Source organism: Pleurodeles waltl, chromosome 2_1, assembly GCF_031143425.1.
Source record: "Pleurodeles waltl isolate 20211129_DDA chromosome 2_1, aPleWal1.hap1.20221129, whole genome shotgun sequence".
NCBI classification, from domain to species: Eukaryota; Metazoa; Chordata; class Amphibia; order Caudata; family Salamandridae; genus Pleurodeles; species Pleurodeles waltl.
In genome coordinates this window covers 675,026,902-675,098,990 of record NC_090438.1, presented here as the reverse complement: position 1 = coordinate 675,098,990, position 72,089 = coordinate 675,026,902, and positions in this window count along the sequence as shown.

Genomic DNA, 72,089 nt, shown 5'->3' with positions numbered 1-72,089 from the left:
CACCTCTTGCACCATTTTGTTTCTCTAGAAAAACTCAGAATCATCAATAGCTAGTTCTGCCTCTCCATTACCAATTGTTTTTTTTTTACTTGACTACCTTGTTTTCAAAAAATTGCGAACTGACAAAATGCCCACCTAATATTTTGATAGAAGAGAAGTCTGTAACCGAAATATAGTGATGCATTGCAGTTGTATTTTGCTTAAAAAAAAAACAATGGGGGGAGGCGTATCTGGAGTCTAGATCAAGTAATGTTTTTTCTAGCTGCACCAACCACCAGTGCTAAGGCCAGCAGCACCAGCACAGGTGTGACTGCTGGAGCGGATGAAGGGTAAGTCTTGGTGGGGGCAATGGCGGTGGTAAGTCTGATTGCTTGCTTATTAACAATTGGTAATATAGTCACTACAAAGGTGTAGTAGTGTTGTTGACTCACTCATTGACACCCTGCTTTAGGAGATACATCAGGATTTTAAGTATTAATGGGCTCTTCTATCTGCAACTCAGGAGACAAAGATTCATAAAATGAACTTAACCTATGATGTGTTTTGGAAAATTGAAAGAAGGATGGAAGGAGAAAGGATGGGTGAAATATAATATGAGTGAAAGGATGTGAGAATAAAAGGGTGCATAATTATCATATAGGTGGGTGATGATGATGATGATGATAGGATGCATGGGTGGGTGAAGGATGGATGAAAGGGTATGCGGATTAAAGGATGCCTGCCCAGGTGGGTGAAAGGGTATGGGTGAAAAGATTCCATGCCTGGATACGTGAATGGACTTGTCGTGGGTTGGATCTCTTGGATGGCTGAATTGGGTGAAAGGATGCATGGGTGAGTATTGGGTAGATGGATGTTGGTGAAAGGTTAGTTGAGAGCCATGTTTGGAATCTGAATGGTTTTCAATGACAAAGGACTGAATGAGAGAATGTAAAGGTTAAATAGTGTGTGTCAAAGCAAAAGGTGAAGAATAAGAGTAATAGAAGAACAAATGTACAATGATGAATAGATAGAAGCTTGGAATTAAGTAACAAGGGAGCTCGCCTGGATAAGGGCATTCTCACCTACTTTACTTGCTTGGAATGGTTTAAATCAAAGGGTTGGATGGTATTTCGGAATATTTCCTTGACTCACAGTATTTTTTAAGCGAAGCAGGTAATATGTATCCAAGCATCCATTAACCATCACCTCCCTCCCTCTCTATAGCCTTTCACCAGTGCTACCCATGATGACCTAATAGCTGCATGGTTTAATTCGGCACTGCAATGTTGGCCGTGCATTGTGGGTCTGTCTGCTTAAGTTAAGTTAATGTGTCAAACACTTTTCAATGCATGGCAATGCAAAGACAAGGTGTGTTTCCTTTCCCTCCCAGTGCCCTCTGGGTCAGTCGCTTCCTAGTTCTGTCCCAGCCTTGCAAATGATTTGAAAAATCCATTATTTGCTTGCACCACATTTTTCTGGCCAAGTGATATAAATATAATTCATTATGGATTCCATAACAGATTTACCTCTGTTTAAATTTTTCCCTTTTAACATTTGCCAACCACAATGAGTCACAGTACTAACCAAACCTCAGGTGCATGATAATGATGAGGAATTGATCAGTGAAATGTGTACTCTACCTTCCCATCCTAATCCCCTCTACCATACCCTGCAGTTGAGCATTTTAAGAAGATTCGTCGCCTTACTGCAAAAGAAATGTATTTTGGGGGAAAAAATCATTATTACAAAGTGTATTGGAGGAGGGTGATGAAGCAGTGAGTAAAGTGGTACTAAGTAAGTGCCTTGATTTTCCTGAATGGGATAGTCTGTGACAAACGTGTCAAATGTAATCTTTATATATATTCCATTACTTAATCCTTTCCCTGTACTACAGTACATCACTTTTCCCACTGTCTACTTTTGGCAGACAGGATGTCTGCATGATTGATTTTATTGCACTACGTGGCGTGTTTCATTCTTAGTATTCATCAGCCTTGTAGTCCGGGTACAATTGAAAGGCATTTATTTAGGAGAAGAACAGGGCCATTGGAATAAGATAATTTTCTAGTACAGCTGCCCTAGCTGCAGACAGTAACAAGTACGACAAGGGCGTAAGCTGAGCTAGCAATGCCACCATTAATTTAGCACAACAGGAGAGAGAAGAATTCTTGTACTCTATAGTGCATAATGGCTATGACTCTAATCACCCTAAAATTGAATAGCCTGAGGTGACCAGCAAATCTACAGCTACTACATGACGTAAACAGGTGTTTTGCTCAGAGAATTGTTCAGAATTTCTCTTTTATCTTTCTTGATATAGCTATTCCTGCTGGTCCATCATCATGGCAGGAAATAGCAGCCTGGCAGTGGCGGCAGAAGCTGAAGGCCATCACGGCAGAGTATCAGCAGCTGGTGGTCCTCAAGGAGGAGGAAGCAGCAGCAGCGGTAACTCCCAATACTCAGGGCCCCAGCCAGCTCCTAGTGCCTCCAGTTCAACAACACCAACGCTGCAGTTCCAGGGCAGCCGCCTGCTGTCATACCATCACTGCTGGCCCCCAACACTGTTTTCCAAATCTGTGCCCTTCGAAGGCTGGCACCATTAGAGGCCTGGCAGGCACGCATGGAGGGCCCCCCGAAATGAATCCTGGCCCGCCTGTAGTGCCCTCTTCTGCCTCTAGTTTAACCTTGTATTTTTAGTGGGTGGGACTTGTTGAGGTGGAGAGGGTGGGAAAAGGATTTTCGGCTCTGAATGTTTCCACTTTGTTTTGTTTTATAATGGACAATTGAATAGTTTTGTTTGGATATTGTTTGGGGAAAGGAATTTGTTTGGGGATAGGGGTGGGCCAGTTGTGGTGGAAGGAGTGGGTTTTTATTCTTTTTGTGAGGGACGGGGGAGAATAAATATTTATCTACAGTTGTTTATGCCTAAAATATTTTTTGGGTTGTTTTACTGTACACTTCTGCCTTTACGCAGCATGTTTTTCAAATCTGCTGTTACTGTATTCCTTTTAGCTCAACATGTTTTAAATCTGCTGATAGTGGATAACAATTAATTATGCACTTAGGAGCCCTTGTCCTAATACTCTCCTAGTCTCTGCAGTGCATTCTGCAAAATTTGACCCACAAGGAGTGGGGCAGAGAGATTTTCCATTGCTAATTATATTGTCTAAACTAAAAGTACAACAAAGCTTCATAGTTCTCTTACCTGGATAGATGAAGCAAGGGCTGCATTGTTTCTCCAGGTACCATGGTGGTGTAGAAGTAGCATGCTAGCACAGTGAAGGCATTGGAAGAAAGGTCCCACCCCACCTATGTGAACTCAAATGAAGATCCTTCACACTGAGTTGCTTTTGCTTCCAAGACATCCTCCCCACCAGTATGTGATTAATCAATGATGTAAATTGTTAGGCAACACCTCAATAAATCACATAGCCTGGGGAAGAGGGTTAGGGATTTGATGGATGGTTGGGAAAGGGATTTAGGGAAAGGTGTGACCAACAGACAAACACTACACAAACACAATATTAATCTGAGAAATGATCAGCAGTCTGTTTTGGGAAGGATAGAAAAAATGAGTATGTATGACCCAGATAATTTTACATTCCATCAGCCCCTGTGAGACCCAAGTTGTTATATATCTACATATTTGTGTGGTCACCTAGGTTATCATAATAGTACATAAGATTAATGTTCGGGTAAAGCTAATAGACAGAGGTCTAAAAAAAAAAAGAACATTGAAAAAAATGATGCTATTCTCTATTGCCCAATTGGGTGGTGCTTCTGCATACTTCTTGGGTTGCCCCGTCAATCTACTTGGGTGCCTGCCTGAAGCGGTCCTATAAAGTAGGCATAAGTGTTATGGTGCAAGAGAAGAGAAGGCCAGTGGATTGTAAAACAGAAATGATTATCATGATATTTTAGAATCAGGAAGGAGTGAATGGAAGGTAAGAATCACAAGGAGTAAGGTACCAAGAAGACTCAGAGGTGGCAAGCAAGAACAAAGTCCTTTGCAATCATTAATTTTATGACTGATGTGCAATAAATTAAGTGAGAGCAATTACAACAACCAACAATCACAGACAAGTGGCTGCATGTATCGGGATGATCAAACTCACAACTGTCATGATCATCATAACATTTAGCCTAGAGCACGTGCATACTGTTACATCATCCATCACATGTCTGTCTCCTCCAGTTTCCTACAACTGGCCCCCACCTGACCATATAGTTTCAAGTTTGAGACAGCCAGCACACTTATGCAGCAGCATTGTATTTCCCAAATCAAGTAATCAATGTGCCTTTCCCAAACCAAGTAATCGATGCGCCTCTCACCACCAGTCCACAGATTGGAGACTCATCATCATCCATGTTGATTTCCACGAAGTTCATAACTTCCTTCTTCCTGTAGTTGTTTAAGGTCTATTCACACTCTGAGTCCTTCCCTCATCCTCCAAACTCTGATTAAAGATTATGTCCAACTCCATACCAGCTGCTTCTGAGATTCAGTCTCCCGACCCTATTGCGATAGAGCAACCTGTAGCACATAGATGTGTTTAACAACAAGATAAACACTGAGATCCTCATTATGGCTTTAGCGGTCTTTTTTCAAGACCGCTGAAGCCGCTGCAGCCAACATACCACCAGTGCTGGCGTTATGCTTGCCACCGTATTAGGAGTTTTCTGCTGGGCCAGTGGGTGAAAACAGGGTTTCCACCCGCTGGTCCAGTGGAAAACTCACCACAACAGTGACGCCAGCTCGTAATCGAGCTGGTGGCAATGTTGTGGTGCGTCGTGTGCATGACGGGGCTGTCCAAGAGGGCCCCGACAGCCCCTTTCTGCCATGCTTGGCCTGAGACCACCACGCAAAGGCTGGCGGAAAGGGGACTCGTAAATCCTAGAGCAGCACTGAGACCTCCACACTCATAATTAGGGCCTGAGTATTTTGTTTTGTCTAGACCAGATTTTTGTTTGTTAGCTAAATGGACTGGTCGGGTCAAAGCACCAGAAAAGAAAGCAGTGTGAAAAGAAAACGCTGGCAAACAAATCTCAATAAGTATCAATGGGGAAGGAAAAAAAATCACCTTCAGAAAAGGAATTATAACCCATTATTAGGCCACCAACATTTTAAATCAGTCACGACACAAACACAAGCAAGTGTAATAATATAGTTAAACAATAAACACCCACTCTCACTATCTGCCACCACTAGACATGAGTCACATGAACCATCTCAACATTGAAAACAAAATTCCTCATATCACTTATTGGGGCATATAGCATTACTTATCTGTTCCAGTCAAGCATAGCGGCACATTGCTGATCTTCCTTGATTCACGAAATGAAATACACATTGGCTAGTAAGTTATAAATCAAATATCTGGGGCAAGTCATAGTAGGGAACAAAAAAGACAGTTAGGCACAGAATGGAGGCATGCATTGTCTCTCAAATCTCCTTGAATTGATTTTGGGGATGGGGCTTATTCAATGTACACTGGTCCAACTTCACTCCAGCCATACATATACCGAAAATGGTTGTGGTTCATTAGTCATTTAGACAGAAACAAACAAAATGAGATAATAATGTTCCCCCAGCTAGCTATATTCTTTTTTTTTCTGACCAATCACCCTCGTTCCACCTCCTGTTATATTTCAGGTATGCTGTAATTCTGGGGTAAACAGTGCTGATTCATTTTGATCATGGTCAATCTCGCAACATTTTGGGGTGAGATACTGGTCCTTCTTTCTGTGACAACCTCATCAGCTGTACTGAACACTCGCTGGGCAGACACACTGGCTACACGGCTAGCCAGATACTTATTGCCAGCCTGCTGAGCACTGTCGATTGGTGCCTTTTCCCATGCCAATACACCAATGGGTGTTGATCCAGATAGACATCCGTTGGGTCATACAGGTAGGCCTGGACCATCCTCTCAATAGTCATTGATGTTCCACCTTGCTCAACCTTTTTTGCCTTCGCCTGTGGACTTAAGCCCTGCCTTTACAAAACAATCAAATGTAGATTTTGGGGTGGCTGCTCCTGTTCCTGCTGTTGTAGCTGGTGTTGATTATGGCTACTGTGAGCAAACAGCACTGTCCGCAGGCTCTATGGTAGTAGTAGGCAGCACCCCAGAACTTATGTCAATGAGTAGGCCTCTAATTTCCAGACGTTCTTTTTCTAGGTCACTCGCTTGATCAGCAATCAATGTCTTGTAGGTTGAAACATCCCCATCTGAAAAAGGAATGAAAGTGGCCAGTAATTGTTTGTACCATGGGCCAGGAGCTGAGGTACAGATGTAATGTTTGGATGAAACAATGTCTCTTTGCAGCCTTGTATTAACAGATAAGCAAAGGATTACGCTCTCTGCTAACTCCTGAGCATCTGTTTTTTCATCCACACCTGTGTATGTTTCAGGCACATTCTTTAGCTGTTTCTGCGGTATATGCACCAATGGGATAGCTTGGCCCATGGTACAGTCGTCCTTGCTGACTTCCAGTGTGAACATTTCAAAATGAAACAGCATCTCTGTCATACATTTGACCAGGCCCTATCGGTCCATCTCAATGATCATGTGTAGGAAGTTGGCTCTGTATGTGCTATTTCAAAGTAAGGAATAGCATGCACAGAGTCCAAGGGTTCCCCTTAGAGGTAAGATAGTGGCAAAAAGAGATAATACTAATGCTCTATTTTGTGGCAGTGTGGTCGAGCAGTAGGCTTATTAAAGGAGTAGTGTTAAGCATTTGTTGTACATACACACAGGCAATAAATGAGGAACACACACTCAAAGACAATTCCAGCCCAATAGGTTTTTGTATAGAAAAATATATTTTCTTAGTTTATTTTAAGAACCACAGATTAGTATATAATAAAATATAAAACACTGCTCATACAGTACATTTAGTCATAAGCCTTGACATATTAGGCCTCAATCATTACACACAAAATGGCCGCCAGCCACAAGGTTAAACAACAACCAGCAAGGAGGCATGGTTACTGCAACAAAGAACACATGCAGACCTAAAAGCAGACTACCTGCCTTCATAAAATGGCCGCCAGCCACATGGTCAAACAACAACAACCAGCAAGGCGGCATGGCCAGGACCAAGAATACATGCAAGGCCTAAAAAAAGCACACTGGCCGCCGACTTAAAATGGCTGCCAGCCACATACAAAAAGGGCTTCTATAACTAGGCCCCAAATGCAGGACAACCAACACAATAATTATTATTTGTTTCATAAAAGTACAGATAAATCCTGGTGCTTGCCCTTTATCAAACGAACAAGTTGTACAACACCCTTTATAAAAGTGTTTTGATCTTACTTTTGAAACCTCAAATACAACAAAGTCCTTAAATCGAATAATACATCCAAGAGACAAAAACGTGATCCTTCCAGCTTGAAATACAAGTGAAAAGTTACCAGGAGATGGAAAAAGCACTGGTAGGAGTCTGCTGGACAGGAACATTAAGTTGGAGTTTCTTGGGCACTTCTTTATGTTGAAAAAAAACTTTAAAAAATGCTCCTCGCACAAAAAAATAACCTGAACAGTTCAGTAGAGAAGATTTTGAACTCAAAGTTGCAGATTTTAGCTGCTTGAGCTTCGCTAGGTTGCATCCACAGTCTATGGCGCTCACTCACACTCACCTACATCACAAAAGATGAGCTGGAATTTGCTGGCACAGTGCTAAGTCTCATGGGAGGGTAAAAAAAAATCTATTTTGTGCTCTCGCCTATCTTCCGGCACGCACAAAATTACATCAAGCACACTCCAACGGGGAAAAACTCAGCTCCATTGGGGAGTGCAGAGTCTATCAGTATCTCTGCATTGTCTGCAGAACATGGAGTTGCTGAATTCTGTAGAGTTTTTCACCCAGGCCTAGCTTAGTGGGGCATTGGGGAGGTATTCTAATTCACATATTGGACATTATACATATTGAGTCCAAAGGTAATGATAGATACTAAGACATCCTTAGGTGGAGACATAATCTGAGCAATGAAACTGTGAGAACAGTTAAGTGAAAACAAAAAGGATGGAAAGAGCATGGGTGTGTGCATTGTGGGTGCTGTGTGAAGGTCAAGAAAGGTCACTTAGGCAATCGAGAAATGAGCGACCATACTAGGGTCCTGTATATAATTAGAGTGCTAGAGGTGAATTGATGGTGCAGGTTGGTTGTGGGTTAGATGTTTGAGAGTTATTGCCACAATACAAATCATTTCCATACTTCTGACAATAATCGCTAGGAGAGCTAGTAGGGGTAAAAATTGTTAATTCCACTACCAACATGGATGTAGCATTTAGTGTTTGGGATTATCAACAACAACCATGCAGAGAGTATGTCAGCATTGGCATATCCCAAAGACAAGATAACGTCTTGCCCAAGGAGCATCCATGGGTTATGAGTTAAGGGGGTGAATTTGTTAGTAGGTAAGGGAGTCTGCAGCCTACTACATACATGAGAGGGTTACTTGCATACCTTATCATAGTTAAATCACTGGATCTCGGCGAATAAAGAGTCCAAATTACTTGGGTCATTGAAAATGGTCATTTTTCTGTTGTAGGTGGTCTTCAGTCTAGCTGTGCCTCTGAAGGACAATTGTACTGCTAAGTATTTAAGATTTTTCTGCTGGGACAAGAATGTTTTCCTTCTCTTAACAGTGTCCTTGGGGTAGTCCTGGGAGATTCCAGTGGAGGAGCCTTGCCAGTTGACCCTTGGCATCTTTTTTTAATCTCTGAGAGGATTACTTCAGTATGTGAGCATTGAAGAGGTCTGAAGATCAGAGTGCTGAGAGAGGTGCTGGTTTTTGGTTTGTAGGTTAGGACTCTATGGACTTGCATTATTTCAAAGGGCCAGATGTATGAAAGCTTTTTACATTCGCAAACGGTGCCCTTTTCATAATGTATTAAAGGCATTCTGTGAGCAATTTTAAGGAGTCGCTAAAATAGCGATTCCTTAAAATTGCGACCATGTTTAGAGAGTCGCAAATAAGAAATCGCAAATAAGGATTCCTTATTTGCGATTTCTAAGCTCATGTAAGAAGCAATTCCTTAATGCGAATTGGGCATTAAGGAATCGCTATTTACCACCAAGTTGAACTTGGTGGTAACCATGTGCAAATTATAAAAATGCATTTAAAATGCATTTTTAAAATGTACATGTAAAACACACATGCCCTTTTGGCATGTGTGCACCTTACACGTCCTAAAAAACTTTTTGGGGTGCAGCAGAGGGGGCCTTAGGCCCCCAGGACCCTGGGGTTTTGTATTTCCAAAATTGTGGTTTCCAGTTAAGAAATAGAAATTTGGGAAATGCAAAAAATTTGCAAATATGGGCCTACAGGGCCATAGGTGCGAATGGGGCCAGTATCGCAATTTGCGATTCGGCAATAGCATTTGCGATTTTTAAGAAATCGCTATTTCCGAATCGCAAATGTGATACATTGCATTTTGCAAATCAGAAATAGCGATTTCTTAAAAATCGCTATTTCCTACTCGCAAAAGGCCTTCTTGGTACATCTGGCCCAAAGTCCTTTGTGAAGTTTAACCCCTTCTGTGCCGAGGACGTAGTAGTTACGTCCTTCGGCATAGTGCTGCTTTGCCGAGGACGTAACCACTACGTCCTCGGCACACAGCCCAGAGGGAGCGCTCTTGCTCCCTCTGTGTGCTTCCCCCCAGCCCCCCAAAGTCAGGGATGGAAGGGGAAGCCCTTCCCCTTCCCCTTCCACCCCCCCTGTGACGTCAGCGCGCGAGCGCACGCTGATTAGTCACAGGGTCTCGATTGAAAGAGAAATGCTCAGCATTTCTCTTTCAATCACTGGGGGAGGCCCGGAGAGGCTTCAAAGGGAAGGAAATGTATTTCCTTCCCTTTGAAACCCCACTAGATACCAGGGATTTTTTTGGGGGGGGGGAAATTGACATGAGGGAGCGACCCCTTGGGCAAGGGTCACTCCCAGGGGGGGGCATTTTTTTGGGAAGGCCTTTTCTGCCCCCAGGGGGGGTAGAAACCTCTAGGCACCAGGGATCTTTTTTTTTTTTTTTTTGTTTTGTTTTGGTTCTGTTTTAGGTGGGGAGTGACCCCTTAGGCAAGGGTCGCTCCCCTAGGGGGCAAATTATATTTAGGCCATTTCTGCCCCCGTTGGGGGCAGATGGGCCTATTTTGATGAGGCCAATCTGCCCCCAAGGGGGGCATAAACCACTAGACACCAGGGATTTTTTGTTTTTTTTTGTTTTACAGATGGGGAGCGACCCCTTGGACAAGGGTCGCTCCCCTGGAGGGGCAAATTGTATTTAGGCCATTTCTGCCCCCCCTGGGGGCAGATCGGCCTATTGTTATTAGGCCGACCTGCCCCCAGGGGGGGCAAAAACCTCTAGGCAACAGGGCAATTTATTTTTTTGTCTGTAGGTTTTTTTAGAGATGGGGAGCGACCCCTTAGGCAAGGGTCGCTCCCCTGGAGGGGCAAATTGTATTTAGGCCATTTCTGCCTGCTTTGGGGGCAGATCGGCCGATTTTAGGTCAATCTGCCCCCAAGGGGGGCAGAAACCACTAGGCACCAGGGATTTTTTGCGTCGTCACGCAAGGGGAGCGACCTTGTAGGCAAGGGTCGCTCCCGGAGGGGGGGGAACAAATTTATTTTAGGCGCCAGGGCAAACTTTTTTTTTGTGGTTTTTTTTGGTTTGTTTGTTTTTTTAGAGATGGGGAGCGACCCAGTAGGCAAGAGTCACTCCCCTGGGGGGCAAATTGTACTTAGACCATTTCTGCCCCCCTTGGGGGCAGATTGGACGACTGTAGGTCAATCTGCCCCAAAGGGGGCAGAAACCACTAGGCACCAGGATTTTTTTTTTTTGCGCCAATGTCACGCATAGGGAGCAACCCCGTAGGCAAGGGTCGCTCCCGGGGGGTTTGGGGGAAAGGGGGGAAATTTATTTTAGCCCATTTCTGCCCCCCGGGGGCAGATCGGCCTATTGTTATTAGGCCGATCTGCCCCCGGGGGGGGGGCAGAAAACTCTAGGCGCCAGGGCAAATTGTTTTTTTGTGTTTTTTTTTTTATTTGTTTTTTTAGAGATGGGGAGCGACCCATTAGGCAAGGGTCGCTCCCCTGGGGGCAAATTGTATTTAGACCATTTCTGCCCCCCTTGGGGGCAGATTGGCCGATTGTGGGTCAATCTGCCCCCAAGGGGGCAGAAACCACTAGGAACTGGGGATTTTGTTTTTGGCGCCAATGTCATGCAGGGGGAGCAACCCCATAGGCAAGGGTCACTCCCAGGGGTGGTTAGAGGGGTGGGGGCAAATTTATTTTAGGCCAGTTCTGCCCCCCCCGGGGGCAGATTGGCCTATTGTTATTAGGTCGATCTGCCCCCAGGGGGGTCAGAAACCTCTAGGCGCCAGGGCAAATTGTATTATTTTTTTTATTTTTTTTTTAGATGGGGAGCGACCCATTAGGCAAGGGTCGCTCCCCTGGGGGGCAAATTGTATTTAGACCATTTCTGCCCCCCTTGGGGGCAGATTGGCTGATTTTAGGTCAATCTGCCCCAAGGGGGCAGAAACCACTAGGCACCGGGGATTTTTTTTTGGCGCCAATGTCACGCAGGGGGAGCGACCCCGTAGGCAAGGGTCGCTCCCCGAGGGGGGTTGGAGGGGTGGGGGACACATTTATTTTAGGCCATTTCTGCCCTCCCGGCCCGGCTGAGCTAGAGGCCAACATCAACAGGTAGGTACTGTTTTCTATGAAAAAATGTGATGTGTCCACGTTGTGTTTTGGGCCATTTCCTGTTGCGGGCGCTAGGCCTACCCACACAAGTGAGGTATAATTTTCATCGGGAGACTTGGGGGAACGCTGGGTGGAAGGAAATTTGTGGCTCCTCTCAGATTCCAGAACTTTCTGTCACTGAAATGTGAGGAAAATGTGTTTTTTAGCCAAATTTTGAGGTTTGCAAAGGATTCTGGATAACAGAACCTGGTCAGAGCCCCACAAGTCACCCCGTCTTGGATTCCCCTAGGTCTCTAGTTTTCAAAAATGCACAGGTTTGGTAGGTTTCTCTAGGTGCCGGCTGAGCTAGAGGCCAAAATCTACAGGTAGGCACTTTGCAAAAAACACCTCTGTTTTCTTTAAAAAAAATGTGATGTGTTCACATTGTGTTTTGGGGCGTTTCCTGTCACGGGCGCTAGGCCTACCCACACAAGTGAGGTATCATTTTTATCGGGAGACTTGGGGGAACGCTGTGTGCAAGGAAATTTGTTGCTCCTCTCAGATTCCAGAACTTTCTGTCACTGAAATGTGAGGAAAATTTGTTTTTTAGCCAAATTTTGAGGTTTGCAAAGGATTCTGGATAACAGAACCTGGTCAGAGCCCCACAAGTCACCCCGTCTTGGATTCCCCTAGGTCTCTAGTTTTCAAAAATGCACAGGTTTGGTAGGTTTCTCTAGGTGCCGGCTGAGCTAGAGGCCAAAATCTACAGGTAGGCACTTTGCAAAAAACACCTCAGTTTTCTTTAAAAAAATGTGATGTGTTCACATTGTGTTTTGGGGCGTTTCCTGTCACGGGCGCTAGGCCTACCCACACAAGTGAGGTATCATTTTTATCGGGAGACTTGGGGGAAAGCTGTGTGGAAGGAAATTTGTTGCTCCTCTCAGATTCCAGAACTTTCTGTCACTGAAATGTGAGGAAAATGTGTTTTTTAGCCAAATTTTGAGGTTTGCAAAGGATTCTGGATAACAGAACCTGGTCAGAGCCCCACAAGTCACCCCGTCTTGGATTCCCCTAGGTCTCTAGTTTTCAAAAATGCACATGTTTGGTAGGTTTCTCTAGGTGCCGGCTGAGCTAGAGGCCAAAATCTACAGGTAGGCACTTTGCAAAAAACACCTCTGTTTTCTTTAAAAAAATGTGATGTGTTCACATTGTGTTTTGGGGCGTTTCCTGTCACGGGCGCTAGGCCTACCCACACAAGTGAGGTATCATTTTTATCGGGAGACTTGGGGGAACGCTGTGTGGAAGGAAATTTGTTGCTCCTCTCAGATTCCAGAACTTTCTGTCACTGAAATGTGAGGAAAATTTGTTTTTTTAGCCAAATTTTGAGGTTTGCAAAGGATTCTGGGTAACAGAACCTGGTCAGAGCCCCACAAGTCACCCCATCTTGGATTGCCCTAGGTCTCTAGTTTTAAAAAATGCACAGGTTTGGTAGGTTTTCCTAGGTGCCAGCTGAGCTAGAGGCCAAAATCTACAGGTAGGCACTTTGCAAAAAACACCCCTGTTTTCTTTAAAAAAAAATGTGATGTGTTCACATTGTGTTTTAGGGCGTTTCCTGTCACGGGCGCTAGGCCTACCCACACAAGTGAGGTATCATTTTTATTGGGAGACTTGGGGGAACGCTGGGTGGAAGGAAATTTGTCACTCCTCTCAGATTCCAGATCTTTCTGTCACTGAATTGTGAGGAAAATGTGTTTTTTTAGCCAAATATTGAGGTTTGCAAAGGATTCTGGGTAACAGAACCTGGTCAAAGCCCCACAAGTCACCCCATCTTGGATTTCCCTAGGTCTCTAGTTTAAAAAAATGCACAGGTTTGGTAGGTTTCCCTAGGTGCCGGCTGAGCTAGAGGCCAAAATCTACAGGTAGGCACTTTGCAAAAAACACCTCTGTTTTCTTTCAAAAAATGTGATGTGTCCACGTTGCATTTTGGGGCATTTCCAGTCGCGGGTGCTAGGCCTACCCACACAAGTGAAGTATCATTTTTATCGGGAGACTAGGGGGAACGCTGGGTAGAAGGAAATTTGTGGCTCCTCTCTGATTCCAGAACTTTCTGTCACAAAAATTTGAGGAAAATGAGTTTTTTTAGCCAAATTTTGAGGTTTGCAAAGGATTCTGGGTAACAGAACCTGGTCAGAGCCCCACAAGTCACCCCATCTTGGATTCCCCTAGGTCTCTAGTTTTAAAAAATGCACAGGTTTGGTAGGTTTCCCTAGGTGCCAGCTGAGCTAAAGGCCAAAATCTACAGGCAGGCACTTTGCAAAAAACACCTCTGTTTTCTTTAAAAAAATGTGATGTGTCCACATTGCGTTTTGGGGCGTTTCCTGTCGCGGGCGCTAGGCCTACCCACACAAGTGAGGTATCATTTTTATCGGGAGACTTGGGGGAACATAGATTAGCAAAACAAGTGTTATTGCCCCTTGTCTTTCTCTACATTTTTTCCTTCCAAATATAAGAGAGTGTGTAAAAAATACATCTATTTGAGAAATGCCCTGTAATTCACATGCTAGTATGGTCACCCCGGAATTCAGAGATGTGCAAATAACCACTGCTCCTCAACACCTTATCTTGTGCCCTTTTTTGGAATACAAAGGTTTTCTTGATAGCTATTTTTCACTCTTTATATTTCAGCAAATGAATTGCTGCATACCCGGTATAGAATGAAAACGCACTGCAGGGAGCATCTCATTTATTGGCTCTGGGTACCTAGGGTTGTTGATGAATGTACAAGCCCTATATATGCCTGCAACCAGAGGAGTCCAGCAGACGTAACGGTATATTGCTTTCGAAAATCTGACATTGCAGGAAAAAGTTACAGAGTAAAATGTAGAGAAAAATTGATGTTTTTTTCACCTCAATTTCAATATTTTTCTTTTTCAGTTGTTATTTTCTGTAGGAAACCCTTGTAGGATCTACACAAATTACCCCTTGCTGAATTCAGAATTTTGTCTACCTTTCAGAAATGTTGCGGTCTCCGAGATCCAGCATTGGCCTCATGCCCATTTCTGTCATTGACTGGAAGGAGGCTGAAAGCAAACAAAATCGTAAAAATGGGGTATGTCCCAGTAAAATGTAAAAATTGTTTTGAAAAATTGGGTTTTCTGATTCAAGTCTGCCAGTTCCTGAAAGCTGGGAAGCTGGTGATTTTAGCACCGCAAACCCTTTGTTCATGCCATTTTCAGGGAACAAAACACAAGCCTTCTTCTGCAGCCCCTTTTTCCCATTTTTTTGAAAAAAACTAAATGTTCACGGTATTTTGGCTAATTTCTTGGCCTCCTTCTGGGGAAACCACAAAGTCTGGGTACCTCTAGAATCCCTAGGATTTTGGAAAAAAAGGATGCAAATTTGGCTTGGCTAGCTTATGTGGACAAAAAGTTATGAGGGCCTTAGCTCGAACTGCCCCAAATAGCCAAAAAAAGGCTCGACACAGAAGGAGGAAAAGGCCTGGCAGCGAAGGGGTTAAGCCCGGGGTATGGATAATCCATTCTTCTATGAAGGCAACACAGGAGAGTGAGTGGTCCTCTGTGCCCTCCAGAAGACCACAGTTACACAGGTTGACTCCTCTGTGCTGTCTTCTAAATCTGTGAGACTTCTTTCCAGTCAGGCCAGTCTTGCAGTGGTGATTGTCTTTGATGAGCTCTGCCTGTGGTCTTCCAGTAGGTTTATGCATGATTCTGCTTCTGTTCCTCTTCCCCCAAGTGAGGGAATCTCATGTTTAATAGATGCAAGGTCATTCTGCACAGCTTCTGTGCTGGCCTTTGTTAATTGTGAAATAACATGTAATGTGTTAAGCTTCTGAATGAACAGGTCCAAAATTGGGTTAGCGTCTAAATTTAAATTGATTGGGGAGTCAGGGATAGGAGGGTCCTGTTTGGATGTCTTTTGTGCTGGTTTAGTGTTGTTTGGGCTTCCCTTGGTGTCACTAGTATCATGTGCTCTGAGTGATGATGGTAGAGTGTGTGGACATTTGGAGGCTTTCACTGTAAGAGCCCCAGTCTCAGGTGATGAAGTGTGGATGATTGGTGGGTAAAAGTTCCCCAGACCATCTAGGTGAACTTGCCATGAGCTTGCCAAAACTGTAACGTTTAGAACAGTTTGATTCTAGGTTATGGAAGAGAGGGTCCACCTGTGTCAGGCGACCAATATTTAAACAGGCAGGTAGATCTTCTGCAACAGTAGACACCAAAATTATGGGCTACAGGACTTTGGTTATTTTAGCTTCGAAGTCAGGAGGGAGCAAATGGGGGTTGGAGGCCCCTTTGGATGTACTGAGGCCCCGGAAAGCTCAAATAAGTGCAGTATGATTTTATAGGGAGAGCTGAGTCCTGATGGTGGCCATTTTGAGATCCGGCACTGTCTTTTTGCTTCAGTGTGTGATGGCACAAGAGATTGGAGGCTGGTATAAGCACCTACCCCACACTGGAGCTGAGTGTTGATCACCTGAAGCGTAGATGCCTCAGGAGTTTCCAGGATGAATTAAAAAGACCCATCAGAGGACTTGTGTCCAAGCAGCGGCCATTTTGGGAGCAGGCAAGGCCCTTATGCATAGTCAAGGCAGCATGCATTGGGAGGGTGATGATAAGAGGATTTGGCTTTGGAGCTTAGTGGCACAGTTTGATAGGCACATTAGATGCACAGCTACATCCGGGATCTGATTGTGTTTTCTCTGGGGTGGATTTGCCCTCTAAACAGTAGGGAAAACTATTAGAGCAAGAGGGTGCAGCGGAGCGCAGAGGTTAGGCAGCCATCTTTTTGTGTAAAATCAGAAGTTTTCCATGGAGTCAAATAGTTCTTCCTTTAAGACATACTCAATAGGAAAAGTCTTCAAATCTGATAGTAAGTGATCGTGGAGAGCAGCTCCTTTTCATGAAACACACTACAATACCACCAACACCCTGCATCTGCTCACCTAAAGTGTCTGTTTTTCCAGCACAGTTTTTAAACAGAGGATTGACACAGCTCCATCCACATCCAGCTAGAAAATGATACACCTTTTCCCATTCATTTAGCAAAGTCTTTAGGCAGGCAATTAGTACAGTGCCATCCATGCCAAACTGGAAAATGACAAAAGCCTATCATCAATCAAGTTATATTGTTACAGCTTTAGATTGGTCAAATATTATCCAAGACAACCTGGAATGAACAAAAGCCACCTCTGACACATGTTTTGCTCTAATTAGATGGCATCAGAGAGGCATAGCTTTGCCCAGACACAAGTGAGCACCCAGCTTAAGCCAAGACAGTACCCTTTCAGGCTTAGAGTGTCATATAAACTATGCAAAAAACAGAATCAGGGAACTCCGTGTAGCGCCCAAGTTCAAGTGGAGAGAAATTTCTTTATATGGAGCACCCTTCAATAACACTCACACACTAAAGGGCATACTTAAGAGCCCCTTGCGCCACCTTAGTGTCATTTGTTGATGCTAAGGTGGCCTTTTCTCCGCGCCATTGGTACAATACATGCATTGCCCTACTTTGTAACCCCTTGTGCCACATTATGCCTGTGCCAGGCATAATATATGCAAGGGGGTGCTCCGGCGCTAGGAGGTCTGCACAAATGGCACAGTGAAATTTAACAGATTTCACTGCACCATTTTTGGTGTCATTTTAAATGCCTGCTCAGGACAGGCGTTAATATGATGCACCCATTGAAACCTCTGGGCCTCCTTACATTTTGCTACACTAGTGTCAAAATGCTTGACACTAGTGAAGCAAAGCGCCATAATAACGTCAAAAATGTTGATGCTATTGTACTAATGATCGCCGTGGTGTGTCGTATTATAAATAAGGCTCAACCATGGTGTTGTTAGGTGCCGGTAGGAGGGGCATAGAAAAAATGGAGCATCAGCTCTGATATACCACTTTTTCATAAAGATGGGCCTATATCTGCCCACGTCAAATGTATTTTTTTCTTGCAGCTTTTAGGCATAGAATTAACATAGCGCCATCCACGCAGAGCTAGAAAGTGACAAAGCCTTTTACCATTTTTACAGCAAAGTCTTTAAGCATAGGATTTGTCACTTTCCAGCTCTGTTTTTATTCATTCCAGGCTGGCTTTAATGATTGTTTAGCAATCCAAAGCTGTAATACTGTGGCTACAGTGGTAAAAGGCCTTTGTCATTTTTCAGGTCAGGGTAGATTGCACTGTGCTTATCCTAGTTTAGAAACAGTTGTATGAAAGATGTTAATCCCATATGTGTGCTACTCTTCAGAATTTGGCATGTTAGGTGAATGGAAAGAAGGTTGTAAAAAATTATGTATTTGTTTCTGTTGCTTTTAGACGAGTGACTGGAGCTTGCCCACTTAAATTATTTCAGTAGTTTGCTGAAATAAGTAGTCCAGACCTCAGGCAGATCTCAGTATCAGTTAACAAAACGATGAACCAGAAGAGACAATCTGGTTTTCAGCCACATACACATATATCTGGTGTTTTTTTTACACATCCTACACAGCCAGCCAATTACCCAGATTTCTGTGATCTGAGAGATACAAGGTTAGGGAGAAAATCCTCATATTTCCCCTAAACCTGGTCAGTGAAGCAGCTTGAATCCAAGACAGACATGAAAGGCATGGCTGTTGCCACATTGGAAGATCCACTGCAAAAGTAGCTGTAAGTATTATGTGTAGGAGGCTGGCCTGGTTTGTAGTGGGTACCTTGGGTACTTACACCTTATACCAGCTCCAGTTATCCCTTATTAGTGAAATGTAGTAGTGTTCTAGCAGCTTAGGCTTATAGAGGTAGCTATAGTAGAGCAGCTTAGGCTGAACTAGGAGACACCACTTATAGTTACACAGCACCTATACACAAGTAAAGACAATACTCAGTGTTACCAAAAAAAAGGTAGTTTATGTGGGTGACACAAGGCCAAGAATATATTAGAGTCAATACTCCTTCTGGAGGTAAGTTTTATACACAATATATACACTAGACACCAACATAAGGTAAGTAATTAGACATTAGATAGTGCAAACATTAGGAAATGCTATAGAATGCAATGGGAGAAAATAGGTCTGGGGAAACACAAACCATATACTAAGAAAGTGAAATGCGAATCATGAAATCCCCTGTAGACAAGTGTAGTATGTAGAGTTTTGCAGGGAGAGTAAGAAAACCACAAAGGTGAGTAAAATACCCCACCCCAGAGCCCAGGAAATAGGAGTAAAGTACTGCAAGTTTCCTTAGGACACACTACAAGTTGTGATTAGAGTTATATCAAGAACCAAGCAAGACTGCAAACAACAACTGGTGGATTCCTGGACCTGAAGACCTGCAAAGAGAGGAGACCAAGTCCAGAAGTCATAAGAAGTTCCAGGAAGGACAGGAGCCCCTACCAACCTATAAGAGGGTGCAAAAGAAGAGACCCCGATTGGACGAAAACTGCAGAAATGCACCAAAGGAAGATGGCTGTGGGTTCCTGCATGATGCAATGGATGTCCCTCGAAGACATGTTGGATGCAGGCGAGTTTCGGCGCTGGACTCGTCCAACAAGCCTTGGTTCAAGCAAAGTCTTGTTTTACATCAAAGTGGCACTGCATGGACCCAGGAGGAACCTGGGGACCTGAACTTGGACTGAAAAGGCAGAGGGGGCTCCCAACACTATAGGGAACCCACAGATGACCAGGCAGCGCCCACAGAGGTTCCAGGACACAGGGACAAAGAAGGTTCAAATTGCGAATGGTACTGCACTACAAAAGAAGATCCCTCGCCGCCGGAGGTCAGCTCAGCAAGTTGAGCGCCGCAGGATACAGTACTGGGGACCTCGGCCAGGCTGTGCATGAAGGATTCTTGCAAATAGTGCACAGAGGCCCCAGCAGGTGAAGATGACATGGTGCACAGGTGTACTATCGCTAACGGGGAAGGCAAGCTCTTACCTCCTCCAAATTTGGTCAGCAGGACCTTAGGACAGTCTTTGTCGAATGGGTCCACCTCCTGTGTTCCAAGGAGCATGCTCGTCGCCAGAAGAGGAGTCCAAGAGAATCGGTCGTCGACTTAGAAGGTGCCTGCAAGAGCAGGGAAATGACTCTGTCATTCCATGGGAGATTTCTTCAGTGCTTCTGGTGCAGGGTGAAGACAGGGAGTCCACAGAGCGTGCACATCATGGAAACTGTTGCAGTTGCTGGCTGGAGCTGAAGCTGCAGAGGAAAGGTAGCCCTTCTGGATTCTTTGTTGCTGTTACAGCGGTTCCTGGAGCAGTCTGCGGTCGATCCAAGGTCAGAGGATGAAGTAGTAGTTGCAGAGGATTCCTGCTGGAAACTTGCGAGTAGAATCTGAATAGAAACACACAGAAGAGTCCCTAAATATCCCTAAGAGGGGGATTGGCTACCTTATCAGGTATGGACCTATCAGGAGGTGTCTCTGATGCCATCCGCTGGCACTGGCCACTCAGAAGCCTCCAGAGTGTCCCTACACCTTGGAAAACAAGATGGCTGAAGCCTGGGACACACTGGAGGAGCTCTGGGTACCACCCCTGGGGTGTTGATGGACAGGGGAGTGGTCACTCCCCTTTCCTTTGTCCAGTTCCATGCCACAGCAGGGACTGGGGGTCCCTGAACCAGTGAATATTGGCTTATGCAAGGAGGGCACCATCTGTGCCCTTCAAAGTATTTCCAGAGGCTGGAGAAGGCTACGCCTTGCCAGCCTGTAACACCTATTTCCAAAGGGAGAGGGTGTAACACCCTGCTCCCAAAGGAAATGCTTTGTTCTGCCTTCCTGGAACTGAGCTGCTCAGACCCAAGGAGGGCAGAACCCTGTCTGTGAGGTGGCAGCAGCTGTAGTTGCAGTGCAAGCCTCATAGAGCTGGTTTGGCAGTAATGGGGGTCCATGGTGGACCCCCCGGGATGCATGGAATTGGCTCCCCAATACAAGATTTGGAAGGGGGGACAATTCCATGGTCTTAGACACCTTACATGGCCATATTCAGGGTTACCATTGTGAAGCTACATATAGGTATTGACCTATTTGTAGTGCACGCATGTAATGGCGACCCCACACTCACAAAGTCCAGGGAATTGGCCCTGGGCTGCGTGGAGGCACCTTTGCTCACACTTAATAAGTTTGCACCTAACCTTCAGTAAATGAAGGTTAGACATATAGGTGACATATATTATTTAAGTGCAGTGAAAATGGCTGTGAAGTAATGTGTGCACTATTTCACGCAGGCTGCAGGTCAGTCTAGTGAAATGGTTTATCTGAGCTCCTTATGGGTGGCAAAAGAAATGCTGTAGCCCATAAGGGTCTCCTGGAACCCCAATGCCCTGGGTACCTAGGTACTAGGGACTTATAAGGGGTGTCCAGTGTGCCATTTGAAATTGGTAAACGAAGTCACTAGCCCATAGTGACAAATTAAAAATCCGAGAGAGCATAAGATGAGGTTCTGATTAAGCACTATTCACAACACACACATTAGGCCACAAACTATGAGCACTGGGGTCCTGACCAGTAGGAACCCAGTGAGACAGGCAAAAACATACAACATGCAGGTAAAAATGGGGGTAACATGCCAAGAAAGATGGTACTTTCCTACATTATGCAATTACCTTTGACATCACCACTGCACACAAATCCTCCTAGCCTTCATCACTTAGCAGGTTAATGGTAAAACTGTTCAGGTTAAGGTGAGAGACAATGTCACCATGGAATGGACAATGAGGACATATGCTTGCATTTTATGGAAGTTGATGTGTGATATATACATGCAGACTTTGAGCATTTGTGTGGGTGTGGGCACATAACATTATCTCTGCAAACAAAACATGTATGTGTCATGCCTGCACTGCCAACCCCTGCTGCTTGAGTGTTTACCTTAACACCAATACAGACAAGTATTGTGAAGCCCCATTAGACCTCTCTGAGCTGAAAGAATTACTCCAAATAGGAGAGTACAAAAAACTCATGTTGATAGAATGAGGGAGCCCCACTCTTCCTGTGCATCACACCAAGGACAGAGACTAAAGGAGAAGCAGCTAGGTGCTGAAGCCAAAAGGTTTGGATGTGACCATGCAGTATGGGCCATTTCCAACATGAACCCCTCCAGCCAAAAGCCAGGGTAGTCTAACCAATACCTTGGTGGACTTCACTGCTTAGATGAATGTGGACAATTGACCATACTGCAGAGGCACTTGTCAGTTCTATGCCTCACTGAACTCAGTTGGATACCTCTGTCTTTACTCACCTGACCAATGTGGAAACTTTCTCCTCACCTGTGGACATAATCTATGCCCAACTTGTGAAGAACCAAACCTTAATTTACTCACAGATGCATCCCAGTAAGCACACATTACCACCATGGTCAACAAAGAGATATGACCCATTCCACCCTTGGGACCAGACTTATGTCCCCAACCCAAGGAAAACTCTGTCCATAGGGACAACAGACAGTGACAGCTGTCAGTGTCAAGAGCCAGGTCCCAGGCCATGCAGGGGTCTCTAACTTCTGTGGTTTCTCAGAGTGGAGGGCAGTAGCCCCAGGTATCTTGCACCCTTTTCCACTTCGTCTCTCACAGGTTCAGGGTGGTAGCTTTAGACTGATCCTTCAACCCAGGGTCTGTACCCTTAGGCTGAACATGGAAAAGGGGTGGATCTTCCATCACACTGCCCCTACTTCTGGGCTCTAGTACCTTCAGCTTGGGAGTGGTACCCCCAGAAAACTGAACTGTCTGTGTATCCTGAGGGGCTGCCCTTCTCAGTTCTCCTGCCACTGGGGACAACTCATTCCCCAGAATTCAGACTATGGGCATCTGGGGACTAACTATAACCTTCCTCTTGGTCACCTCCCCACCTCACTCCAGGGCTACCAAAGCCATAATGTGGAAAAAGTCCTGCCCAGGGGCTGGGGTCACCCTTCACACCTGGCCTGTGTACTACTCTGGAGAAACTATCTGTTCCACTTTCATGGTTTGGCTAGCCCCAGTGTCCCTCAGATCAGTGACTGGGACCTCATTCACTTCCACCTGGTGGAATTGACGACTCCCACCCTCACGGATCACCAACTCCCCTTCTGAATCTATCTCCAGGTTAAGGGAGAATAGGGTGTGCTTTCTCTCCTGTCTCTAGGGACTACCTCCCCCTAAGTCCACATGGGCCACTCCTGTAGTGCTCCCACCAGTGGGTGGGTCCTTTGGACAGACAGAGTCCCTCTGTTTATGGGCTAGTTGAGAATAAACAAAGCAGTGGGTTGGAAATGGGGCACTCAGGGTCACCGCCCACCAGAACCTCCATCATTCTTCTCTGAAGGGACATTGTTCTCTTAACTTAGGACTTGTCTGGGTCTCCCTTGTCCTCCTCCTCACTCTGCTGGGGGGAACCTGAACCATCCTTATTGGGGTCACCCCCATGTACAACAGTCTGGTGCCGACCCAGATGTATGCCTCATCAGCAAGCTTCCTTGGGTCAGTCAGTTTGCTGTCAACCAGGTGCTGGTGCAGCTCTGTAAAACAAATTTCTAGCATGTGCTCCCTCATAATCAGGTAGAAAAGTTACCTATCTTGCTGCCTCTCACCCAACACTTCAGTGCCTTGCTATAATAATCAAGAAAATCCACCAAGGTTTGTGTGGCTCTACCCAAGTATCTGGCAGCACATCTCTAGAGTTAACCCAAACTTGCTGATGAGCATAGCCTTCACAGGAGGGTATTGTACCTGGTCCTCTACTTCTAGGGTTAGAAGTGTGCCCCTCCCCCTGTGGGCATAAACCTCCACACTCTACCTCCCAAATACTCTTGAGGAACCTTGTGCACTCTGAGAACCACCTCATAGGCTGTAAACCACTTATCAAAGTAATCTCCCACCTCATCGGTGGGCACTAAGGGGCAGATTTAAAAGCCTTTAGTGCCTCCTTGCACCACATTAGAGTCATTTTCTTTTTAATGCTAATGTGGCCCAACAAGGCCAAAATCGCAGCAACAAATTTACAAAGTGGCGCAAAGCATGCATTGTGCCACTTTGTAAGCCTTTGCACTACATTATTCCTGTGCCAGGCATAATGAATGCATAGGAGGCGTTCACCCATTTTGGGGGTTGGTGGGGTGAAAAAATGGCACAAAGAAATCTAAGAGATTTCTTTACATCATTTATTGGCACTTTAAACGGCTGCTCAGAGCAGGCGTTAAAAGGAGGCACAACATTGTTTACAATGGGCCTCAATGGACTTTGAGGGATTAGCGTCAACATTTTTTATGCTAATCCTGCAAAGCTCCAAACTAGCATCAAAAACGTTGATGCTAGTTCCCTAACTACCACCATGGTGTGCCATATTTTAGATATGGTGCACACATGGTGGCATTAGGGGGGGTGCTAAGTAGCAATAGAAAAGTGGCACTGCACTGGGTGCACCACACCTTTCTTAAATCAGGCCCTAAATACTTTGGGATGCGGACCCTCTCCTCCCCAGCAGACACTGTAGGCATGCTGCCACCATCACTGCTGAATGCAGCCTGCCTGGCCTCCATGTCCAGCTTCTTTAGGCTAAGCTCATGAGCCAACATGAGTTTCCTTTCCTCAATGGCCAATCTCTTTTTCTTCTCCTCCTTCTCCGTGGCCTATCTTTTCTCCTCTAGAGGCCTCTCTTTCTCCAGTTGGAGCTTAGCCGATTCCAATTTTAATCTCTGCTCCTCCCTCCTGTCGTCCAGCTCCTCTGGGGACAGGCCTTTATGTAAGATGCTGTTCCTTGCCCTGGGCGGAAGCTCTACTCCAATCATTCCCTTGCCAGCAGGCAGTACCAGATCCTCCAGTGAATCCAGTTCCATATCCTCATGTGTTATCATATCCTCCTTCTCTGGGGTCACAGCTGCATCCCAGGCTTAAAACAAGGCCCTCAGAGCTTTTTACAGCTCCACCTTTTTGGTGAAGCCCCTCATGGAAATCACAAACCCCTTGCAAAATGTTGGATTATTTGATCATGCATGTATATTTTATCTTATTTGATATATTTCAGTGAATTGAATAATGTGTATTTTACACGTATTGATAGGTGATATTGTGCAGTAAGAAGATCATCGAATTAAATGGACTATTATATTTCATGATATTATAGCATGTTAAAGTTTAATATATAAGATTATTAATGACATGCTTCTTGTGACAATATTTTTCTAAATGAGTTTGAAATAGCAACTAAATGAGTTACAACTCTCAAACCCAATGGTTAGATTATCTCGTAATCATGTATATCTTACTCTGCAGGCAACAGGTTTGATTTTATTTTAAGCATATTGTCATCGTTATGTGGATGGTTTCAAGGAAAGGCATTCAAGTAAATTTATTGTGGGTGAGATATGAGTTTTATAGTGCAATATTCATCATGTTTTATTGCGAATGTGGTAATTATTGTTTTGGAAATGAGTTTAAGTTCATTGCCCTTTGGAAATACTTACCGGGATCACATGATATAAAAGCATAGCCAAGATGGCAATTCTTAGGTTGATAAAGGCTGTGACGCCGAAACGCGTTGCTGTTTGTGAATAAATCACTATCTTTTCAATGCCCGTGGAGTGCTGTCCTTCCGTACTGTAGGAGGAAAGTGTTTTTATATATATATATATATATATATATATACACATATATATATAAATGATTTATTAATTGGTCCCCTTGCAGCGTGCTTAAATGCCGGTGCCTGCATGAGGGAAGGACCAACTCCCTGTATTTAATTCTCCAGCAAAACGACTCCAAGGTCATACGCGACACTCACAGGATACTTGAAAATTCTTCTTTAATGGTAATGTGAAATGATTGCACCCAATACCAACGCGTTTCAACCCACAAGGTCTTGATCACCGTAAACGAGTGATCCATTGCCTGCAATTTATACTTATTCCCATCTCATGCCATTATGTGCATTCTGAGATATGTAGTACTATAGATTAAACGATTTCAAATAATAAAGCACCAAGGTTGTAAATAAATGTAGTGCTACCAAGCAATCCTATTATAACATAAAAAGGGACCTCAAAATTAATATTTTATCAATTTAATCAACCAATTACTACATTTTTAAGCCTAACAATACCAAGCCATATTTTGTCTATTCATCACGACTGCTGCTTTCGTTTTTTTCTTCTAGGTTACTATATATATATATATATATTTTTTACACTGATTGCATTCAGGGTCTAGTACCCATGTCTAATCGTCAGTGCCAGCATTATTGCACAGTTATTACCAATATATATATATATATATATACATATATATATATATATATATATATATATATATATATGTGGATGCCCTTTGGTGCCGTACTTCAATGTGCTTATATTCTCAGGTGGTGCTGGTTTACTGGTGGGCAAGCCGTTACTATGTCTCCATTTTCCCCACTTTTGTCAGGAAATAACGCACTCCAAAGTTGTTGCACAGTCTCCTCCTTTATTACAAAGCTCCCTTATTCAGTGCATTGGAAACGCCCAACACGTTTCTGTCACCCAGACCTTGTTCACAAGCATTTCCTGATAGCCCCTCTTCAGTGTTTATATACAAAAATATATATACAGTGCTTATATAAATACCCATACCGTATTTGAATAAAAAGAAGAAAAACAATTATCTCTATTGCAATCTCTTATGTATATTACACAATGCGGGAAGGACTCTTGTTTGGGCACTTTTTGAACAATTTATTTATATATTTTTCATACCATTCCCAATTGCATTGTGGGTTATGTAGTCATCTCTATATGTTTCTCTCTTTATTTACTATTTTGAAGCTTTTACTCACTATCACCTTTTCATCTCTTTCTTTTAGGTACCAGCATCCTTGATTAAGTAACGATTACTTGTGAATATACCTGTTTTAATTTTATATACAAAATTACAATTTTAGGTATTGGTACTCCTTTTCCCTTTGTATGGAGACTGCTATAACTATTTAACTTTTACTCTTTTAATAAATCAAACCATACCATTTGTTTCTACCGGGTGTGGGTACCCATTTTGTCACATGTGTTTTGCACATGCATGAGTTAGGTAATGCACTTGTTGATGCATGAAAGTAAGCTGTATCCAAGGCAGTGAATTACAAGTATATTGATCAAAAAGAAACAAAATGATATAGCAAAGACCCATGTTGTTTATTTGTTTTTATAATCTCCTGATTGTTCTTCTTATTTTTATATATATATATATATATATATATATATACATATATATATATATATGGATGCTATAGTATTGTCCTGAAGAAGGTGGTACAAGAAGGGGGAATCCACCGAAATGTACGTTGACAAACACCAAGTTGGATGACGCAACAATTACAGGAACAAAAAAAACAGTGGCTAAATAGGCTTTGTGGCTAAGGGGTTGAATGTTTGTGAGATATGAGTATGAATGGACTGAAAGTAGCAGAGTGAGAGTGAGAAGGGGCAAAAGGGGGTCGTATCTATCTTGTTGATTAATAGCAAAGAACTAAAGTTTGACTTATTTTGTACATGTAAAAAAGTATTGTACAGTGAGATTTTAATTAATAATTGAATTATCAATTTATGAAGTTTTAAGTATTCTGTACATGTAAACAGACATTATATTGTGAGAATTAATTTTTAAAAAACTGATGAATAAGTAAATGTTGTTGACATTATGGCCCTCATTATTACATTGGCAGTAAATGCTGCTCACTGCCACGGTGACAACTGCCAGCATACCGCCGTGGTGGCGAATATCCGTTCGCCATATTATGAGACACACACACCAATCAGACAGAATACTGCCACATACACAAATCCGCCAGCCCAAAGGTCAGTGTTAAAGTGTCAGTACCAACACCCATACTGTTACACCAACAAAACAAGGTCCCCTACATCATGACCCACGAATGACCATGGCAGACATTCAACTGCGGTAAACCATTGGCGGTACACACTGGTGCGCTCAGAATGGACACCCAAATACTAAACTGCACAACATTGGCCAATACCAAAAATACAAACCTGACACTGATACACACACCTCATCCAGACACCCACCCACAGCACTATAAAACACACACCCACATCACCCACACCCCTTTACAAGTTCAAATTATTGCCACCAGATTGACACCAAGACCACTGCGGCAACTAGATACACACACCAAATGCGCCCATACATCCCTCATGCACAGCACTATGCACACCCAACCACAGTACCCAACACCCACACAATTAGACACACCACACAACACCCATGTCCACAAAAAGGCACCCCATTTCACAGATGAGGAGTTGCGGGTCATGGTGGAGGAAATAGTCAGGGTAGAGCCACAGCTGTTTGGAGCACAGGTAAAGCAAAAATCCATTGTTAGGAAGATGGAGCTATGGGGGAGAATCGTGGACAGGGTGAAAGCCTTGGGACAGCATCCAAGAACAGGGGACGACATCAGGAAGAGGTGGAACAACCTATGGTGGAAGGTACATTCCATAGCAACAAGGCAGCAGCTCACCATATAGATGACTGGCAGTGGACCCCCACCTCCTCCCCCACAGTTCACAGCATGGGAGGAGCAAGTCTTGGCATTACTGCACCCTGAGGGACTCACTTGAGTTGCTGGAGGACTGGACACTGGTGAGTCGAGATTTAATACTTATCAGCCCCCATACCTGTATGCCATCTCACTCCCTCACACTCATTCCCATCATTCCACTCCATCCCACACACTGCACCTACACATATGACTAACCCCAATGCCCAGCCCTGCATGCAATACCAATGCCTGGACAGCCCTCCCAGCCCTGCATGGACACCCATCACTAAAGCTTGCACAGCATAGGGGTACTAACAATCCCACAATAAATCAACATACACAAACCAAGGTGGCAGAGCAACAGCAACAATAAAGGGGAAGCTAGGGATGTACAATATGTCACAGGCATGAAGCATAATACATCACTTACATCCCCACAGGTGCCCCAGCCAATGTCAGCAGAGAGGAGGTGCCACGACAAACCAGTCCCCCAACAGAAGATGCCCCCAATGATGACAGTAACTCTGGACTTCAGGATCTGGATCAACAACCAGGCCCATCAGGGACCACAGGACAGTCGGTCACCCCAGCCCACTCACAGTCCACCACGGACCCTCCCACCTCAGTATCCAACATCACAGAACCCACCCAGTGTCCCCACACCTCTGTCCCCAGGACACATCAATCAGCAGTATGTCCACCTGTACTAGGACCCTAGTCCACACCTCACAACCAAGAAAATCAGGAACCTGGGGTCAGTGGCAGTGGGCACACCGTTCAGGGGACAGAGGTGCAGGGGAACAGGAACACTGGGAGGACTGCTGTGCATCAGGCGGAGGACAGGCCCAGGGAACCGACTCTCCAGGAGGCACTCACCAAGATCCTGGGTGCCTACCAGCAATCCCATGACACGATGGCCCAGATCCTTGACAACATGCAGGGGAACAAGCAGCTGCAGGAGGAACACCATCAGGAGATCAGGGAGGACTTGAAGGCCCTCAACACCACCATGATCTCCATAACACCTACTCGTGGTGGAAAAGAATCCAGGCCACATTTAATGAAGGGGAAGGAGCCTGCACCTGCCACCCAAAAGGGCAAGGAGCCTGCCCCAGCAGGCAAGAAGGGCAAGAAGCCTGCACATGCCACCTGAAATGGCAAGGAGCCTTGCCCAGCAGGTAAGAAAGGCAAGGAGCCTGCACCTTCCACCTGAAAGGACAAGGAGCCTGCACCAGCAGGTAAGAAGTGCCAGGAGCCTGCACCAGCAGCTGTCATGGAGCCCCCACCACCAACCATGGTTGTGCATCCATCCGAGGGTGCAGGGGATGTGCAGGAGCCTCTCCCCACCACCAGCACCACCACAGTGCATCCATCCAAGGGTGCAAGAGATGTGCAGGAGCCTCCCACCACTATCACTAGCAGTACAGTGCATCCATCCGAGGGTGCAGGGGATGTGCAGGAGCCTCCCACCACCACCACCACCACCAGCACCACCACCACCTCAGTTCATCCATCCGAGGGTTCAGGGGATGTGCAGGAGCCTCCCCCACCAGCACCACCACAGTTCATCCATTCGAGGGTACAGGGGATTTGCAGGAGCCTTCCCCACCACCAGCACCACCACAGCACATCCATCCGAGGGTGCAGGGGATGTGCCGGAGCCTCCCACCACCAACACCAGCACCACCACCACCACAGTGCAGCCGTCACCATCGGCGGACGCAATGTAATCCTGCCTCCATGGGCTGCTATGTGGCCTGTCCACTCCAGATCCAATGTGGGAGACACCCACTCGAGAGAGTGTGGCCTTGCACTCCACAGGACATGGTGCCCCCTCCAGAACCAGTGGGCAAGTCACCCACTACAGAGACTGTGGCCTTGCACTCCCCAGGACCAAGCACAGGGCATGTTACCCCCTACAAACCAGTGTGTGAGACACCCACTCGAGAGACTGTGGCCTTGCACTCCCCAGGACCAAGCACAGGGCATGTTTCCCCCTCCAGAACCCATGGGCAAGTCACCCACTCAAGAGACTGTGGCCTTGCACTCCCCAGGACCAAGCACAGGGCATGTTGCCCACCCAGAACCAGTGGGCAAATCACCCACTTGAGGGACTGTGGCCTTGCACTCCCTAGGACCAAGCACAGGGTATGTTGCTACCTCCAGAACCAGTGGGCAAGTCATCCACTCCAGAGACTGTAGCCTTTCACTCACCAGGACCAAGCACAGGAAATGTTGCCCCCTCCAGAACCAGTGGGCAAGTCACCCACTCCAGAGACTGTGCCCTTGCACTCCCCAGGACCAAGCACAGGGCATGTTGCCCCCTCCAGAACCATTGGGCAAGTCACCCACTCCAGAGACTGTGGCCTTGCACTTCCCAGGACCAAGCACAGGGCATGTTGCCCCCTCCAGAACCAGTGGTCTTGTTTCCGCTCCCGGCTGAGGTGTCCCCCCTCCTCCCTGAGGTGCCTATTTGACAACTGATGCCCCTGCAGTGTTCTCTCCATGTTGATGCAGGGGACAAGTGGAACTTAGGACTTTGGCCTGTGGCCATGTGGCCCACACGAACTGAGGACTGGGCAGTGTCCCTTGTTCTGCACATTTGTAAATAACTGTTACATTGCCTCACTTATTTTTCTTTTTACTGTGTTGATATTATTACACTGACTTTGGTAAATTATTTTTGTCCTTGCATTATTCAGCCGATTTTGGGGGATTACCTTGCTTTATTATGCATCTGGTTGTGTGTATGGGGTGTATGTTGTGCGTGTGTGTGTCACTCTCGTTTTCCTCCCCCCTCCCTTGTGTGCTAGGCATCTGTACTCAACGTCGTCGTCTTCGCCGGAGTTGGTGTTCGTGGTGGAGCAGAACGTGGAGTATCATCGGAAATTCATGCAGTTCGGGTTCAATGGTGGCGTGGTTCTTCCCTGTGTCTCCAATGAGGAGTTCTTTCACTTCTGAGCTCAGTTTACGCCAGGCTTTTAGGTGGTCATTACAACCTCGGCGGTCTTTTTACAAGACCGCTGAGGGACTGCCGTGCGGAAGACCGCCAGTAGTGGCGGTTTGCCGCTCGCCGTATTATGACTGTTGGCTGCTCCCCGTCCTTTTTCCGACGGAGAGCCGCCAACAGCCATACTGGTGGGCGGCGGGGAAGTGGAGGTTGCTCCACCTTCACCGCCACGCCAACAGAACACCGCCCACCGAAACACGTCCTGTGATTCGGCGTGGCGGTGTTCTGTTGGCGGTGTGGTGTCGGCAGAGCAGCCCCCATGGCTCCCGTCCCCTCCCGGAGGATCGACAGAACAGGTAAGTCGATCGTCCGTTAGGGGAGGGGGGTGGGGGAGTGTTGTGTGGGTGCATGTGGGTGTGCGCCTGTGTATGTATAGGGGGTGTGTGAGTGCGTGTATGCTTGCGGGGGTGTTGCGTGTTTTGGGAATTAGTGTGTGTATGTCTGTGGGTATGTCTGTATGGATGTGTGCGTGTAAGTTTGTATGTGGGTGTGCGTGTCTGACTATGTGTGTGGATGTCGGCATGTATGTTGTGTGTGTGTGTGTGTTGGTGGTGCCTGCGTGCGTGTCGTGTGTGTGTGAGTTCTGTGATGTTGGGGGTCGGGGTGGGGAGGGGGGCCCTGCCACCTTTGGGGGGTGGCAGGGGTCGTGGGGGGTATATAGGAGGGAGTCGGGTGGGGGTGGGCGGTGGGAGAGACCCCTATCAGAGCCAGGGAAGGAATTCCCTGGCCCTGATAGGGCTTACAGCCATGGATTTCATGGCGGTTGAAACCGCAGGAAATCCACGGCGGTAAGCCGGGTCAAAATACCGCTGGCGGTATAGTGCCGGCCGCCACCTGGAGACCCAGGTCTCCAGCCCGGCGGGCAGAACAGAGAACCGGCGGATGACCATGGCGGTAACTGCCATGGTCATAATACAAAAAAAAGACCGCCAGCCTGTTGACTGTCTTACCGCCGCTTCTCCGCATTCTGCCAGGGTCATAATGACCCCCTTAGTGTTGTTGGTACCGCCCCGGAAAAGGTGGAGGATTGTGCTCTTGTAATATGGTGGGTGGAACACTGACTTCCGCCTGGATCTAGGTGGCTACCACCGCGGTGACTGTTGTTTCCGCACTGGCAGTCGGTGTGGTACATTGGCTGTCTTTTGGAGATCTTTCCGCTATGGTCATAAGATGGCAGTAATAACCGCTGGCCTGTTGGCGGTATTACCGGCACTTTATCACCAACCACCAGGGTCATAATAAGGGCCAAAGTGTTCTATGAACCAGCACCAAGAACACTGGTGAATGTACCACAGTAAATTATACAAGTCACACAAGTTCATGGTGCACAAGAGCAAGAAGAAGAAAGGGATGAAGAACTGTAGACATGTGAAGAAATTCAATTGTTGAGTATCTCACAGACTGGGATTGAAGCTCTTGGTGTTGAAAGTGAAGAAGCAAGTATTCAAGCTGAAGTGCCAGTTGAGATATTCTCAGAACAACAAGAAGATCCCGGAGAAGAAACAGCACCGAATTAAGAAGAAAAATAAACTTCCACAATGCTAAATAGCCAAAGTTTACTGTAGAATGAAATTTAAGTATAGTGTGCCAATTGATTCAATGCCACTGACGTTGCAGAGGAGACATTATCAGGCGATATAAGTGACACAGAAGGACATCAACAAACAGAAGATTCAAAGAGCCACCGTAACTTGTTGAAGATATTCAGCACCTGACTGGACTTATTACATGAGGCAAGTGCTTAACATCCCAATATCAGATTTCCTTGACTAGAATAAAGAACTACCCAAACCTCCTTCAAAATTGGTAAAAGCTAAGCCCAATTGTGAAAACTCAGTGAATGAACTGTGCTAATAGACTGAGATAAAACCTGATAATTTGTCAAAATAATAATAAGATGACCTAGGCTTGAGCCAGCAGAAAAAGTAGTAGGGGTAACATTTTAGAAGAACACAGAGAAGGGTTAAGGAAGACTGTATGAAGATTGATGTAAATAAAGCTGTGAGAGACTAATTGAATTACAAAGAAATAAGAAAAACAAAGACTGTTTGCTAACTAAGATGGTCAGTCTGAGTATGGCAGTAACCTGACTGCCACACCCTGCGTTGTATCTCTCCCTACACCTTCAGGGCCAGCCGCAACGACGAAGATGACAACCGTAAGAACGCCTAGCACAGAGTGGAGGAAATGGCAGTGATACACACCCACACAAAACACACATTCCCGGCACGGACAGCAAAGGCCACACACACACGCATACTAACGTACCATAACAGCACACACATCCACACACACATGCACACAGAAAATATGCAAAAGCCAAGTACCCAATACACACACACAAAGCCAAGCAGATACGTCACAAACATACAGCACAACGCACACAAACACCACCAACACAGTCACACATATCCAAACACTACACCCCATAACAACACAATGACAACCAGGCCGCAAACACCTCAATGCAGGCATAGACAGGCACATTGTGAAACACCACATATACAGACACAAACTGTATGTAGCAATGACACGCAATCAATAGCAGTGAACACACATCTAAACAATGACACAGGTGACACATCATGTACAACCAACATACTAGGAAATCCACAGATGCAGCACCATACATACGGATGCACACAACATCCCATACAATCCCACAAGCAAGCAGTCATACATGTAATAACAAGCACATGGCACAAACCATCTACCCAGCACATGCAACAACTCAGACACAACCCATTCACAGACCACACACACCCTTGCACACATATGTCATACCACCATGTAGAAGGAAACAAGGACAAGCATCTCAACTTGCCAAGCACAGCAATGTGGGCAGATGTATTTGTAACCAAGACAACAAAATAAACTATATACAAAATATGCCAAATAGCAAGTCCAATTATCATATTAGCAGGACACATTGTCAAGACAACATGGCACCAACTTGACTCCTGACAGCAAATAGGCCTCCATGTCATAGGAGGGCAACAATTGGTAATGCAGGCAACTCAGGGGCTTGGGGTGGTGAGGGTGGCTTGGATTTGGAAGGGAATAGGTCAAGGGTGGCAAGGAAGACTTTTTTAGGTACACGGGTGGTCACATGAATGAGGGATGGGAGTGGACGTAGAGGGAGTGCTTGTGCAACTTGTTGGTATGCTGTATGTGGATGCTGGTGTGTGCAATGTGTGCATGTCTGAGGTGGGTGTATGTTGGGTGGGTGAGTGGGTTTGTGTGCATGTCTTGGGATTAGGTGGGTAGAGATGCAGGGAGAGGGAATGGAAGATGTGTTAGTGAATGTTGGGGTGGTGTGTGCAAGTGAGGTGGATGTGCTGCAGGTGGCAGAGAAGGTGGTCGTGGTGAGTGTGGTGTGTGGGGTGGGTATCTGTGAGTCTGCTGTTGTGGTAATTGAAGGTATGGCAGGAATGCTACCAGGACCAGTGTGTGATGATGCAGTGCTTGCAGGAGGAGTGGTGATGTGACTATAAGGGAGGCAGTGTGGGAAGTGTCTGTTGTGTATGCAGATGTGTGTTGTGTGTGTGCATGCATGTGGGTTTGTTTGTGGTGCTTATGTTTGTCTTTGCACCCCTTGTGTGTTGTAGTGCGTTTATGCTGGCCAGTAGATGTGCCCTAGACAGGTGTAGGGAGAGGGGTTGTAGATTGAAAACAGGTAGCTGGAGGGGGGACAGAATATGAAGGGACACTGGCTGCCATCAACGAGGAGGCCAGAGCCTGAAACAATCCCTGTAGGCCAGACAAGGCACTGTGAATACCTTCCAGGTAGGCATTCGACTACTGCATCTGGGATGCCAGTCCCTGGATGGCATTCATAATGGTTGTCTGCCTCACAGAGATGAACCTCAGGACGTCAATAGCCTCCTTATTGAGTGTGGCAGGGCTGACTGGGCCAGGGGCAGAGGTGCCTGAGGCGAAAGAGATGCCCAACCTCCTGGGTGAGCGGGAACGGGCAACTGGGTGGGGAGCTACAGGGAGGGCAGTGCTGATAAAGGGGTGACAGACAAGGATGGTGTAGTGGTGGTCCCAGATGGGTCCGCCACTGCCAGGAAGCTGCCATCAGAGGAGGAATCAGAATCAGATAAGGAGGTAGCTCCAGTCTCCTCCGTGGTGCTCCCCTCACCCGCTGTCCCACTGGTCCCCTCGGCTTCACTGGTGCCAGCCTCCTGGGGCCCTTGGGCTGCTGCATCCCCACTCACCAGTGCCCTTCCTCCTTCGCCAGATGATGCTAATGCACACATAAACAGAGGTGGAGAGATAAGGAGGGTGGGAGAAAAAAAGGGAGGAAATGGTAATAACCAACACATCCACTTCACATACAAACAACACATACATTTGCCCCTGTCGGTAAAACAAGAGACCATTTTGCAGTCATGAACAATAGATTTCTGCAAGCCATACCAAAACGTATCACTGATCACCTCAACCCTGCAGCCTAGACTCCTGATTGAAAAGCCCTACATGTCTGTCAACTGGCTGGATGACTGATGCAACAATTCAACCCATTAGCATACCCAACCACATGTCAGTTATGACAGGATGAAACAAATCTGACCTCAGAGGAACTCTGCACACAAACTAAATGACAGGAATGTGTGGAGTACATTTGGTACAGAGCTCCATTGATGTTGCAATTGAAGCAATTGCAATGTTAACAAAACATACATGTCATTCGCAAAAAGCAGTGCCAATAAGATCACTTTGGACAACTACAGTATTTGCAGAGATGGAGTATGCAGCCTGTGAAATGCCAGAACATTTGAGCAACCCATATGTACAGTAGAATGTGTGTTACAGTACCACCACTTCTGTTCCTGCGTGGCTCTACATACCTGAAGTGTCGCACTCCAACAAGATTGGTGTGACAACCAGGACTGTACACTCCCCAAATTTCATCTGACCACATTTATCTCAAGTCCAGTGAGGGTCACAGTACACAACTATGCAGAAGTCACTTAACAGTCTACACTTACCTCCTTGTGGCTGCTGTGCTGCCCTCAAGCGCCCATCTAACTCTGGGCAGGCCACTGCCAGTATGCGGGTCATTAGGGGGGTCAGGGTCCGATGGGCACCCCTTCCACATTGGGAGGCCATCCCCAGCTGGGCCTCTGCAGTCTTCTGGGCCCAGCGTCTCAGGTCCTCCCACCACTTCCTGCGGTGGGTGCTAGCCAGCTATGGACCCCCAGGGTCTACACTTACTTGGTAATGGCTCTCTACAAACCCTTTTTTTCTGGTGGGCGCTGACCTGCCTGGGAAACATTCTGAAAATGGAGGACATGATGTAAATGATACCAATACAGCTGCAACCTTTCGTGACACACAACATACATGGACTATGCACACTGCCAACATACCACACACATCATATGGATGCAAAACCCCAAATCAGTCATCACACATCAATGTGGACTCAGATTCATTGTCAACACCACCCGAAATGTGGGACAAAGGACGTTGTACTAACCTGTTGACCTGTAGCCCCACACAACTGCCCAAACAGGGGTAGGACCCCTTCCACCAGTTTATCCAGCTCCTGAGCTGGGAAGGCTGGGTCCCTATCCCCTGCAGTGCATGCCATTGTAGCTCCAAGATTCAGGACACAGCAGCACACGAAGTGGAGATCTTCCTTTCCCGAATGCCAGGAGTCAAGTGAACTTGCCCATACAAAATTATGGTCAGGACCTCAGCGGTCATGACCGTCAGCGCAGGTGGTGATGGTCATTGGTCCCAGTTTCCTATATATGTCAATGCTATCCAATGAGGAGTTGCACGGCGGTTTGACCACCTTCCCACATGATGACTGCCACCGGCGGACTGAGACCACTTCCATCTGTCCAATGCTTGCCTAACAGGCAGATGCCATTTTAGTATGTTACATGACTGTCCTGGGTTCACACAGTGTCATTACCTGCATATCATCACAAATTGATTAATTTAGGTCACATTTTGTGGATAATCACATATGTAGTGAGTGTCGGTGACATCACCACACTTGTCACTACATATATCTGTATTGACAAACCGTATGGTGGGACACATGGACGGTGTATGTTTACATGTCCTGTATACGTCCTTTGTCTCAGGGATTATGTGGCATTGTGTGGCTAAGAATGGAGTGTGGAGTAATGTGTCTTTCCACAACATGACAGCCAGCTTACATGACCAATACTTTGTGATTGTCGTTTGTCATACTTGGTGCACAACATTGTGAGAGGTTCCCAGATTGTTGTTTGTCTCCCTGCCTTGATACCACCAAAATGGAGCCATGGGGAATGCACTAGTTTACCGGCCACTAGTAGATCTTGAAACCATGGAAGAGTGCCACATCAGCCTGACATTTGACTGAACTGTGTGTCCATTAGGGCACTGGTTGCCAAGTTGGAGCCAGACCTCCTGCTGGCTTTGAGAAATCCCCATGCCATCCCTCCAACAGTCCAGGTGTTGGCAGTCCTGAATTTTCTGGCAAGTGGCTCTTTTCAGGTGACTGTGGGACTGGCTACAGGGATGTCACAGGCCAAGTTCAGTAAGGTGTCAGAGGATGTGCTGGATGTCCTCCTCAAGTATGTGAACAGGTACATTAGGTTCCCACAACGTGCTGAATTGTCCTCTGTTAAAGCAGCCTTCTACAATATATCACATGTCCCACGTGTCATAGGGGCCATTGATGGGACTCACATTGCCTTCAGAAACCAGAAGAGTACATTTCCGCTCAATGTACAAGTAGTGTGTCTTGCAGATGAGTACATCACACATGTAAATGCAAACTTCCCTAGATCGGTGCATGATTTCTATGTCCTGAGGAACAGCAGTGTCCCTGCATTTCTTCTCTCCATGTCAGATGTTTGATACCCCTCCCTACACAATCTGCACTCTGTCTAGCATTGTTACCTATCGTCATAACTCCATTTCCACTCTGACTCCAGATAGCTCAACCTGCCCTGGCTCCTGACACCTGTTAGACACCTGTTAGACATCCAACTACAGAAGGGGAGAACAGGTACAATGAGGCACATGGCCGGACGAGGTAAGTGATTGAGAGGACTTTCGGCCTCTTGAAAGCTAGATTACGTTGCCTCCACGTGCTCGGTGGTGCCCTACAATACCGACCAGGGAACGTCTGCAAGAACTATGTTGCATGCTGCATACTCCATAATGTGGCCCTCAGAAGACACATCCCACTGTTGGAGGAGAGGGACATTGATGCTGGAGGAGTGGTTGGGGCCGGTGACTCTGATGCTGAGGAGGAGGCAGATGAGGATGAGGCACATGACAACAGGACAGACCTGATTTGTTACTACTTTCAATAATGAACAGGTATGTGTGATGTGTATGTCATCTGCACTTGGACAATATATTAGTAAAGCCAGTCTGTACCCAGATTTTGCATGCATCAAGGTGTGTGTGGGGACTACTGCCCTCCATCTTGGTTTCCGACCCTGACAGTTAGCTGACTTACCATGAGGGATAGTGGACATGCATTACTGCTAATGACGTGTGAAATGCTGGTGCCATAAGGGAACATCCTTATGGTTGTACCAAAGGTTTTGAATTTTCAGTCTGCCTGTTTGTGTAAATGTACCGGGGACTTATCAATCTTGTCGTCGGGTGTAGGCATATCATGTTGCATTGTCAGCTGCTGTGTGGCAACTACCTGTTCCTGACTACTCAGGGAGGTGAACAGTAGAGGATGTTACCTACGTGATATCTTTACTTTCCTACACATGTGTGTGAGTGACAATGCAGGCACATATGTGGTATCATAGCTGCTGGGGCATTCATCCTGTGTTTGTATTCAACTGCAGTTGATGTATGACTATGGAGTACATGCCTTACAACATTGTGCCTAATTCCATGTAATTTTCCCTCTTCAGGTCACATGTCTGTTTGCAAGCTGCTTACTGATTTGCCAGTTGGCTTCATTGACACGGGATGTTACTACAATATGGATGTACTTACACACCTGCTGGAGATTCCTACTACCTCTGTCCTTTTGACATTATTGTGGTGCTGACGTGTGTGTATGATTGTTGCTTGTAAACAGAATGGCCACTTAAAACAATGAAGACACATGCACCATGACTTGTGCGGATTGGTGTTTATTGAGTGCTTTACATCACAGTCCAGAAGAGAGGGGACATGGTTTAGGTGAAGATCAGTGTTGGTGGTACAGCTGTTTGTTTCATAGGTCCTGTATCCATTAGCCTTGGGATGATGGGAACATGGCATTGGACAGCCGACAGGGTGTAACAGTGGCACACAGGGTGACAGTTCAGGAGAGGGATCACTTCCTGGTGGGGAAACTGGTCTTTGTCTCAGGTCGTGCAGGATGTCTGGATGGATGACTTATTTTATGGGGGGACTCTCAGCTGCAGGTGTAGGGGTGCTGGTAGACTGTGGGTCCTCCTGCTGGGTCTCCATTCCAGTAGCAGGTGCTGATGTTGAGGGCAGTGGTGTTGTCTGGCTACTGGATAGCACCTGCTGTTGGGTGGAACATGTCCGCAGGATGTTGTTGAGTTCCTTGAACTCCCCTAACATTGAGACCATGGTGGCAATACCTGCCACTGCTGCATGGTCTCCTGGTGGTATTCCCCCTGCAGCCCTTGGGTCTCCTGCAAGGTGGTGAGTATCTGGCCCATCTTGTCCTGGGATTGCTGCTAGGCTCCCAGGACTCTGGAGACAGACTCCTGGCCAGTCGTGTCCTGTTGCTGCTTCGTCCCTTGGCCCACAATTGCCCTCCTTCTGGCCCTTGCCCCCTGTGCCCCTGGTGCAGAGTGCCCCCCTCCCAATAACACCAGGACTGTCATTGTCTTAGGATTGCACTGTTGACTCATGCCCCTGTCCTGTGGGGCACAATGATGTTTGATGTGACTGTGGGGCACAGGTTTGGGAAGGTGGGCTCTGCTCTGCAATGGATGCCACAGGGGAGGCTTTTTCAGTTGTGGGCAGGGTGAGGCTGGTGGTGGTGGACTGACCATTCAGGCCTGATGGGCCAGGTTTGTCATCCATATTCAGACATCCAGGGGATTCCTCCACTATTGGACCTGCTTCCAGGCCTGGGCTTCCTGTCACAGGCATCCTCCTCTGTGTGGCAGTATTTGGGAGACCTGTGGAATGAGAGGTATTGTGCCACATGATGGTATTGTACAGGTGATACACATGGTTGTATGCCATCATTGACTGGATTTGCAGGGCAGTAACGTTATTGACATTTACTAGACTACTGCTTGTGTTTTCATCAGTGAAATGTTGCAATGGTCCTATTTTGGGGAATCGTTTGTATTTGTCTTGCTACTGTCATTGCCATGTACTGATGTGCATACCAATTATTTGTTGGTGAAGGGGAGTGACATGCTTTAACGTGCAAGTGCAGAGATGTGAAGGGAAAGTAGCAGTCATGCAAAGGTAGGGAGTGTTGCATTGTGGTAGTTGTAGTACTTGCTGCAGTGTGGGGTATCCATGCACTAGGTGGGCCTGTAAGGGAATGGTGTTAGTAGGGAGCTGTGGCATGCAAGAGTGGGTATTAGGTCCATGGTGGGGGTACATGCTGTGCACTGGATCATGTTGGCTGGAGAGTGCAGTTGACTTACCAGTTTCCAGTCCACTAGGTATTCCCCTCAACCCCTCTGGGTGTAGAATGGCCAGGACCTTCTCCTCCCACGATGATAGTTCTGGGGGACATGGTGGGGGCCCAACACCAGTCCTCACGACTGCAATTTGGTCCCTAGAAGCCATGGCCCCTACCTTCCGCTGTAGTCCATTCCACCAATTCCTAATGTCCTCCCTTGGTTCCCCACAGTTTTCACCCTGACGATAATCCTCTGCCATAAGTCTTTGTCCGGGCTATGGATGTCTGCTGGGCTTGTGCTCCAAACAGTTGCTGCTCCGCTCTGATGATTTGGTAGCCCACTATCCTCAAATCCTCGTCTGTGAACTGTGTTTTTGTTTGTGGTGCCATGGTGGTTGTGTGGTGGGTGGTGGTGGTGTGTGTTGTACAGGGATGCTGGGTGTCCTGTTTGCTGGTGTGAATTTGGGTGATAGGATGTGCATGTGGTTTGTGGTGTTTGTGTGCAGTGGTGATGTGTATGTTGTGTTTCTTGTGATTTTGTGTATTGTGTGATATATGTTCAGTGTGATGTTGTCTGTGATGTAAAGGTGCAGTGCCTTCTTTCAGTGTGCTCTTGCCTCGCTCAGTCAAAGTTTCTGGGTGCAAAGGGTTCTGGGTATGTGTGGGGGTTGTTTTATAGTGCTATGGTCTGGTGTGTTTATGTGTAATAGGTGTGGCGTATTTGTATTGTCCAAAGTGGTGCAGTGCTCTGGTGGAGGTGCTTTTTTCCCTGCAGCGTTTCGGACCGCTAATGGAATGGTGCCTTGCTAGAGATCGTGATGCTGATTTGTTATTCGTGATTTGGCGGGTGGGATGTTCTCAGCGTGGCAAGGCTGGTGGTGCAGACGCCTCCTTCATGCTGTCGTTTAGGATGATGGTGTCGATTTTTTGGTGACTTTTTGGTGGTGGTGTGTTGGTGACTCATAATACGGCGGCCTTCAGACCGCCATCACTGGCGATCTTTCAGCTCACGCTTACATAGCAGTCTTCGGAAAAGGCCACCAGCGTCAGAATGATCACCTAAGTATTTGAAAGCGAAGAATGAATGCTTGCTGCTACACCTCTTATATCAAAGAATCTGACTTAAGACAAACGTGTGTTCATAACTGAGCTAGAAGCAAGACTATCATGGCATTACATTTTTGTTAGTATTTTTGTTAGCCATATCAATATTATTACTAATACACTTTACACCGGAGGCAGAGAAATCTGTATTTACATTCACTAACACAACATCTAAACTTGAAATAGATGAAATGAAAGCCTCATTTGTTGATTATATGAAAGAAGATTATTCAACAAATGTATTTTTCTAGATTAGTTGAAGCGTGTGTATGAGCTATTGAAGTACAGGATTGTTATGTGTGTGTGTGTGTACTTAACTTGATCAGCTGATGACTTTGACATGATTTTTTCAAAAGTACCTTTAATTAAAAGCATTAATTTACACCTACAGGCAAAAGTAATGGTAGCAGCTTGGCATTATGTCAGACCGTTTCTACCTATTGGCGTTGTTAAAATGAAAACAATCCATTAGAGAAAGCCTATATCATGATGTTAGTGGAGAGAAGAATACATTTTTCACGTACTGCTAACAAAAATGAAGATGTTTTGAAGAATGTATGGAGAAATGATGAGCATAGAAAGAAATGCGTATTCCAAGAAGAAAGCTAGAGAAGGGACACAAGGGGAAGATGTGGTATTTAAAAGAAGAGTTCAAGGTAGAAAAAGACTTTGAGGGAATTATAAGTGTGAACATGTTTTTGAGTTATCAGGGGAAACATGGCAAATTTTGCAGGAAAATGATCAAACTGTTCCTGGAGTCTATTTTATCTGTGCAGAGAATACTTACTTCAGATTTCCTGCCAACTGGGAGGAAATTTTCTACTTGGGTTTGTGTTTTTCAAAAATGTACCATGTACCGAAATGCTTTAACAGTGACAACAGCACGCAGATACACACTCAGTGTGAATGAGGGAACACAATAAGTAGGCGACATATTTGGACCTATTATACCAACAGTAGGGGTAATACTAAATGATGAAAAGATTAGAAAACGTTCAACAGCAGTGGGCAAACTAGCGACCAGTTAGTAGCAATTAGATCGATGGTTTTTCAAAATAGATATTCTTTGGACATTTTGATCCTAAAAAAAGGCGGAGTCTGCAACATGCTAAAAACAGAGAATTGTTGTACGTAGACCCCTGACAAAAGTAAGAAGGTTGTAGAATATTGTAAGAATTTCTGATCTAAAGCTTGACCTAGAAACTTTAGAAACCACTAGCATAGTGAAGAGTTTTACTAAAGGACTTTCTGCAATAAGCTTCTGGATTAAAACACCGGGAGGATGTATCTTCAAAGCCATATTAGTACCTGTATAAATAATGGTAGTTTGGTTCCTGTCTACACTACACTAACAGTCTATAAAGCTATAAAGGCATTATTGCAAAAGAAGAAAAACAGAGAAATTAATACAAGAATGAAGAAAGATTTAGAATTAAGTGACTGTTATTTCAAGGAATACAAGAGTATAAAAGGAAGGGAGAACTTGAAAAGAAAGAGAAAAGACTCTAGTGAGGATCAGAGAGAGATCAGAATTAACCTGTACATGAACATTTTGTAATGGTTAGAAACGATGAGACGGGGGAGGTTGTGGAAGCATTTTCACTAATAACAACTTAATATAATGAACCTGTATTATATGTAGGGATGGGTCATAAACTCCGCTGCTCTGGTAGAGTTCACAGAGTTCTGCTCACTCTGCACTCTACTTGGAGCATGGAGTTCTGGAAAAACTGTTGCCTGGCAGGAGTTTTTTCTCATGTGCAGTACACCAGAATTAAGTTGGTATGGGCAAGTGAAAAAATTGAGCACTAGACTGCCTCCTGGTGAGATTTCTGAATGTGAGCAGTCACAGCAGGTCGTTACCACTTGCTCTGAGAAAACGTCCGTTCACGTTGAGATAGCCTCCAATCAAGTAGAAAATCTACTCAAGCTACAGAAATAAGTAGCGCTCTCTGGCCCACTCTGGTGCCGTTCACGTTGACTGTAGAGCGCAGGACAAGCTCCTGGTGCTAAAAATCAGCACAAGGAAAGCACTGCATTCCACCACTCACGGAACTCTGCAGAATCTTGTAGAGTTTTTAGGTAAGAAACTCCATGAGTTCTGCCTACCCCTGATGATGTGTCGTGCAGGCCTCAACTGAACGCTGCCTTTCAACAAGGCCGTGCACACTGAGTTTTCATAAAGACATGAATTTAGCTTAAAACACTGACAAATGCATTTTGCTCTTCCTTTCTTTCTTATTTGTTTTGCCCTGGCCAGTGCCATGGTATATCTTTTCACTATACAAATGCCTTGCGGTAAAATATAGAAAGAAAGAAGGAATGGAAAAAGCACTGAAATGATGATTGTGTTAGGAATTGTAGAGTTGAATCTTTTGCTTAGGATGTTGTTTGTGACCCTTGCTAAATCAACCAGAGCTGTCCTATTCTCATGAAGACTTCCCTTTCTTATTAGTTCAGATGACAGGTTATCACAACAAGTTGCCACAAATTGAAAGTGAAACATACTGGAATGTACAGCTGTATAAACACAAGTTCCTGGAATGGAAAGAAAGCTCTTCTTCCTAGATCTGCTTGAGAGTTAATTTCTCAGATTTCCTTGAGAGCCCTTCCACACAGATATATTCTGACTTGGTTTCTTTGCTGAAGCATCTCAGATTTACTGTGGCAGATACTTTTTATTATCTATTTTAATTTATGCTGCTTTGAGACTATACCTGTACTGAGTTTCTTGGACCACTCTATATGAGAAGATCTGCTACTACAGACTTTATCATTTCACCTCTCAAATTTAGAGCTCTTTATGGGTTCTGTTTCTCCACTCTCCTTAGCTTAGAATACAGATAAACTTTATGAAATGTGCTTTAGGCTTTGTTCTGTATTTGTATTAATATTTGTATTGAAAACATAATGGTCTGCCATTAAAGAATTTAAGCCCAGATTTAGGAAAGGTTGTGCTTTCTGTAATGAAGCAACACTTTTCTTGTGGCCATTGCATCCCCCCCAACACCACGTGTGTGCTGTATTTAATATATGGCGCACCATGGCGCAGGTTAGGGATAATAGGGTCATCATTTTTGAGGCTATAGTTGTACTTTGCAGGATTAGCACCAAAAAGGTTGGTGCTAATCCTGCAAAGTATATAGAGGCCCATTATAAATAATAGTGTGTCTCCTTTTAACACCTGATCTGTGCAAGCATTAAAAATGCTTCTAAAAAAGCAGTAGTTCCACTCACCATTTTTGCAGGCCCCCTAACGGGAGAACGCCCCCCTTGAATACATTATGCCTGGCACAGGCATGCATTGCGCCTCTTTGTAAATCTGACCCAGAGAATTTGACCTCATTGAGCCACATAGGTGTCATAAAAAACGACACTAATATGACGCAAGGATGTGCTAGGCCTTCTTAAATCTAGGCTTTTGGGTCTAATTTAAATTTCAGTGGGGACTTACTTTGTCACAACTGTGACAGATATCCCGTCAGCCAAATAAAATTCTGATAGGAAATAATGGGATTTATATTTCAGTGGATGGGATATCCATCACCATTGGGACGGTGTAACCCGTCCACCAAAATCAAAATCTTGTACTAAATTACTAAAAGACATTTAATAAAGCTTTAAAACGTAATCACAACCTCATTATTGACTCCTGAAAATGTAAGGATGTTTGAAATTATAAATTTGTTGATCTGCAGTTCGTTATCAATCGTACTCACCCCAACGATCTCGCCAGTTAGGCCCAGTGCAGTGTGGGAACTTCACTCCTCTTATCGAATTAGAATTTGAATACTAATGATTGAGGTTCCGAATAGGGTCCAGTGCTCTCTCGCACCCGTATAAAGTGCAGTCTCTAATTTCTGTATAATGCGCGACTAGTGAAGCATCCATTTACCAATAATGGACAAAAGACGTAAAAACTCAACTATTATAACTTAATACACTTGAGATTTGATACCACAATGCCTGTAGCCAGAGGCAGCAGCTGAGGTGAAATGCAGGTCAGGTTAGGAAGCATAATTAAATGTTGCTCTAGAATCTTCTGCTCTATTTTAATGCTATTTTAATTTTGTGCTAGAGGTTTATTTTTATTCTTCATATTTGTAAATGTGCTAGTTCATTTATATGGAAGAGCTCCACATCAAGGTTTTAAGTGTCTGTGGGCAAGGTGATGGTGTGACCGTGTATTAAGTTGGATAAAGTACCCGCTGCCATACATGATAAGTATAGTGCAAGTCATTTTGGAGTTCCTTAAACTTATAAAGGAACTCAGCTTTTGGCCTCATTCCTCTATATGGTTATGGAACACCTTAGTGACTTGCAATATCCTCATAGTATACAGCATGGGATAGTTTTTCTCTTACATCCTGACAACTGATGGATGCTGGAAAATGTAAAGGAACTTTAACCATTTGCCAAGTTTATTGGGGAATAAGTGGGAGGGGGAGGAAGGGTAGGGGATAAAATTGATATTTACTGTAACACATGTACTGTATGTTTTCTTTAGAGAATAAATATTTTACAGCAAGATCCATACCCACTCCAGTACCACAATACTACAATGGTTAGCATTTTTAAACCCAACAAAATGACATAGCATAAAAAGGCCAAAGATACGCTCTTTCTTTACTTCAATGTACCCATCAGCAGATGAATGTGGAGACATGTTGCCACTCCTGTCCTACTTGCCAGAGGCTTGATAATTTTGGGAATCACACAATGGCACCGCTTGTACCACTGCCTGTGGTCAGAGCCCATATGAGATGAAAGATACAAACCTTTCTGATTCCAGTGTCCTTCTACCAATTTGAATAACATGTGCATACTTGTCTTGGTAGACCATGCCATTGATTACAATAATGCTAAGCCAATAGAAAGCTAAGCCACCTTTGAAGCTATCTATTCCCTGTTGGAGTTAAATGCCCTCATAGGTTTAAAAAAAAAGTTATTTTAGCCAAAAAGCCATTTTATGTACATATACATGTGGGATAAGTGTGAGTTGGCTTAAGGTTCTCCACTTCATACCACCGCTGAAGCAGCAGACCAGTGTAGCATTTTAATGAGACCTATGATGTGTGGTCCAGAAATCCCATTAAAAAGGAAGTAATCACACTTTTTCCACATCTGCTATTTGTGTACAGAAAGGTACGCTGAAGAATACTGGTTTCAGCCCCTCTGAATTGTTTTTCACCACTTTATCTGGGCCCCCCCTGTCCTTGTCAACATAGTTTTGGAAAGCAAGCCAAGATGTCCAACAGGTGAAGTACTTCATTATGTGCTGGGACTCTACAACAAAAGAGCCTATGCATAAAACCAAGAGTAATCCACAGCAAGGTGGTAGTTCTTTAAGGAGTGGTTCAATCAAAAGACTATTCTGCAGTAATTGCCAGGAAATGCTCTAAAAAATCTGAATGTTTTAGAGGACAATTAGACTGATACCAACACTAACTTGATAAAGATCAATGATGTCAAATGTTGAAGTGACATTGGTACCAGTAGTAAGCCCCGTGGCATATTCCACACAGCTTTATTCAATCCTACCACTACGTTGAATATTTAGAATTCCTTTTTGCCTCAGATAAGGAAAAATAATGATGTGAATCCCTCCATGATGTCTTGTGGGTAGTGGTGACTGAAATTCCTGCATGTGAAATGAAAAGTGGGAATTTCATCTGTTTTTTTTATTTAGACCTAATGTACTGCTCTGTGGGTGGAAGACCCCTCAAAGCTCTGTTGCTTCTTGAAGCACTGTTAGGACCTGGGCAATCTATTTACTGTAATACTAAAGGCAATGACATAATTGAATGATCCAAAATCCTTAATGTAAAAAGAGAGTAAATTAAACAATGCTGCAGCGTATCAGAGTCATTGCCAACAAGTGTGGCAATTTAGATTTTATTTTAAGTTTTGATACTGCCTGAGATGGATGGTAGAAAAATTACTGTGATTGACAAATGGAAGGCTGGTGCATGAGGAAGCAGGAAATAAGAGAGAGAAAAAGCAAATAATCATCAGTATCAAAGTGTTGCTCACTCGAAGTATTCCATCTCTACATATCCCCACAATTCCTTGGGATAAGCCCAGGAGACAAGAAGTACTGGTAGTATACAGGTGATACACATGGTTGTATGCCATCATTGACTGGATTTGCAGGGCAATAATGGTATTGACAGTTACTAGACTACTGCTTATGTTTTTATCAGTGGAATGTTGCAATGGTCCTATTTTGGGGAATAGTTTGTATTTGTCTTGCTACTATCATTGCCATGTACTGATGTGCATACCAATTATTTGTTGGTGAAGGGGAGTGACATGGTTTAACATGCAAGTGCAGAGATGTGAAGTGGATGTAGCAGTCATGCAAAGGTAGGGAGTGTTGCATTGTGGTAGTTGTAGTACTTGCTGCAGTGTTGGGTATCCATGCAGCAGGTGGGCCTGTAAGGGAATGGTGAACGTAGGGAGCTGTGGCATTCAATGGTGGATATTGGGTCCATGGTGGATTTGTGCATGTTAGGGTGATGTGAGGGGGTGAGAGGGAAGTGGGGGTACATGCTGTGCACGGGGACATGTTGGCCGGAGAGTGCATTTGACTTACCAGTGCCCAGTCCTCTAGGTATTCCCGTCAACCCCTCTGGGTGTAGGATGGCCAGGACCTTCTCCTCCCACAATGATAGTTCTGGGGGACGTGGTGGGGTCCCACCACTAGTCCTCATGACTGCAACTTGGTACCTGGAAGCCATGGCCCCTACCTTCCGCTATAGGCCATTTCACCTCTTCCTAATGTCCTCCGTTGTGCGTAGATAGTTCCCCACAGTGTTCACCCTGACAACGATCCTATGCCATAAGTCTTTTTCCGGGCTATGGATGTCTGCTGGGGTTGTGCTCCAAACAGTTGTGGCTTAACTCTGATGATTTGGTCGACCACGAACCTCAACTCCTCGTCTGTAAATTGTGTTTTTATTTTGTGGTGCCATGGTGGTTGTATTGTGGGTGGTGTGGTGTGTGTTGTGCAGGGATGTTGGGTGTGCTGTTTGTTGGTGTGAGTTTGGGTGATAGGATGTGCATGTGCTTTGTTGTGTTTCTGTGCAGTGTTGATGTGCATTTTGTGTTTCTTGTGATTTTGTGTGTTGTGTGATACGTGTTCAGTGTGATGGTGCCTGTAATATCTAGGTTCAGTGCCTTCTTTTAGTGTGCTCTTGCCTCACTCAGTCAACGTTTCTGGGTGCAAAGGGTTCTGGGTATGTGTGGGGGGGTGTTTTGTAGTGCTGTGGTTAGGTGTGTGTATGTGTATTAGGTGTCGGGTATCGTCCAATGTGGTGCAGTGTTCTGGTGGAGGTGCTTTTTTTCCAGCAGTGTTTCAGACCGCCAATTGAATGGTGCCGTGCTAGAGACCACAATGCTGATTTGTGATTCATGATTTGGCGGGTGGGATGGTCTCGGCATTGCGGGGCTGGTGGTGCAGACGCCTCCGTCATGCTGTCGTTTAGGCTGACAGTGTAGTTTTTTTGGTAATCTTTTGGCGGTGGTGTGTTGGTGACTCGTAATGTGGTGGTCTTCAGACCGCCATCACTGGTGATCTTTCAGCTCAGCCGTCTTCGGAAAAGACCACCAAAGTCAAAATGATCACCTAAGTATTTGAGAGCAAAGAATGAATACTTGCTGCTACACCTCTTATATCAAAGAATCTGACTTAAGACAAACGTGTGTTCATAACAAAGCCAGAAGCCAGACTATTTTTGTTAGTATTTTTGTTAGCCATATCAATATTATTACTAATACACTTTACACCGGAGGCAGATAAATCTGTATTTACATTCACTAACACAACATCTAAACTTGAAATAGATGAGTTGAAAGCTTCATTTGTAGATTATATGAAAGAAGATTATTCAAAAAATGCATTTTTCTAGATTAGTTGAGGAGTGTGCATGAGCAATTAATGTACACGATTGTTATGTGTGTGTGTGTACTTAACTTGACCAGCTGATGAGGAGGTGGCATACCATCACATTCCTCTTTCTTATGCTACATATTGCAGTATTTTACTTAGCTTAGTTTACAGACAGCAACATGTTGAATACTATTGCTCTTTCTTTGACATGTTTTTTTTAAAACTACCTTTAATTTAAAGCATTAATTTACACCTACAGGCAAAAGTAATGGAAGCAGCTTGACATTATTTCAGACCTTTTCTTCCTATAGGCATTGTTAAAATGAAAACAATCCATTAGAGAAAGCCTGTATCATGATTTTAGTGGACAGAAGAATACATTTTCACGTATTGCTAACAAAAATGAAGATGTTTTGAAGAATGTATGGAGAAAATATGAGCATAGAAAGAAATGCTTCTTCAAAGAAGAAAGCTAGAGAAGGGAAACAAGGGGAAGATGTGGTGTTTGAAATAAGAGCTCAAGGTAGAAAAAGAATTGTAGGGAATAGTAAGTGTGAACACGTTTTTGAGTTATCAGGGGAAATGTGGCAAATATTGCAGGAAAATAATCAAACTGTTCCTGTAGTCTATTTTATCTGAGGAGATAATACGTACTTCAGATTTCCTGCCAACTGGTGTCAGGAATCCCCAAGGTGCCTCCTGCATTATCTGTCAGCATCCCCAGGAATTAGGGTTAAATCATATCTCTGTTCTTGGTTAAATCTTCACGTTTCTAAGTAAACATAATGTGCTGTGTTACACAATTGGTTTTATCAATGCTTGTTTTACCAATGCTTGTTTGCTAATGTGAGCAGGTGAAGACATGTGCTTCTAATTGGGTGTGGTGTAGACATGTGCTTCTAATTGGGTGTGGTGATTCTTCCACATGTGTAAACTCAACTGCTTTCCTGATTGGCTATAAATAGCAGAGTGAAGCTTGCTCCCTGCTTGGCTTTGTTTTGCTTCTTGATCTCAGCATCTGATTTGGCAGTCCAGCCCCTGCTATCATCTTCGTATTCAGGACCTTTGAAGCAATTATTTTCTTCGTTCCTGTACCAGCTGACATCAGGCATTCCTCCAGCACTCCGGAAAAGACTACAGCTAAGTGACTATGATCCCCGAGAGAGTTTGTTCTTTGAGAGACGTGCTTTCCTAGAACAGCTGGTGTATTTCAGACTTCGTATTTTGGCAGAGTGCTTATCTTAAAGAGACAAATGCATTTCTGAACATTCTACATTATTATTGTAGTTTACCCTCTGTTCAAGCAAGGACCCTCACTCTACTCAGGGTAAAAGAGAATCACCCTCAGCTAACCCCTGCTTACCCCCTTGGTAGCTTGGCAGAGCAGTAGGCTTAACTTCAGAGTGCTAGGTGTAAAGTATTTGTACCTACACACACAGTAACTTAATGAAAACACACACTACCGCTGCTAGCGTGAAATTGTACCTGGTGTGCGTCAAAAATAACTCCGCACGGACGGGTGTGCATCAAAAATAACCCCGCACGGGCAGGTGAGAGTCGGAAATCCAGCCGCATGATGATCCAAAAACCCCGCAGCGCAGGTTGTGATCTCCCAGCCTCCGTCAGCGATGCTGCACGTCGTTTCTCCTGCTCCGTGCATCGATTCTTTGGTCACATTTCCTGCGAGTGTTGTTTCTCAGCTGCGGAGCCGGCGGCGCGTTGTTTTTTTCAGCCGTAGATCAGAGTTACGTCAATCTTTTCCCCGCACGGCGCTCTGTGCGTGGATATCCTTGTCTTTAGGCTGCCAGCTTCTCCTTTCAGGGTCCCAGGAACTGAATGGGCACCACAGGGCAGAGTAGGATTCTCTCCAGAGATTCCAGGTACTGGCAGAGAGAAGTCTTTGGTGCCCCTGAGACTTCAAACAACAGTAGGCAGCTCTAGATCAAGCCCTTGGAGATTTCTTAACAAGATGGAAGGCACACAAAGTCCAGTCTTTGCCCTCTTACTCTGGCAGAAGCAGCAACTGCAGGATAGCTCAACAAAGCACAGTCACAGGCAGGGCAGTTCTTCTTCCTCAGCTATTCAGCTCTTCTCCAGGCAGAGGTTCCTCTTGGTTCCAGAAGTGTTTCTCAAGTCTGTGGTTTTGGGGGAACTTCTCATACCCAATTTCTCCTTTGAAGTAGGCCTACTTCAAAGTAAAGTCTCTTTTGAATGTGAAATCCTGCGTTGCCCAGGCCAGGTACCAGACACTCACCAGGGGGATGGAGACTGCATTGTGTGAAGGCAGGCACAGCCCTTTCAGGTGTGAGTGACCACTCCTTCCCTCCCTTCTAGCACAGATGGCTCATCAGGATATGCAGGCTACACCCCAGCTCCCTTTGTGTCACTGTCTAGTGTAAGGTGCAACCAGCCCAACTGTCAAACTGACCCAGACAGGGAATATACAAACAGGCAGAGTCACAGAAATGGTATAAGCAAGAAAATGTCCACTTTCTAAAAGTGGCATTTTCAAACACACAGGGGGTTATTCCAACTTTGGAGGAAGTGGTAATCTGTCCCAAAAGTGACGGTAAAGTGACGGATATACCACCAGCCGTATTACGAGTCCATTATATCCTATGGAACTCATAATACGTCTGGTTGTAAATCCGTCACATTTGGGACGGATTACCACCTCCTCCAAAATTGGAATAACCCCCACAATCTTAAAATCAACTTTACTAAAAGATGTATTTTTAAATTGTGAGCTCAGAGACCCCAAACTCCACATGTCCATCCGCTCCCAAAGGGAATCTACACTTTAATCAGATTTAAAGGTAGCCCTCATGTTAACCTATGAGAGGGACAGGCCTTCCAACAGTGAAAAACACAGCAATATTTCACTGCCAGGGCATATAAACCACATTACTATGGGGGTCATTCTGACCTCGGCGGTAAAAGGCTCTTACCGCCGGTCAGAAGACCGCCATCATACCGCCGCGGCCGCAGTAAACCGCCACGGTCATTCTGACCCACAACTGCCAAATCGCCAAAAACCCGACATCCACTGAAGGCCGCCTCATCAGCGGTCAGCGATAAACTGGAGATGACCAAACCTCCACCGTCACGCCAACACAAACACGCCCATGCCATTACGACCCACGAATCCAGGCGGCGGTCTTTCAACCGCGGTATCCCATTGGTGGTACACACCGCCGCGGTCAAAATACACACACATTTACAAAACACAATCACATTGGACAATTCGAAATACACACACCTGATACACATGCATACACCACTCCCACACACCCATCACGATATAAAACACACACCCACAACACCCACAAACCCCCACAACTCAAAATTCAGAGACAAGGCGCAAAACACAGAGAGAGAGCACAGGGAATGCAAAGCACAACACACACAGGAACCCAACATCATCACCCATACCACATCTACGCACAAAACACCACACACCACCACACTCATCACCACAAACACCACCCCACACCACATCCACACCACCCCATGGCACCCCAAAGACACCCCAGGTTCTCGGACCAAGAACTCAGGGTCATGGTGGAGGAAATAATGAGGGTAGAGCCCCAGCTCTTCGTCACACAGGTGCAGCACACCACAATAGCCAGGAAGGCGGAGCTATGGCAAAGGATCGTCGACAGGGTCAACGCTGTGGGACAGCATCCCAGAAATCGGGAAGACATCAGAAAGCGCTGGAACGACCTACGGGGGAAGGTGCGGTCGATGGTGTCAAGACACAACATCGCTGTGCAGAATACCCCCACCCACTCCACCCGAATTCACAGCATGGGAGCAAGAGGTCTTGAACATCCTGCATCCTGAGGGCCTCGCTGGAGTAGGTGGAGGAATGGACTCTGGTAAGTCTAATCTCAACTACTTCACCCCCCCCCCCCACCACCATGCCAACCCACACCCCCACCCTCACCCCCAACCCCCCAGCACACATCCTCCCTGTTAATGTCTCACCAGCACAACCCACCCAACCCAACACCAACCCCTGAATGCCAACACAAACCATGGACACCCATCACCTAAGCATGACCACTGCACATACACATCCCCCCCCCCAAACCACCCTCACAACTCCTCCCACAAGGGACTGCCAGCACTGGGGGACAAGGGCACCCACAAATCGCACGCCATGGCACACACAAAAGCAATAACCATACTCTTTTACCCCTGCAGGGCCCAAACGCCAACACACCGGCCAGGAGGGTCCAGATTTGTCCATCCCACCCCCAGAACAGGCCCCCAGTGATGACAGCAGCTCTGTCGACCTAGAACCTGATGACCAGCCCGGACCATCGGGGACCTCTGGACAGTCGGTTACCCTCAGTCAGCCACAGGCCACAGCAGACCTACCCCCCTCTGGAAACACCAGCACAGCACCCACCCAGCGGGCCCATGCTTCTGTCTCCAGGACAGGTCAAGCAGCGGTGTGTCTACCAGTACAGGGCACCCAGGGTAACCCACAACCCCAACAACAACAGGGACCTGGGGGCACTGGTAGTGGGCACACCGTCCAGGGGACAGAGGCCCAGGAACAAAGGGGAACTGGGAGGGCTGCTGTGCGACAGAGGGAGGACAGGCCTAGGGAACCCACTGTCCAAGAGGCCCTCACCACCATCATGGGAGCGTACCACCACTCCCAAGAGACGATGGCGACGGTCCTGGCCAGGTTCCAGGAGATCCAGGCCATGCAGGAGGGCCAGTACATGGGGTTCCGGGAAGAACTGCGCAGCATCAGTTCCGCAATGGGTACAATCGTGGTGGCGCTCAACCACATTGTCACCACATTGCGGGACCATGTGGCCCCCCAAAGGGCCCCTGCCACTAGCATGGAGGAAGAACAGCTCACCACCTCCGCCGGCGCTAGTGGTCAGGAGGCCCCGACACAACAGCAACTGCCCACCCGGACCCCACCCCCTGCAGAACAAGAACCACCCCGCAAGAAAGGCCTGAGATCGAGGAAGAAGACAGAGTAGGATGTCAAGACCCCCGCCATGCACGGAATCCCCCGGATGTCATCCCACTGTCCCACTTGTTCACCCTGTCCAACCTTGAACTGCCCCTGCTCCACCTTCCACAGGCATATGGACAATGGACCTGTAGGAACGACATTCTGGACACTGCCATGGACATGCCTCCACCATCACCCTTTTAGAACTATACACCTATTTAAAAACTACAATAAACACATTTTTAGCACAAAAACAAACTGGATTCTGCTATCTATTTATTTAAACCAAATGTATTCGAGATAACCAACAAAACATTTCTATTAACATTGTGATGACAACATACCAGTGTCACACAGCGGTAGTCCATGGGGAAAAAAACCAGAGGGCACTCCGTGGGGATCAGATCACTGAAATAGGAAGTGAAATACACAACTAAGTTACTATACATTGGGGTGAAAGGTCAGACAGTAGAGAGCCTCTACAGTTACAGATATAATACAATGCAGGAGTAGATTCTTACCTGTGTGTCACTGGAAATACTGCAGTATCACTCTGTCCCTGTTGTCTGTGTCGTCCTCTTCGTCTTCCTCCTCTTCACTCTCCGCAGGCTCCACAGCGGCCACAACACCACCATCTGGACCATCCTCCTGCAGGAAAGGCACCTGGCGTCGCAAAGCCAGGTTGTGAAGCATGCAGCAGGCCACGATGATATGACACACCTTCTTTGGTGAGTACATTAGGGATCCACCAGTCATATGCAGGCACCTAAACCTGGCCTTCAGGAGGCCGAAGGTACGCTCAATCACCCTCCTAGTACGCCCATGGGCCTCATTGTACCGTTCCTCTGCCCTGGTCCTGGGATTCCTCACTGGGGTCAATAGCCAAGGCAGGTTGGGGTAACCAGAGTCACCAATTAGCCACACACGGTGTCTCTGTAGCTGTTCCATCACATAAGGGATGCTGCTATTTCGCATGATGTACGCGTCATGCACTGACCCTGGGAACTTGGCATTTAAATAGGAGATGTACTGGTCAGCCAAACAGACCACATGGACATTCATCGAATGATAATTTTTTCGGTTCCTGTACACCTGTTCATCGTCTTTTGGGGGAACCAAAGCCACATGGGTACCATCAATGGCACCAATGATATTGGGAATGTGTCCAAGGGCATAGAAATCACCCTTCACTGTAGGCAAGTCACCCACCTCAGGGAAAATGATGTAGCTCCGCATGTATTTCATCAGGGCAGACAACACTCTGGATAACACCTTTGAAAACATAGGCTGAGACATCCCAGATGAAATGGCCACTGTAGTTTGAAATGATCCACTGGCAAAAAAATGCAGTACTGACAGCACCTGCACTAGAGGCGGAATCCCTGTGGGTTGGCGGATGGGTGACATCAGGTCTGGCTCCAGCTGGGCACACAGTTCCTGTATAGTGGCACGGTTGAGTCTGTAGGTGAGTATGACGTGTCTTTCTTCCATTGTCGACAGGTCCACCAGCGGTCTGTACACGGGAGGATTCCTCCATCTCCTCGCAAGTCCCAGCGGACGGTGCCTAGGAAGGACAACATGGAGCACTGAGTCAAGCAACCCACAGGTAAGTGCCCACAGCATGCACAGTACACGAATCTCTCGGTATTGAATGGCTAGTATGAATGTCGGTGCAAGGCCTAGCCATGTGTGACGCAGTAGGAATTAAGCCATTTGGGCCCTGGAAATGGCGGCTGCCTGACCTGTGAAGTGTGACAATGTGAAGTGAGGTCATTGCGCAAGCGTGGCACACCGTGGCGGTAGGCGGTCGCAGTCCGCGGCGCAAAGCCACATTGGACAACATTGAACCCTATGGGTTTCAGGAGCCAATGGCGGTGAGCGCCGGTGGTCGCGGTACGCACCGCCGCGGTACGCACCGCCGCGGCCGTAACCGCCATTTTCTCTATGCTTATTCACACGAGACCTGATCATCCACAGGAGAGGACCTATACTGCAAGTGCTGCTGTGACCTCGGTCTGGAAGTGACAATGGCTGCTGCGACTGGGGAAAGGGCCCCTGCCTTCAGTTCCGAGGAGTTGGAGAAGCTCGTGGACGGGGTCCTCCCCCAGTATGCGCTACTCTACGGGCCTCCAGACCAACAGGTAAGTACACGGGGGGCAATGCATAGTGCCCAATGCCTGGGTTGAGTGGGGAGGATGTACGATGGAGGCGAGGGCAGCGAATGACGAATGCATGGCACGACAGATGAGAGCATGTGCCACATGGCAAGGTTGGGGAGGGGGGGCCACTCACATCGAGCATGCAGAAAAGTGATAATGTTTCTCTTCCCCCCTGTACATGTCACATAGGTCAGCGCCCATCAGAAGATCGACATTTGGCGTGCCATCGCCAAGGACGTCCGGGCCCTGGGGGTCCACAACAGAAGGGGCACCCACTGCCGCAAGAGGTGGGAGGACATCCGCCGCGGGAGCAGGAAGACCGCAGAGGCTCTGCTGGGGATGGCCTCCCAGCCTAGGAGGGGTGCCAGTCGTACCTTGACCCCCCTGATGTCCCGGATCCTGGCGGTGGCCTACCCCGATTTAGATGGGCGCTTGAGGACATCACAGCAGACACAAGGGGGTGAGTACCAGCACATTCGCCTATTTAGCGCGCAGTGGAGGTGCCTGGGGGGGGGAGGAGGGCTGTGGGTATCCCTAGGCCAGGGCGATTTCTGTAGGATAGGCCCGTCCGTGAGGTATGGTCCTGTGCCCCCGTCTGTGTCTGTCCTCTCCGCCAACGGTGTCCCCAATGCATGCACTCAACTTGTCTTTATGTTTTCCACCACCCCCCCCCCATTTTCTTTGTTTTTCTGTGAATGTGTGCATTAGCATCATCAGGCGGAGGAGAAGTGGCATCGGCGCAAGAGGGAGCTGCATCTCACATGGCCCCGGAGGGCCATGCAACTGACTCCGAGTTCACCAGTGAGACGGAGGGCGAGGGGAGCACCACAACGGGGACCCGTGGAGACGTATGCGACACCAACACGTCCTCGGAAGGGAGCTCCCTTGCGGTGGCGGCAACATCCGTGCCCACCGATCCTACAGGTACAGCCGCCACCCAGCGCACCAGCTCCGCCCTCCCAGCAGCCCCTCGGCCTTCGGCCCGTGCCCGCAAGGCCAGGAAGCCGGCCATCTCCTTCACCCCAGGCACCTCAGGCCCTGCCCCAGTCACCCCTGCTGCCCTCAGTGAGGAGGTCATTGACCTCCTGAGGACCATCATTGTTGGGCAGTCTACCCTTTTGAATGCCATCCAGGGTGTGGAGAGGGAGGTGCATCAAAGCAATGCATACCTGGAGGGCCTTCATTCGGGTCAGGCTGCCCATCAACGATCGTTCAACGCTCTGGCCTCAGCACTGACGGCAGCGATTGTCCCTGTCTCCAGCCTCCCTCTTCTGACTCCACCCAGTCCCACTCCCCTGTTCCTCTGCCTATCCCATCCACACCTACAGACCATCCAAACATAAGCACCACAGAACACACAAGCATTCACCCAAGCAACATCCAGATGCAGACATGCCAACAGTCACTACCTCCTCTGTGTCCCCCACCTCCTCGTCTCCCTCCTCCCTCCCTGTGAGGTCTCCACACACACCTGCAAGCACACCACCATCAGCCATTGCACCCATCACCAGCACACCCTCCAGTACAGTCCGCACACGTGCAGTCACCACCCCCACTGCCATGCACACGTCCCCTGTGTCCTCTCCCAGTGTGTCTGTCACCCCCGCTTCCCAGAAAACGCAGGCAGGCACCCAAACAACAGCCATCCACCTCACGTCAGCCTCCAGCCCAAGCACCTGCACCCAAAGACAGCACACTTGACTCTCTTACAACCACATCCTCTTCCTCCACTCCCATACCCACTCCAGCTACCCTTCCCATGGCTCCAAAGAAAATTTTCCTCTCTAAACATGACCTCTTTTCCTCACCTGACCCACCCCCTCCATCCCGTAAGAGTTCCACAAACACCTCAGCCACCACCAGCCCAGCAACTCCCAAGAATGTCGTGCCTGGTTTTTGGAGTCCGCCCTTTCCTTGGTCTGGGACATCGTCCAGCAGCAAAGGCACAGCCAGCCCCCCCCCTGGGAAGAGGAGCAAAAAACTCAAGGGCAGGCGCGACAGGTCTGATACGCCTGCCCCCAAGGAGGGTAGCCTTACACCGTCACCTGCCACATCGGGGAAGGGAGCCAAGGGCCACGGACAGTCTGCCATGGAGGGCAAGGGCAGCAAGGAGCAAAAGGCAGGGAGCAGCCGACCTGGCCAGGAGGGCCCCACCAGCCCCATTCCGGGGGTATCGGAGGAGACACAGGGCCCGAGGGCTCCATCACAGGAGGGCCCCGCAACGGAGAGGTCCGATGCATACTGAGTGGCAAGTATTGGCCAGGTGTGGTTCACTGGAAACACAAGACAGGCACCGCTGAACAGGGCCCCGCCGTCTCAAGCACAGCTGAACTGGGCCCCGCCGTGAGAAGCACCGCTGAACAGGGCCCCGCCGTGAGAAGCACCGCTGAACAGGGCCCCGCCGTCTCAAGCACCGCTGAACTGGGCCCTTCCTGTCAAGCACCGCTCCGCTGGTCCCCGCTGTCTCAAGCACCGCTGAACAGGGCCCCGCCGTCTCAAGCACCGCTGAACTGGGCCCTTCCTGTCAAGCACTGCTCTGCTGGGCCCCGCCGTCTCAAGCACCGCTGAACAGGGCCCCGCCGTCTCAAGCACCGCTGAACTGGGCCCTTCCTGTCAAGCACCGCTCCGCTGGGCCCTTCCTGTCAAGCACAGCTCCGCTGGGCCCCGCCGTCTCAAGCACCGCTGAACAGGGCCCGCCGTCTCAAGCACCGCTGAACTGGGCCCTTCCTGTCAAGCACCGCTCCACTGGGCCCCGCCGTCTCAAGCACCGCTGAACAGGGCCCGCCGTGAGAAGCACCGCTGAACAGGGCCCCGCCGTCTCAAGAACCGCTGAACTGGGCCCTTCCTGTCAAGCACCGCTCCGCTGGGCCCTTCCTGTCAAGCACCGCTCCGCTGGGCCCTTCCTGTCAAGCACTGCTCCGCTGGGCCCTTCCTGTCAAGCACCGCTCCGCTGGGCCCCGCCGTCTCAAGCACCGCTGAACAGGGCCCCGCCGTCTCAAGCACCGCTGAACTGGGCCCTTCCTGTCAAGCACCGCTCCGCTGGGCCCTTCCTGTAAAGCACCGCTCCGCTGGGCCCTTCCTGTCAAGCACCGCTCCGCTGGGCCCCGCCGTCTCAAGCACCGCTGAACAGGGCCCCGCCGTCTCAAGCACCGCTGAACTGGGCCCTTCCTGTCAAGCACCGCTCCGCTGGGCCCTTCCTGTCAAGCACCGCTCCGCTGGGCCCTTCCTGTCAAGCACCGCTGGCCCATTGGCAGTCCCGGTTCTGTGTCGGGCAGGCCTTCACGACGCACTCTGCCCACCATGCCTCCTCCATGACCAGTGGTCTCTGTAATCCACCTGATGGACTGTGGCTTTGCACTCCCCAGGATGTAACAGTGGGCAAGCCACCCACTGTAGAGACTTGAGAGACTGTGGCTTTGCACTCCCCAGGATGTAACAGTGGGCAAGCCACCCACTTGTGAGACTTGAGAGACTGTGGCTTGGCACTCCCCAGGATGGCACAGTGGGCAATCCACCCACTGTAGAGACTTGAGAGACTGTGGCTTTGCACTCCCCAGGATGGCACAGTGGGCATGGAGGCCCTTCGTGGATCTGGCGCCGTGGACTCATGTGGCTGAGGTGCCCCCCCTTCACTTCCCCCTGAGGTGCCTGTTTTATCTTTTTGTGATGCCCCAGCAGTGTTCTCTCCAATGGACTCGTTCTCGTGTGTGGGCTTTGCCCATGTGTTGCTGCACATTGGCCCACGGACATTTGGACTTTGAAAGACTGGGCCGGACTTTTGCTACTTGTATGTATATAGTTCTAGATGTGTATTTATTATTCATATATTGCTAAGATCGCTATACTTTATTGTTGCAATAATATAGTTCTACTTTTACATTCATTGCCTTTTGTCTTAGCTTTTGGGGGGTGGTTTGGGGGTGTCACTCTGACTTTTTTTATGCATAGGTGTGTAGGTATTTCGGTCGTGGTGAGGGTGGGGGTGGGTGTGTCGCGTATGTGTGTGCCCGTAACCTTTCCTCCTCCCCCCTCCCCTGTGTCGTAGGTGCAGTACTCACCATTGTCGTCTGCGGCGAGGTTCGTGATCCTGGAAGAAGAGCAGGAAGGCAATGGCTGGGAGGATGTGGAGTTCGGGTTCCATGCTGTTCCGATTCCTCGTGGAGTGTGTCGAGCTAAGCGTTTTCCTTTTGAAATGTCTGTTTCCGCCGTGTTTTAATCGGCGGGGCTCCCGCCCCGGAAAAGGTGGCGGATTGGTGAGTCGTGATAGGGTGGGCGGTACATGGTCTGCCGTCTGCCTGTTGGCGGTGACCGCCGCGCTGTTTGTTTGTACCGCCGTGGCGGTCGGAGTGTTAATGCGGCGGCCTGTGTTGGCAGTTCCCGCCAGGGTCAGAATTCAATATTTTTGGCCGCCAGCCTGTTGGCGGGTTGGCCGCCGCTTTAACACTGACCGCCAGGGTCAGAATGACCCCCTATATGTCCTACCTTACCCATACACTGCACCCTGCCCTTGGGGCTACCTAAGAAAAGGGAAGGTTTAGGCCTGGCAAGTGGGTACGCTTGCCAAGTCGAATTTACAGTTAAAACTGCACACACAGACACTGCCGTGGCAGGTCTGAGACATGATTACAGAGCTACTTATGTGGGTGGCACAGCCAGTGCTGCAGGCCCACTAGTAGCATTTGATTTACAGGCCCTGGCACCTCTAGTGCACTATACTAGAGACTTACTAGTAAATCAAATATGCCAATCATGGATAAACCAATTACATACAATTTACACAGAGAGCATATGCACTTTAGCACTGGTTAGCAGTGGTAAAGTGCTCAGAGTTCAAAAGCCAACAGCAACAGGTCAGAAGAAAATAGGAGGCAGGAGGCAAAAAGATTGGGGATGAACCTGCAGAAGCAAAAAAGTCTAACACAACCCCCTATCAGCCTAAAGCCAGGGGAGACCAATCAATACCTTGATGTACTTCCCAGATTCTGGCGATAGAACAAGGACCCAGGCCCACAACAGCAGGGGCATGTTCCAGTTCTACACCTTCCTGACTCCAGTTTGATCCCTCTGTCCATACTCTCAGGGCCCACTAAGCTGACCCATGGGGAACCCTTCTCCACATCTGCAGATACCATCTGTGGAGCACCTAACTTTTCTTTGCTCACAGATGTATCCCAATGGGCAGATAGTACCACCAGGGCCAACACAGTTGTGTTGCCCACTCCACCCCCGGGGTGTGACTCTCGTCCCCCTCCCAGGGGCAACTCTGTCCACCAGGACAGCAAGCTACTGTGACCCCTGACAACTGTCAGGGATGAGAGCCCAACCTCAGGCCTCTTCAACCACTGTGACTGTGGAGAGTGGGGGGCGGTAGCCACAGGTGCCTGGCACCCTTTGACCACTCTCTCTTCCACCAGGTCAGGGATGACAAGCTGACTCCAGGAGCGGCACCCCCAGAGTAAAAAACGGTCAGAGTGCTTGTAGAAGCAGTCCTGCACAAGCCTTCCACCAGTGCAGGGATGTTAACTTGCAACTGATCTTCCAACCTGGGGTCTGTACCTTCAGGTTGGACTAGGGCCAGGAGTGAGGCTTCCCTCCCCCTGCCCTCCCTTCTGGGGTCCTGCACCCCCCAACTAGGAGTGGTCCCTCCAGAAGACAACATGGTAGGGGCACTGTTAGCAGTAGCCACTTCCTCCAGGACAGGGGGGACACCCTGAACATGTCCTTCCAATCCAGGGTCTGTACCCACAGACTGGACCACCGCCTGGCAACCCAGGACTTCCTGGGGGGCATACCTACCCCCCACCAGGTCAGAGTTTACCCTCTGAACCTGGTCATCCAACCCAGAGTCACCACCCTGCGGTTGAACCACTGCCTGGCGCACCAGGACTTCCTTGGGAGCACACCTACCCCCCATCAGGTCAGAGTTTACCCCCTGAACCTGACCATTCAACCCAGAGTCACCACCTTGCAGTTGAACCAATGCCTGGCGCACCAGGACTTCCTTGGGAGCACACCTACCCCCCATCAGGTCAGAGTTTACCCCCCTGAACCTGACCATTCAACCCAGAGTCACCGCCCTGTGGTTGAACCATTGGCTGGCACACCAGGACTTCCAGGGGGGCACACTTACCCCCCTCAAGGGACACACCATCCCCAAGGGCCAAACAAGAGTCTGGCTGGTGCAGGTCTCCTGACCTCTGCCCATCTGACAGAGTCTGGATTCCCCCCAACCCAGAAATGGTCTCACCAAGGTCATTCCTGGGGGGCTCTGCTCTCAGAGCTGACCCCTGACCCTCCAGGTTCTCCACTGGGATCCGCAACCCCCTCTCAACCCTCTGTCTGGACTTCTGCACCCCCTCACTAGGAGTGGTACTGCCAGACACCAGAACTGGTGGGACACTGGCTACAGCCGCCCGTCCAAGTTCTCCTGACACTGTGGGGTCTCGCTCAACAGATGGCCCTACGGTACAGGCTAGGCTCCCCTCCTGGTGTTCCCTCATGGAACCCTCCAGGACCTGGGACAAGATCTCAGGCACCTTGGGCCTCAACCCATCCCCATTCCCTCTCCTCTGAGACTGGACATGGGGTCCCTCACCCATCCCACTACACTGGGACCTACCTGGGACTCTACAAACCTTATTCCCTACCTCACCTGGTTGGGAAATACCTAGACCGCTCCTCTCAGGAGCACCTCCAAATGCCTCTTCAGATTCTCTGGTACTCACCCAGAGGTCTGCCTCCAGTGTAAGTTTCCTGGGGTCAGAGAACTCACACTCCACCTGGTGTTGGCATAGCTCTGGAAAATAAGGACTAGACATATGCTCTCCGGCAATTACATCACTCAGCCCCTCGCATGGATTAACCAAAGTACCCTTCACCCAACCATCCAGTGACTCTGCTTTGAAAAAGCACCCCACATCACCCTCCTGAGACTGGTGAGACAGTACCTGACTGTCCCTGACACTCAACCCACACTCTTCTGTGATGTCTTCCCACTCCATAACCAGGACTTCTACCTGGGGGGAACCCCTTTCCCTGTCACTCTCACCTAGAGTCAGTAGAGTGTCCCTCCCACCAGCAGGAATATGACTCCCCATGCCAGGTCCCCAATCCACCTCAGGGACCCTGTGCATCACTAGAGCTACCTCATACCCCTGAACCTCCTGGCGTGTGTTAACTCCCTCCTCAAGTAGGGCACCACATCTCTGGGCATGTGCACTTCTTCAGCAGCACTGGATATAAAATTGTTGCTGCAACCATTCCAGCTGGACTCAGCCCTCATGACTCCCGGCTCCTTACTTTTTAGCTCATAAGCCCAAATCCTCTTTTTGATCTCTAAGTAACAGGTACCTCTACTACACAACTGTGTATCCTCTGCACTTCCCCACCCACATTCTCCTCCTCTGTGTGCCTTCCAGCCTTCTTGACTGTCACCCAGGCCCTCTGTGCCTTTTGGAGCTCCCCCTCCCTGGTGAAGCTCTCAGTGGGACAGTCAAGATCTTTAAGGAACCGTTTCAATTGAGCAACTGACTACTCCTTCAGTTTCTCCATTTCAAACACAGCTCTAGCTGTTGCATCTCCAGACTGAGACATGATGGTCACAAGTACAAAGTTCCAAAGGCGGACAATAATTTCCCAATGAAGTAAAAAGAATCAGTCAAGGGATCAGCAAAAACATGGAAGTAGAACAAAAAGGAGTCCTTAAGAGAATAAGCAAAAGATCACCAAACAAGTAGTATGTGGTCACATAGTGACATCCTTATTTGGTGGTCTGGAGTCGGCTATGTTACAGCAGCAGCGCCGGCAAAATAAAAAAATCACGGCATTACAAAGGCAGATGCAGCAACATAATGCAAACATGGGGGCCTGCATCGTCAGCTGGAGTGCCTCAATGCCAACATTGAACAGCTGCATGAGGTACAGGTCCAGGCATCGCAGGATACGAGGGAGCTGACTACTGCTGTGAGGGAACTATGTCAGGAGCTGCGCCATGACAGGGTAAGCCACCGCAGGCAGGAGCAACACTTCATGAGCATGTTTGGAGGTTTTTGTCGCTCTGTGACTAGGCTGGCTAATTCTACCTCCCTAATATCACGTTGTGCTGTGGCTGCACAGGTTGAGGCAGCACACAGCAGCAGGGATGTGGCCCAAGGACTTGTACAGATCACTAATGTGATAGACAATATAATGGGAAACCGGTCAGCAACACCTAGTGAACTTGGACTGGGGGACACAGAGGACACATACAGCCTCAGCAGCCTAGCTGTGCCCGCAATGGACACCAGATGTCGCAGTGCCAGGCACAGCACTGCCACAGAGGCAGACACTCGAGGTGCCAGTGAGGCAACTGCGCACTTGAGTGGAGTGCGTGGCTGAAAGAAGTGACTGTAGTGGCCACAGGGGACAGTATATATTTCTGGAATGAGGAGACTATGAAGGAATAGTGCTTTACTGTGAACTGCTATTGTTTTTTTTCACAATTACTTTTGTTGGTACTCGTTGAACTTATATTACCTGACATTAAGGTAATACATTTACTCACTACAGGTACATTTGTCAGTGGATTTGTGTTTTCAAACTTACATCTGAAATGGTTGTGTGTGATGTCAGCACGCCTTTGCCTTCCCTCTGCTGCACTGATCCTGTCTGCTGGCTGTAGGGGTAGTATGGGATCATCATCCTCATCTGATTCAGAATCAGATATTTCCACAGGTATGCCCCTGGTGGTAGCTATATTGTGCAAGATTGCACAAGTAGCCACTATTCTACATGTTGTCTCTGGGCTGTACTGTAGTGCCCTTCCACATTTGTGGAGGCACCGGAAGCGACTCTTCAGCAGGCCAAAGGTGCGCTCCACCACGTTGCGGGTCGCCCTGTGTGCTGCATTGTATCTCCGTTCTGCTGGTGTTGCAGGATTTAGGTAGGGCGTCATCATGTAGGTGCGCACTGCGTAGGCACTGTCTCCTGGAAGGGACAGGGGGTATATTGAGTAACTGAGCCATCTGACATCAGCACGCCATCAATGCGCCAGTGTACAGAGGGACAATACCTAGTAGATATCCTTCACCAAACTCCCAAAGCTAGCAGTCTTGTGTGAATGCCGCTGTGACGAAAGATGTATGAATCATGGGTGCTCCCTGGGTACCTGGCCACGAGATCAGTTATGATGTATGAGGCATTGCACATCACCTGTATATTCATTGAATGTTGGTATTTACGGTTGCGGTACACATACTCTGTGGCTGATGGTGGACAGATTGCAACATGTGTCCCATCTAGATCACCTAGGATGTGGGGCAACTGTGCCATCTGGTAAAAATTAATTTTTGTCTGCTGTATTTTCTGTGGGGTGTTGGGGAATCTGATGTACTGGTGTATTCTGCTCAGCATGGCGTTAATAAATGCATTGAAAAATCTAGAGAGGGTACTCTGTGAGACCCCTCCAGCTGCTGCTATGACCCCTTGATATCTCCCTGAGGCGAGCAGGTGGAGGGAGCATAATACCTGCACATGGGTGGGTATGCTATGAGTCCTATGTGTTCCGCGCTGCAGTATGGGTTGTAGCTCAGCTATCAGATCGAGTATCATGGCAGAGCTCAACCTATACCTCTCAAATATTTCCTCCTCTGTCTGGTCAAAAAGTGTAATGCGCACTCTGAAAATGCGCTCCTGTCTCCTCCTCCCTCTCCTCAAACCTGCCAAGATCCTCATCCTCCTCGCCATGACGTAGAGTGCAGCCATTGTGGAAAAGAGTCTGAGGCATTCTGGGCCTCTTTATATAGGTTGCGCCTGGTTACCACCTGGTTTAACTTAGTGGTATTTTGCATGTGCAAAATGCCATTCTGCGAAAAATCGCAATTTGCGATTTTTTGATGCACCGATTTGCGACTTGGGTTTTGTGATTCGCATTTTGCACCTTGCAATTTCCTACTTGCAATGCTGAATCAAAAAATGCAACTCACAAAACCAGGTCTCAACGCAAAAAATCGTTTTTACATTCGCAAACGGCCACACTTTGCGATTCGCACCGTTTGCGAATGCAAATTTTTTTTATACATCTGGCCCGAAGTTCTTTCCTTAAAGGAAGAGAACCTGGAGTTGCACACTGAACTACAGCGGTATAAACCACAAGACACCCCCTGGGAGGAGTCAAACTAAAACAAAAATCTCCAGTACTACAGGCCCCTCGGTTTGACCCGTCTAATCATGTTCCTAGAGCCCAAATTGTGGAACGTCCTACGGAGTAATCCAAGTTCATTGACCTGGTGGTACAATTGGATCACTGCTTGAGTAAACGTAAGGGAGAAAAATTCTGGGGTGACACATGCTTAGTGGTGCTCAAAACTGAGAAAAAGGAGTCCACCATTCCCACTCATGATACACCTGAACCCATTCAAATTGGCAGTGGGCGGGGCCCATTATCTAAGGAAGAGAAAGAACGTAGGAAAAAATTGAAACTGTGTTTATACTGCGGGAAGGCAGGACATTTTGCTTGGGAATGTCCAAACAAGCCTACTGCTCCAACTGGAGCAGTAACAGGGCCTGAATTCCCTCTTCCTGACCAGGCGGAAAACTAACTGGCTCAGTAACTTCTGAGACCATTTTATCGAGCGCTTCTTTCAATATGCGCTCAGATCTTCTGGCTAATACCACCAGTCCTGTCCCTCGACATCTAACTCTTATTGTGATATTAGTGTTGTCCCCTCAGGTTCGTAAGGTCATTCCCATATTGCTTGACTCTGGGGCTACCGGAAATGTTTTAGACTTGGGTTTGGCTAAAACCCTAAATAATACGACTGTCAGAAAAGACGCCCCTGAACCAGTCGGAGCCGTGGATGGCTCAGAATTGTCATCCGAACATATTGTTTATCAAACAACAACTTGTCCATGCTTTGTGCAAACAACCATACAGAACAAATTCAGTTTGACCTCATAGATACCCAAGTATTTGAAGCCATTTTGGGGATACACTGGCTTCAGTTACACAATCCGAAAATTGACTGGGCACCAAGGACAGTGACATTAGACTCTAAACATTGCTGGCACTCCTGTTACCAAGACAAACCATTACTAGTGAAATCCTTGCATTGTGGGACAACACACTGGCCATTCCTGCACCGTATAAAGACTTCCATGATGTCTTTAGTGAACAGAAGGCCACACAGCTGCCACCACATAGGTCATGCGATTGTCGTATAGACTTCAGTCCAGGGGCAACGCTACCATGTAGTAGGGTGTATGCTGTTTCTGAGCATGAGAATCGATACCTGCGGGTCTACCTGGATGATCTATTGGCTAAGGGTTTCATTCATCAATCAACATCACCATTTCGTCGTCTTTGTTCTTCGTGCCCAAGAAGAATCTCGAGCTGCATGCTTGTATAGATTATCGAGCAGTGAACAAAGTGACCATAAAAAATCGGTATCCACTTCCGTTGATCCCGGTACTTTTAGATCAGGTACATCAGTCGACCATTTATACTAAACTCGACCTCTGGGGCGCCTACCACTTGATCCGAGTTATGAAGGGGGATGAGTAGAAGACGGCGTTCCGATCTAAATTCAGACTTTTCAAGTACACAGTGATGCCCTTCAGGTTGTGTAACGCTCCTGCAGCATTTCAATTTTTCATCAATGAAGTGCTGCAGGAGTTTCTGGATATCTGTGTAGTGGTATACATAGACGACATTTTGATCTATTCGTCTTCCACTGAGGAACATATAGGGCATGTAAGAGTGGTTTTACAACGGATTCGTGAGCATCATCTCTTCGCCAAGCTGGAAAAATTTGTTTTTCACGCTACAACTGTAGAATTTCTGGGATATGTGATCACTCACAATGGAAAATTCATGGATAGGTCCAAGTTACAGGCCATCCTGGATTGGGTAGCCCCAAGATCCATCAAGGAAGTGCAACAGTTTTTGGGCTTTGCTAATTTTTATCAGAGAGTTATGCCCCACTTTTCTACCGTGGTATATCCCATAACTTGTCTCCTCTGAAATGGGGTTAAGTTCCTCTAGGATGCAGAAGCGGAGGAAGCCTTCCAACATCTTAAAAACACATTTACTGAAGCACCCATTCTCCATCATCCCAACCCGGCTCAGCCATCTTTCGTGGAAGCAGACGCTTCCCAAATGACAGTGGGTGGTGTCTTGTCTCAACGAGATCCTGAGCCTGGGCATTTCCATCAAGTAGCTTACTTCTCAAAGAAATTGCTACCCGCAGAGCAAAATTACCCGGTGGCAGAGCGGGAACTTCTGGCCATAAAGCTTGCCTTCCAGGAATGGCGTCACCATCTACTAGGAGCTAGACACACCGTAACTATTTACACAGATCACCGTAGTTTACAATTCTTTCAAGCAACCAAGGCCCTGACACCTCGTAAATTATACTGGCTTCTATTCTTTAACGAGTTTGACTTCGTAATCACCTATAAGCCCAGTATTACACAACAAAAAGCAGACACGTTGTCTAGGATGGGTTTCTCCTCTGATGTTGCGCTAGAACAGGTCAGAAGCATTATACCCCCAGAAGATATCGTAGCTGTGTGCACTTCCAAAGAGTTTCTTGAGAAAATACGGGTAGCCCAACACAGGGTTCACTGTTTAACTGATGTGTATGACAAAGAGGGTTTTCTATACCATGCTGATCAGCTGTACGTCCCTATCAAAGTATTATGGGATACAGTGTTACATAGGGGACATGATTCTGTCCTCGCAGGTCACCTGTGTGCGTTAAAGATGTTAGATCTCTGTCAAAGTTGGTTTTGGTGGCCCACACTTGTGCAGGATGTCAGAAGGTATGTCCAGACTTGTTCCACCTGTGTTAGGGCTAAAACGCCACATACTCCAGCCACAGGATTGTTACTTCCCATGCCAATTACGGTGGCCCCATGGCACACCATAAGTATGGATTTTATTTCTGATCTCTCAGCTTCCAATGAACACACTGTCATATGGGTGGTTGTAGATTACCTAACTAAAATGGCTCAGTTTGTTCCATTAAAATGCCTCCCTACGGCTTCCAAGCTCTCTGATTTGTTTGTCCAACACATTGTACGGCTTCATGGGTTGCCCACCACAATTGTTTCCGATCGTGGCCCCCAATTTGTATTGCTGTTTTGGTGTAGCTTCTGTTTCTCTGTCAGTATGGACGTCCGTTTGTCCTCTGCATATCATCCACAAACGGATGGGCAGACGGAACGTGCCAACCAATCGCTGGAGCAAATCCTGAGATGTTACATTGACACCTGGTCTAATGAGTGGGATAAGGCTTTACCTCTTATTGAATTTGTATATAACAACAGTGTCCACATTGCTACAGGAGTATCCCCATTTTACTGTTTGTTTGGTCTTCACCCAAGAATGCTACCTATAACTTGGTCCCAAACATCCACAAGAGTCCCATCAGTACAGAAGCACCTAACGAGTTACAGGAGATTCAAGAACAAGTACAACACCATTTAAAACTCTACCAAGCTCAAGTAAAAAAACAAGCAGACAAAGAAGGAGATCTGCTCCCTCTTATCAGATAGGAGATCAGGTGTGGTTCGTATCCAAAAATCTCCATCTTGTAGGTTCCAAAAAATTCAACCCCTGATTTCTAGGCCCCTTTCCTATTGCTGAAATCATCAATTCTGTGGTAGTAAAACTGACATTGCCAGATGATTTCAAGGTACACCCCGTGTTTCATGTGTCTTTACTCTGTCCCCATTCCCCTGATACCCGCGATGGCCCACCACCTCCCCCAGCAAAAGTACATGGGCAATGCAAATTTGAAGTGGCCAAAATTCTTGACTCCAGGTGCTTCTGTGGTGTTCTTCACTATTTATTGGCTTGGAAAGGCTATGGGCCTGAGGACAAATCCTGGGAATACGCGTCCACAGTTCATGCTCCACGGCTTACTAAAGAATTCCATCTCCTGCACCCTTTCAAGCCCCACCCTTTGACAGGGTCCTTGGTGGGGGGAACTGTCAGGAATCCCCAAGGTGCCTCCTGCGTTATCTGTCAGCATCCCCAGGGATTAGGGTTAAATCATATCTCTGTTCTTGGTTAAACCTTCATGTTTCTAAGTAAACATAATGTGCTGTGTTACACAATTGGTTTTATCAATGCTTGTTATACCACTGCTTGTTTGCTAATGTGAGCAGTTGTAGACATGTGCTTCTAATTGGGTGTGGTGTAGACATGTGCTTTGTTAGAAATGGGGTTTTTGGTTGGTAGTCAGGTAACCCTCTGTCCAAGCAAGAACCCTCACTCTAGTCAGGGTAAGTCACACACAATCCAAATTATCCTGTGCCCACCCTCTGGTAGCTTGGCACGAGCAGTCAGGCTTAACTTAGAAGGCAATGTGTAAAGCATTTGTGCAATAAATCATACAATAACATAATATAGCACCACAAAAATACACCACACAGTGTTTAGAAAAATATATAATATTTTTCTGGGTATTTGCAGGTCAAAACGATCAAAGATGCAATATGAATTTGTAAAGATATCACTAAAAAGTGATATGAAGTGTCTTAAGTCTTTAAAAAGTAAACAAAGTCTCTTTCAAGCACAAAGTACCTGGTTTGGAGTGGAAAATCTCCGCAGAGGGCCACAGAAGAGGAGATGCGTGGAAAAATGGTGTGTGTGTCAGTTGCGCCCCTTCACACACGGACTTGCGTCGTTATTTTTCACTCGGGGAAGACGTGCGTCGTTTTCCTGCACGCGGACCATCTCCTTCTATGGATCGTGGGATTACCAGATATCCCAGGGTCTGTGCGTGGATTCTTCAGCTTGTTATCCTGCTGCGCGTCGTTCCGGGAGGCTGTGCGTGGAATTTTCTTTCTCACGGCAGGCATCGCGTCGATTTCCCCTCTGGAAGTAGGGCGGCGTTGTTCATGCGTGGCCGCACGTCGAAGTTCCGGTCGCACCGCAGGCGTCGCGTCGAGCGGCGTATTTCTGGATCGGCGTGCAGTGAATTTTTCCCCGCGGAACAAGCTGTGCGTAGAAAATTTCGCCTCACGAAGAGTCCAAATGAAAAAGAGAAGTCTTTTTGGTCCTGAGACTTCAGGGAACAGGAGGCAAGCTCTATCCAAGCCCTTGGAGAGCACTTTTACAGCCAGACAAGAGTTCAGCAAGGCAGCAGGCCAACAGCAAGGCAGCAGTCCTTTGTAGAAAGAAGACAGGTGAGTCCTTTGAGCAGCCAGGCAGTTCTTCTTGGCAGG